This window comes from Lissotriton helveticus, chromosome 9, assembly GCF_964261635.1.
Source record: "Lissotriton helveticus chromosome 9, aLisHel1.1, whole genome shotgun sequence".
Classification (NCBI taxonomy): Eukaryota; Metazoa; Chordata; class Amphibia; order Caudata; family Salamandridae; genus Lissotriton; species Lissotriton helveticus.
In genome coordinates this window covers 700,954,565-701,026,653 of record NC_136070.1, presented here as the reverse complement: position 1 = coordinate 701,026,653, position 72,089 = coordinate 700,954,565, and the positions used below count along the sequence as shown (strand labels likewise).

Genomic DNA, 72,089 nt, shown 5'->3' with positions numbered 1-72,089 from the left:
GTAGGGTAGCCAGTTTAGCGATTTTAAAACCGGAGAGATGTGTGCATTTCGCTTGGTGCCATGATCAATCTGGCTGCAGCGGTCAATGAAGCCTTTAGGGGGGCCAAAGTGTATTTTGGGAGGCCACATAGTGTAGCACTGCCATAGTCAAGTCTCGGCAAAACAAGTGCTTGGACCACTAGCTTGAAATCTGCTTGAGGTAGGAAAGGTTTGAGATTCCTGAGTGTTCTTAGAAGGTGGTTACCTCCCTTGCACACGTTGCTAATGTGAGTCTTCATATTCAGATTCTTGTCCAGGGTAATTCCTAGAGACTTAGCTGAGTCAATAATACAGGGGGAGCAGTTGAAGGTGTGAGTTGGTTCATCCCAGCGTCGATTTTAGGAGTATGTTTCGGGGGAGAAATGAGGAGGAATTCTGTTTTGGAGGTGTTTAGCAGGAGGTGGTTTGCAGTTAACCAGTTTTGGGTAGTTAGTAGGGTGGAGTTGAGTGATGTGATGTCATCTGGGGAGGAGATTTTCAGATAGAGTTGGGTGTCGTCTGCATACATATGGAAGTGAATGTCCAGAACATTAGCTAATGGTTCCAGGAACAAATTGAAGAGAATGGGAGATAAAGAAGACCCCTGGGGAACCCCCATGCTGACTGGAGTTGGCTGGGAGAGTGCGTGGTTCGATTTAACTCTTTGGGTTCTGTGCTGCAGGAAGGACAAGAACCAGTGCAGTACCTGACGAGAGAGGCCCATCCTATGCTCCGGAATGAATAGGAGGTTGTCATGATTGACAGTGTCAAATGCTGAGGAAAGGTCAAGTAGGATAAGGAGGCAGGATTCATTTCGATCAAGCATTATTAGGATGTCATCCATCACGTGGGTGAGAGCCGATTCAGTGCTGTGCCCACTACGAAAGCCAGATTGATGTTGCTCCAGGAGATGGACATTTTTGATATGCGCACATAATTGTGACTGGACGCATTTTTCAAGGAATTTGGCTAGAGTGGGGATGCTGGAGATAGGTCGGAAGTTGTTAAGGTCTGTACTGTCAGCTGTGTTTTTTTAATATAGGTGTTACCTGTCGGGTGAAGCCCGGTTTTAAGCCAGATTCCACAGGAGCGAAGACAAATACCCCTAACTTCCAAAAAACAGCACCCAGAATGTAATATATAACACACTCCTAGTAGCTGTTCTCTAAAAGTATGGGGGAATAAACCAGGGAGTGTCTACCACTCTCCCCATACGTGGATGAATGCGCTGATGGGAGAGGTCTGTCAGGAGCAACATGTACTGTAAAGAAATAGTGGGTATGGTAACAATAATACACAGTATTTTTAAAACACACTATACTCTATTAAACATTGACATGTGTTCAGTTCTCATGCTCCACTTACCCCAAAGGTAGTCCTTCCAAGTCTTAATTGTCCGTAGCCCCTAAAGATATAACTCAGGCTGAAGTCTTCAGTAGTGGACTCAAAAATAGGGGACTATCGAGACAGGGTACACTCACACACCAATCACACCAGGGGAATGTAAGTGGAAGGGACAACTGGAATGAGAGTTTTTACCTAATGGAAAAAGTAGAAGTGAAACTCCCCAAAAAAGAATACCAACATTGTCTCTGAGGGCAACTGGCGAGACAAAAAGGGAAAGGGATGGGAATTGAGGTGTTCCGACCGGCTCCCAGAGGGCTATGAGAGCGGAGCAGCCACACACTCAAGAGGTGTGTCGTCTGGCTCTGGAAGGAACAGAGCGGAACAGCAGCACACTCGAAGCGGGCTACAAGGAGTTCTGACCGGCTCTGGGGAAACAAAGCGGAACAGACACAAACTCGTGGAGGGTCAGGCAGGGCAGGAGACTCTTCGGTTAATTGACAGAAATAATGCCACTAAGAAAGTTACGGAGCTCCGTCGAAAAAAAGGAAAGTAAATTGGGGGTAGAAATAAGCAACAAACAGTAAGTAATGCGGCCAAATAGCGGAGAAAAAGGCGTGGAAGCCGAAGAGCCCGGATTCCTTACAAACAGGAAAGCGTGAGGAGGCTCCGAAGAGGAAACACCACACGGGACACAACCAGGAAGCAAGAAGGGGGGCGTGGTCATGACAGGATCAGTAAGCCAAGCAACGTCTTGCGTTGAGAGGCGTCCCTTTACGTAAGTTAGGGAGCGTCTCAAAATTACATTTTACAAAGGGAAGCCCGTCTCTGAACACATGTCAATGTCGTCACTGACATTGACGATCCCTAACATTACCTGAGCCTCTTTTAGGCATTCTGGGATTGTGCCTGGTGACAGAGACGCATTGACGATATTTGTCCAGAGGGGGCAGATTTCCTCCTTAATTACTTTGAAGATGGTAGGTGGTAACGGGCACTGAAGTGATTAGATGGGTTTATACTCCGAAGGACCTTTTTGATATCAATTTCATTGACGGGGGAAAGGTGTCCCAGGAAGCGTTGTTCTTGATACCCCAGCAACATGATGCTGTCTTGTCTAGTACAGCCTGTGGAGGTGCAGGTTCATTGGGTAGCAATAGAGCCTTGCTTGCTTCCAGATCGATGTTAATAAGTTTTGTTTTCTCAGTAAAAATCTTAATCTTAATCCTCTCTCTTTACTCAACAATAATTCCCAGAATTAATAACCAATCTTTACTTGTGTTCTTTACAATAAATCGCTCCTAGACCCTAAATCCCAATTGCCTGCCTCACCATCCTCCAAATCACATGCAAATAAGCATTTGCAATGCAATAGGTCTCGCATTTGTAAATGACAATGCCTTTTATTTATCTGTTTTAAAAACAACACATAAATAAAAGACATTCTGGCAGATGCATCAACAAAAATACCTCCCGGTAAAACACCGAATCGGTAAAACAGGCCGATACCGAACGCAAAACCAGAAAATGCTATGCATCAAACAATAAATCGGAAAAAAATAAAGATTCGCTAAAACCCCACGCGGTAAATTACCGAATCACTAAACAGACTGTCGGAATTACCGAACCCCAAAGCTGACTTCGGAAATACCGAATCGCTATTAACGAACCGCAATGGTATGCATGAAAAGTCGCTAATACCGAAAATCCCTAAAATCGCTATTTAGCATGAGCAAAATAAGGGGAATCACAATCAGGAGGTAAAGTTAACTGAAGGACAGAAAAAAAAATTCCAACCCCATCAGCAGGTGCTGACAATCAGTAACCCTTCATAAATGCCCTGGGAAACCCCACATGTCAACCAAAATGGCTGCCCTCTACGTGCTTGCTAGGAGGAGGAGGATCAACGCCCAGCCCAGCGCAGGAGGATGATACAGGACAGGATCTTCAGGGTGCGCATCACTTTGCTGGGGCAGACCGAGGAACAGGTGTACGACAAGTATAGACTCAACCGTGCCATGATAATGCGCCTAATAGCAGACCTGGAACCATTACTGCAGCACGAGACCCGTAGGACCAACGCCATACCAGCCCATGTGCAGGCCCTATGCTGCCTGCACCTGCTTGCGTCTGGAAGCTTCCAGGGGGTAATAGCTGAGACTGGAGGCGTGTCGCAAAGTGCGTTATCACGATTCTTCCACCGGTTCCTAGAGGCCATGCTGACATTAATAAATCGCCACATTACCTTCCCCACAACCCCCCAGCAGCTGACCCGCACCAAACAGGAATTCTACCAGGTGGCACAATTCCCCCATGTCATCGGGTGTGTTGACTGCACGCATGTCGCCATCTGTCCTCCATCAGCCACCGAATACATATTCCGCAACCGGAAGTCATACCATTCTATCAATGTGCAGGTGGTGTGCAATGCCAAGTACATAATTACGGACCTTGTAGCCCAATTCCCCGGGAGCACACACGACGCCTGCATATTCCGTCACTGTGGCCTCCACAGGCGCCTGATCAACGGTGAATTCGGAGAGGGACACCTACTAGGTACATATAGATGCATCATCGTACTCTCCAACCACTCCATCCCCACATGTATATTTTCATTCATGCTGATTACCATTCTCTCCCCATCCTGCAGGTGACAGCGCATATGCATTGCGTGAATATCTCCTCACTCCCTATCTCAACCCAGCTACACCGCAAGAGCAGCGCTACAACAGAGCACACATCAGCACCAGGAATGTGGTTGAGCGGACATTTGGCATCCTCAAGAGCCGCTTCCAAATACTGCACAAGACTGGAGGTGCCTTGCAGTACGACCCAGTGACCTGCTGCCAGATCATTGCTGTGTGTGCCATCCTGCACAATATCGCCACACGCAGGGGGATACCCATAGAGGTGGACGGAGAGGATGAACTACGTGCACAGAAACCCCCCCCAACACTGACAGGCGCATGTGCCCAACACAGCTGAAGGGCAAAGGAGGCGGACATACATCACACGGAATCATTTCTGAGACAGGTAAGAGAGTGACTTGACAACAGGATCAGTTTTGCAAGGGTTTAATGGGCATGGACACCTGACTGGTGCAGAAATACGTAACACAAACATGCTGCTGCTGCAGTTAAAGTCAAACTAAAATTGTCCCTTCTCAGAACGGGTGATGCGTGCGGCACCTTAGTCTGGCCATGGTTACGTCACCAAGGACAGTGTGACTTTGCCACATGTTCACTTCCGTTTGCCGCGTACCCCCAGTCTCTTGTCCTGTGACTCCTCAGCTTCTACACGATGGGAGTCAGTGGCAGTTGCATTGCGGTCACTGCGCCTCCTCCCGCTGGACTCCGACAGGGAGACGCTGCTGACACTGGAGGCTGCCTCACTCCCCTCTTCCGCTCCCAGACTGCTGACACTGGCTGACCCAGGCTGCAGTTGCTCCACTGCAGTGGTCACCCTCTCAAGGGCATTTGCCACATCCCCACAATAATGACCTAGGTTCACTTGCAGGGACACGGACCTGCGGGACAGCACAGCCGTGCTGTTGCACAGCTTATTAATGGCCTTGTTAGTTGTATTCACTGCCAGCATGATCTGCCTGTGACGCAGGCGCTCACTCCGTTGGCCTGCGACCACGGCACGTGTCAGTTCTTGCAGGCACAGCTTGATTTCATTGTTGCCGGCAGCTACGGCAGTGGTGTGCTCACGCACAGCGTCTGTCATGTTGCCTAGTTTGTTGCAAAGTTTGGTCATGGAGAGTTTCATGGCACCCATGTGTCTCCCCTGCAGGCGCTGGACACGCAGCATCCGGGTCTCCACAACTCCGTACCCTTCGGACAGATCGACTGGTCTTGCAGCAGCCCGACCCGGGGGCACAGCCCTCTGCCTGATGCGCTGTCGTGCTGCAGTTTGGCTGGTTGGAGTGACGACAGCCTGGCGTGGAACATTTGGGTGTGCTGAACTGTGATCCGACTCCATCACGGGCAGGGATGGAACATCTGCTCTGCGGCTCTGCGGAGTGGCCCGCACTGGTGGTGGTGGTGGTGGTGTCTTGGACCGCGAGGATGGTGGTGGTGGTGGTGGTGGTGTCTTGGACCGCGAGGATGGTGGTGGTGGTGGTGGTGGTGTCTTGGACCGCGAGGATGGTGGTGGTGGTGGTGGTGGTGTCTTGGACCGCAGGGATGGTGGAGGTGTTGTCCGCCGTGGTGGTGAAGGGGAGGACATAGCTTCAGCTCCCTGTGAGCACTCCGCATCTGCCAACACTGGCGTCTCTGAGATGACGAGGCGGGCACTGTCGTCAGAATCGATGGGGGATGCATCTGTGTGTGAAACAGTGCATAGTTATTATCATGGTATAGTATGTGACAATAGCTGTGGCATCTCACAATAAATTACTTTTTCTGACTGACATTTGGCCCTTTGCTGCTGTATTCATCTCTGGGCTCTGGCATGCACCCATTCATGTATTGACTACAACTCCCATGGTGCAACACAGTGATGAGGGTATGTGTTTAGGGCAACGCTACATGTGCACTGGGTCTGGCATGGGGGATTGGGCAGGGACTTAGTACGCGCTGCATTGTTACGCTGCCATGCTTCTTACCTTGTCCTCCTTCCGCAGCACCAGAGGTGTCCAGACGTGTGACCCCCACAACAGCTTCCGGTTCTATGGTGGACTCCACTAGATCCTCCAGGGCTGTGTTAGGCATCACATTGGATGTGCCCCCTCCTGTGCCAGCAGCATCCCTGACCCTCTGCGCTATCTTCTCCTTGGCCCTCTTACGCAGGTCGTACCAGCGTTTTTTTAGGTCGTCGATGCTGCGGTGGGTGACTCCGCAGGCATTTACCTTGTCCTTGATGCGCAGCCACATCTTTCGTTTTTCTGCCTCTGGCACCTTCAGCGACCACTTCCCAAACAGTCGGTCATTGTTGCTGGTCACACACTCTATTAGGATTTCCAGCTCCTTATCAGAAAACTTGCGTTTTCGCTTTCGGGGTGTGTCCTTTCCCTGCTGGGGGGCCTCCTTCTCCATCTTGTCCTGCTTGCCTTGTCCTGGTTGCTACTGGTTCTGTCAGGGTCCTCAACTCCTGTGCTCTGCCTCCTCCTCTGTGCTACTCCGAACACTGAATGCAGCGTGGCTGTCCTACTTCCTGGTTGTGATGTCATCGGCCTGCTTCCGAGGCGTTGCGTAAATTTACCGTTTTCGGTATTACCGAATTCGCTAATACCGGATTCAGTGATACCGATTCGGTATTAGCTAACTCAGTATTTGCTACTCTCGCTGTCGTACTTTCGGTATTTAATAGCGATTTTTACCGAATCGGTAATTTTTAGCGATTATTTTGATGCATCGCGGTTTGCATGTCCTTAATAGCGATTCGTTATTTTTCGCTATTACCGACATGTATTACCGATTGTTGATGCATATGCCTGATTGTCATTTACAATGTTATTAGCTCAAACTCTCATAAATACGAGACCTATTGCATTGCAAACTCTTGTTCTCCATATCCTTAGTGTTTCTATCTTCCTTTATTTACCAGCACATCCACACAACTTTAGCTTTTCCTTTTTTTCTCCCTCCATGCGCCAGCAACACGTCACTCTTGGATAATGCAACTACGCCCAAAAAAGTGGCTTTTGTCTTTTTACGTTGCCCTGCTCCTTCCAATCCTCCACTCCCGTCACTTGCATTATTGGATTTGCAAAAAGTATGCACTGTAATTGAAGTTTTTTTTTTTTTTGCATTGTTACATAGCACAAACTGAGGTTCTGAAAATCTGGATTCGTATAATTATACTGAACTCGAGATTTAAAACTTCGTCGAAAGATGACGAATTTGGTATCAAAAGACCGAGAATGACGAGTACATCATGTACATGTATTTTCAGCATACTCGAGTGACGATTTCACATCGAAATCGTCATTTACATTCTGAACCCTTGGCTCCCATTTATATGTTGCCCTTTACATAGGCCTTAATCCAGTTGAATTTGATTCACAAGGACACATACTCCTTAATCGACTTTTCCCTGACCTCAGTACAAGTTGGGACCATTGCCCCAGGACGAACTCGTTAGGTCAGTTCCCTCCCAGTGGCCGAGCAAGATAGCATCTAGGCTCAACAAACCATAAAACCATTTCAGCGCGCACACCTGCCATATCTCGCTCACATCTATCTCCACTCTTTTGCTTCACTTACTTTATGGTGGGGAGGTGCCCGTTTTTATTAGGGGTCCAGTGTTATCTGATGAAATGTTGGGCCTTGCCGAATGATTTGTTGTAGGCAGCACGAAGTGAAATATGGACATGTCATCATGACTCTGCTTTCTCTTTGTACTGAAAGCATGTTAACGATTTACTTTACAACCAGGAATGTTTTGCCTAGGGCCCAAAACTGTGTATAAGAAGAGAAGCCTGACTTTATGAAAGTGTGCAGTCTCCTGAGAACATACCCGTATTGTACTTCTAGGACACCTGTTACCTTGGTTGCAGCCAATAAACTAATCTTTGACTTCACCTAGAAGACTCTGAAGTTTCTGTAGGTCTGGATCAGGAAGAACCCGAGGTCTCTGGGTGTTGATTCCCTGGCACCGCTGGGTTACCGGTTCTGTGCCGGTTCTTAAAAACCCAGTACCTCAGTTGGCGCCCAGCGTGGGGCGATTCCAGTGGTACCAGTCAGCCAGAAGATCGTGAGGAGCTTCGTGTGGAAATTCCGGAGGACGGCCAACCACCTCATCGACCCCTGCATGTCGACGTGGTCCGAAGGTCTTTGCTGCGAGGTTCCCCGCTTCCCGACGGCTACAAGGACTGCTGCCCTGGCTATCGCCCTGATTTGGACCCTTGAAGTTTTTGGTAGAGCGAAACACTGAGACGAGTCTTCTGGTGACGTCATCGATATTTCAGTTAAGTATAAGTGGAGCGTCTCCCAGTCCTTAGTTGGACTTACTTTGTGGTATCTTTGGGATACAAAAGGTTTTGTATTGGTACTTGCAAGCACCATAACCGAAGGACTCGTGTATTCACGAGAAATATCGTAATCGATAATCCTTTGAAGTTTGGAACTAGACTAGAGAGCGAAGATGCCTAGTCTTAGACTTGGGAATTTGTTTTGTCTTGGTAATAATAGGGACTCCCGACTGGAGGACTCATGTCCGGTTCCTCCAGTTGGAACTCCAACTTACGAACTGTATGTAAAACATGGGGTAGGCCCCATCACCTACAACGAAGTATGGATTAAATACACCAGGAAAGATGGTGTTTTAAAATGGCCCCAATATGGTAGCTTTGATTCTGAAATCTTAGACAACCTTGAAGTTAAACTCTTCAAAAAGAAAGCCCGGCCGGCGATGTTTGACTCTTTCCGCTTATGGCGTAAAGAAGCCAAACAAAAAGAAATTAAATTAGCTAAGAAAAATAAGAGAGAAGGGGGACTTTCAGTAATGCAAGCTGCTGTGCAGTTTAAAGATAATGAGGAAGAGCAGATGAATGAGCAGTTGCACAGGCAACGTAAACTGGCAATAGATAAGTGTTATCCAGTTTTGCCGTCTCTTCAGCAAGAGGCAGCAAAAGAGCGTGAAAAAGACCCATTAATGTCACATTTGCTAAATTCACCACCCCCCTATGCGCAGAATGCCACAGCACCCCCGCAACCTTTAGTTGCGCAAACTACGCCTCCTGCTCCTCAACAGCACCCACCAGCTGTTCTTCAGCTGGCTCCTACTTCTTCGGTGCAGCCTCCTCCAGGCCCACCGACCACTTCTGTTTCACCTGCGTTTTCTACAATTTTGCCTACTGTACTTTTTACGTCTCCTAATGCTCCCTCTACGATTTTGCCTAGTGCCCCCTCTATTCCCTCTGATACCTCTTCTGCTATCTCTACCCCCGCCTTATCTCACCCCGTTTTTCCATCTGTTTGTCCTTCAGTTTCACCTTCCATTCGGCAGAAAATGGCCAGCACTGTTACTAATCTTCTTTTACCTCTTTTCGGGTCGCCTGCTACGACCCCTAACATAGGAAAAAGACAGTTGCGAAGTCAACTGCCTGATTATCAAGAGAGAGATTCCCTGAATAGTTTAGCTCGGAAATGGGTCATGGACACTGCAAAATATGATGTACAGTCAGTCATGGAAGTCTTCCATCAATGGGAAGCAGCGACACAGAGATATGTTTTCGAACAGATGTGTGTTTTTCTTGGTGAGGATTTAGAAGACAATGATCAAGACTGCATCCCACAAGAGATGTGTCGTGTACGGTTTAAGTTTGGAGAGGGTATGATTGTAGGTCCAGATGTGGAGAAAGCAGTTGAAATGTTGTTATCATATCGGAGTAAGGGAAACAGTTCTGGGTCACCATCTGAATTTAATACATCCAGTAGGAAAAAGGAGCGACAATACCCTATGAGAGAAGTTCCCCCACAATGGAGGGAGGGTGACACGACTGCTGTCCCACCTATTCTGCCACACTTCCAGCGTGTATGGGTACATGTCCCATGGAAGCGAGCTGAAGTTTTAGCACTCAAACAAACATTACCAGATCCGCGTAAAAATCCTGCAGGGTACTATAAGGAATTGTGACAAACTACTGGGTCATGTATAATGAATTTAGCCGATATCGACATGTTATTTGGGAATGTTGTTCCACAGCCTTTATGGGGTAAAATTCGTCATGTAGATCATGACCAGGAATTAGGTGATACATGGGCTAATATTACTGCTGCAGATGCCCGACAAGTTGGTGGTGCCAAGCCTGAACCTTTGATAGCAGAACTCCCTGGTAGAATAGTAGATTACATGAAAACGATAATGCCTGCAATACGCGTAAATTGGGATAAGTTGTCTGCATGCAAGCAAAAGAAAGAAGAAACTGTTTCAGATTTCTTCACCAGATTTGAAGAAACATTCGTTGACCACAGCGGTCAAGATATGACCACAGAAGGTGGTCAGAGATTGTTTGTCGATAAATTCGTGCACAATCTGCTTCCAGAATTGTGTAAAAAATTAAAAGATTCAGAAAGTTCTTGGGCAGTCTCATCTTCAGCCCAGATATTGGCTACTGCACAATATTACGAAAATAGAGACAAAGATGAGAAAGATAAAGTAGAAAAGAAAACTAGAGAACTAAAAACGAAGGTTTTGCTACAGCAAGCCTATCCGCCACGTGGTGGCGGTAATCAAAATAATAATGGTCAGAATCACTACCAAAATACTTTTCAGCAGCCTCAACAGTATCAGAGAAACTCGCAAAGATTGGATTACACTCAACCCCGTGTAGGTCCCAACCAGTGTTTATATTGCAAACAAGAGGGTCATTACAAGTATAATTGTCCTGCCCTATCACAACGTGCAAATGGAGTTTCTGGTGTTAGAGGTCGTGGCAGTCAGCAAGTGCCTAGAGGTAGAGGGCGTGGAAACGCCACTCAGGACACACGTCCCCTTCCACCACAAAACTCTATCAACAGGTTTGATCAGCAAAATAACGTATCTGACAGGACCGCTCAATACTATGTTGAAGATTATTACACAGAAAATGAGCAGTGGGAATATGATGATTGCTAGGACAGCCATAGACAAAGAGAGGGAGTTGTTTCAGTTCCAGTAGATCAGAGTGGACCTTACGTTGAGGTGATTACATCAGGTGTGTCAGAACCTTTTCTGTTGGATACTGGTGCTACAAAGAGTTCTATTATGCACTCCAAACTCCCTGGCGCACCTTTGTCTGGCGAAATGAACGTTTCTGTAGGTTTTTCTGGTGCCCCAGTTAGAAATCCGATTTCTGACCCTTTATCTCTTTCTGTTGGTCCTTGTGAATTCGAAGCACCCCTTATTCTGACAACAGGTTGTGGTGAAAATTTGCTAGGATTAGATTTGCTAAAAAGATTGTATGCGACTTTGTACTGTTCTCCTCCAGGAGTACAACTTACTTTAGGCAAGAAAGTGGTTTCTCCCATGTATTTGTCGAGAGATGCACTTCCAGAGGAATTGTCACTTCTCCCAGATATTCTTTGGGCTACTGGTCCTAATGATGTAGGTCTTTTAGAAATTCCACCATATGTTGTAACATTGAAGTCGAATGTCAAAATGCCACGAATTCCCCAATACAGAATATCTAATGAGGGTGAAAAAGCTTTGCTAGCGATTGTTTACGAATTGATTGAAAAGGATGTGATTGAGGAAACACGAGGCAATGTTTGCAATAGTCCAGTTCTGCCTGTTTTAAAACGAACCGACCCTTCTCAGCCACCTGTGTACAGATTTGTGATTGATCTTCGAGAGGTAAATAAGATAGTTGTGCCACAATTTCCAGTTGTCCCCGACATTACCACATTATTGACTATGATTCCAGCTTCTGCTTCGTGGTTTTCAGTGATTGACCTAAAGAATGCTTTCTTCAGCATCCCAATTGATGAGGAGAGCAGGGATATCTTTTCCTTCAGTTTAGGAGGTCGAAGCTTCCGCTTTAAACGCGCTCCTCAAGGCTACTGCGAAAGCCCCTCAATATACAGTCAAGCTCTGAAAACACAGCTTGACACGATTGTCTTGCCTAAAGGTGCCACTCTTGTACAGTATGTGGACGATTTGCTCATTGCTGCGGATACTGAGAAAATTTGTAAAATGGCCACGTTGACATTATTGCGTCATCTGTGTGATCTGCATCACAAAGTGTCACTTTCCAAGCTTCAATATTGCCGACAAGAAGTGACCTACTCAGGTCACCTCTTATCGAAGGAGGGAAGGAAGCTGACCCCAGAAAGAAGTCAGGCAATAGCGAAATTGAACGTGCCAAGAACACAGAGAGAAGTGCGTGCTTTCTTGGGCATTACATCGTACTGTAGACAGTGGATTCCAAATTTTTCGTTATTGGCCAAACCCTTGGTGGCATTAACGTGTAAAAATACACCCAATCCCATTCCCTGGTCTGAAGAGTGTCAGAAAAGTTTTCTCGAATTACACACAGCATTATGTTCGGCTCCTGTGTTAGGTACCCCCAACTACAGTAAGCCTTTCACATTGTATGTCCACGAGAAGGAAGGTTGTGCATTGTCTGTGCTGACTCAGTTATTCGGAGATAGACAGCGGCCATGCGCCTATTTTTCGTCAACTTTGGATCCGGTAGCACGAGCATTGCCAAGTTGCTTAAGGGCCACAGCAGCAGCAGCTGTTTCTATTCGACAGTCTGCAAGTCTAGTAATGAATAATACACTAATCGTGATGGTCCCGCATGCAGTAGACACATTGTTAAATAGGACCAAGACACAGCACTTAACTAGTGCTCGACTGTCCAGTTATGAATTGACGCTGCTAGCGAGCCATGGGCATATAAAAAGGTGCAGTACCTTGAATCTAGCCACGTTGTTACCAATTGCAGAGGAATCAGATGCTTTAGAACAGCACGATTGTTTCCTCACAACAGAGGAAGAGACAAAAGGGAGAGTGGATTTATTTGACACTCCTCTTGCTGAATGTGATGGTACATTATGGGTAGATGGTTCATGCTTTAAGCTCCCAAATGGGAATGTGACTGCAGCATATGCTGTCACAACTTTGCACACAGTCGTTGAAACTGCGCGAATACCACATGGTTCAGCTCAAGCCGCAGAACTAGTCGCACTTACGAGAGCATGTGTATTGTCTAGAGGAATGAGAGTGACTGTCTACACTGATAGTCAGTATGCGTTTGGAGTGGCTCACAGTTTTGGACGATTGTGGAGAGAACGTGGATTCCTGACTTCGCATGGAGCTAAGATTCAGCATGGTCAGTTGGTGAATGAGCTTCTTGAATCACTGACCTTGCCCCTGCAAATGGCGATTGTGAAATGTAGTGCTCACAAGAAGGTGACTGATGATGTTGGTCGTTGAAATGCATTTGCTGATGAGACCGCTAAGGAAACTGCAAAGAATGTGATAAGCCGAATGTATGTTGCAGGCCCTGAAAGATGGACTGGTAAGGTTGGAATATGTGAGGACACGATAGAGAGTGTGAAGTCCATCCAAGCTGAGGCCACAGAGAAAGAGTTGAGCACGTGGAGAGAAAGTACAGGGAGAATGGATGCAAATGGTTGTTGGATTGAATTGACAGAGCATCAGAGATGGTTGTTACCCAATGCATATGTGCTTGCAGTGGTTACAATGGCTCATGGAATGGCTCATATCAGCGTGAAAGGGATTTGCGAGTTGTTGGCCCCAGTGTGGAAGAATTCAGGGATTCCCAAGTGTGCAGAGAATGTTGTCAAGAATTGCATGGTATGTCTGAAGCACAATCCTGGTAGGGGAACCCCAACTCCAGCTGGTCATTTTGCACCTCCTACGTATCCGTTCGAGGTTTTGCAGCTAGATTTCATACATATGGAGAGGTGCAACAATTTAAACTACGTGCTCGTTGTTGTTTGTGCCTTCTCAAGATGGGTAGAAGCCTATCCCCTAAAAGACAATACTGCCTTGTCCACAGCGAAAGCCCTTGTAAAAGAGTACTTCCCCAGGTTTGGAATGCCTAGAATGGTCTGGTCTGACAACGGAAGTGAATTTGTGGGTCGTGTGATGAAAAGAGTGTGTGAAGGGCTAGGCATTAGGCAGAAGTTCCACGCTGCAAATCACCCCCAATCAGCTGGATTAGTGGAATGTTACAATGGCACGCTAAAACTTAAATTGGCCAAAATCCAAGCAAGCACAGGTCTTAAATGGCCTGACGCTCTACCCTTAGCACTCCTATCCACCAGAATGACTGTGCATTCGCGAGTGAAACTCAGCCCGTACGAAATTGTCTTTGGCCGGCCAGCCAACATATGGGGAGTGCCTAGGCCCACGAAGTTCAGCGAGCTACAACACCCTATTTTGCTTGATTACTTGTATGAATTGACGGCTAAATTGCGTGTTTTACATCAACAGGTCCACAACACCCTGCCTCCGGTCTCTGAGACTCCAGGTCACTCCATTGTCCCTGGATCCTGGATTCTCATAAAGAACTTTCAAAGGACAAAGAACGACCAGCCCAGGTGGACCGGGCCGCACCTCGTCCTTCTTTCCACGAGGTCAGCAGTTCGAGTGGAGGGGAAGGCCAACTGGATCCACGGGGTCCATTGCAAGAGAATCCCTTCACCTCCGCCACATGACCAATGGGTCCAGAAAGGTGGCACTGACTCAGAGCTTACAACTGATGACCGTGTAAAAGAAACTAACCCTGATTGTGAAAGCGAGAACATTTTTCAAGAAACTGTGCCACCACCAGAACAATTGAACTCTTTGGAACCTGAACTCCTGTTTCAGGATCAGACAGTACCAGGGAAAGGACGTTACAATCTGAGACCAAGAAAAACGAACTGATAAGAGTGATTCCTTTTTATGATTTTGAGACCAAGACCTATGGACTAATAAATTCTTTTTTTCTCCCAAATACCTTTTTGTGTAGCTCTCCCATTTAGGAAACTTGCTTATTTTTGTTTTTTGAACCGCCATCCGGGTTCCGCTGCTAGGGCCGCGATTGGTTAAAGTCTTCGGAAGTGCAGCCAACGACGTTAGGTCGGTGGTTCTGGTCGGTCCAAGGGAGTTGCCCTAGACTGACAGAAGCACTCCTTAGCAGAATCAACCTCCTCGTCGCGGGCAGCACCTTAGAGAGGATGGAGTTTCCTGATGTGGAGAGACCTGCCAAACAAATGAACTTTAAGCAGAGCCTATGTAACACAATGACAAAGAAAAGTTTTATAATATTGTGTTTTTTTATGCTATCCAGCGTAATGATCTTTTTGATAAGTTATGTTTTATTCTCTTTCCATGTAACATTTGCGCCCACTGCATCACCCATACCTCCTCCTACTGTTTCCTCTCATTCTTTCCACCCTCTGCCTGACCACGAATCCAATAGAAGGTTAGAATTCATTAATAACTCCTTCGTTCAGTTATTACACCAACACCAACTTGTAATGAACACAACTAACTGTTGGGTGTGTGGTCTCATGCCTCACACAACGGATAAAGGTATCCCCTATTTGGTCCTGCCATTTAGTCACAATGGTTCAGTATGGGCATACAGGACAATGTTCATATATGCACGAGAAGTCCAACCCCTACGTTCTGTAAAAGACAACCTCAAGACTAGCGCCCTAGTCAAAGGTATAGTTGACATGATCAAGGAAGTAACTTCTTATGAAGATACTCCGGATGATGAGATACTTGCATATGTAGGTTGGAACGTGACCGGATATGGCACTACATTAAGTGAGAAACAGCAAGCCAAAAGATCGTCCCCTATCTAGATCGTACCCCATCAAGGTCACCTGTGTCTGCAAGGTATTGGCAAGAATCCCAGAGCTCAGCTAGGGAAGAGTATCTGTACAGAAACGTATGTTTTTGGATCTCAGACTTCCCCTGCGTTTTTAGCCGCTAAGGGTACTTATTTCATCTGCCATGATAGAGCCTATACATGGTAGCCCCCTGACTTCTCGGGCTCATGTTTTGCTTCATTCCTGTTACCTCCCACCTACACAGCAGCGGCGGATTACCATTGGACAAGGGTAGTTAGAGGTGTTTTGAGTAAAGAAGACACTGCAGGTTAAGAATTTGGGGACTTTGCAAAGGGTTTTCTGCCGTTCTGGGGATCCATGGCTAACAGTAGAAACATAAGGCAATTAACAAGGGTAGTTGAATCCACCGTGATTGAAACTGCTGGTGCCCTTAGTAACCTGACTGCTGAGCTCCAGTCGGATCGACTTATGACCCTTCAGAACCGGGTCGCTTTGGATGTAATACTTGCGGACCGAGGTGGAGTATGCAAATTGATCCAATCTAGTTGTTGCATTTTCATCCCAGATAATGCTCCAACCGTGTACAGGGCCATCTCCAAACTACATAAGATTTCTGAATCCATTCATGTGGATAAAGGAGATTGGTCGCTAATGGGATGGTTCTGGGAACTGATATCTGCCTGGGGATGGAAAATTCTGATGGTCATTGGGATGGTCTTAGCCATTCTTTTCCTGTTCTGCCTATGCATACAGTGTGCTCCTGCAATATGTGGCCTCTGTGTTACATCATGTGTAAGGAAGCCTGTGTCAAGAGATGAACTAAGCACTAGAATGATGTTACAGCAACATCTCAATGACTTTACAAATATCGATCTGGACTCAGACTAACATGAGGATAGATTAATTGCCTATGTAAGGGCAAAAGGAGGGATTGAGGTTCTGAAAATCTGGATTCGTATAATTATACTGAACTCGAGATTTAAAACTTCGTCGAAAGATGACGAATTTGGTATCAAAAGACCGAGAATGACGAGTACATCATGTACATGTATTTTCAGCATACTCGAGTGACGATTTCACATCGAAATCGTCATTTACATTCTGAACCCTTGGCTCCCATTTATATGTTGCCCTTTACATAGGCCTTAATCCAGTTGAATTTGATTCACAAGGACACATACTCCTTAATCGACTTTTTCCTGACCTCAGTACAAGTTGGAACCATTGCCCCAGGACGAACTCGTTAGGTCAGTTCCCTCCCAGTGGCCGAGCAAGATAGCATCTAGGCTCAACAAACCATAAAACCATTTCAGCGCGCACACCTGCCATATCTCGCTCACATCTATCTCCACTCTTTTGCTTCACTTACTTTATGGTGGGGAGGTGCCCGTTTTTATTAGGGGTCCAGTGTTATCTGATGAAATGTTGGGCCTTGCCGAATGATTTGTTGTAGGCAGCACGAAGTGAAATATGGACATGTCATCATGACTCTGCTTTCTCTTTGTACTGAAAGCATGTTAACGATTTACTTTACAACCAGGAATGTTTTGCCTAGGGCCCAAAACTGTGTATAAGAAGAGAAGCCTGACTTTATGAAAGTGTGCAGTCTCCTGAGAACATACCCGTATTGTACTTCTAGGACACCTGTTACCTTGGTTGCTGCCAATAAACTAATCTTTGACTTCACCTAGAAGACTCTGAAGTTTCTGTAGGTCTGGATCAGGAAGAACCCGAGGTCTCTGGGTGTTGATTCCCTGGCACCGCTGGGTTACCGGTTCTGTGCCGGTTCTTAAAAACCCAGTACCTCAAAACTACACCCACACTTGGTATCAGAGTCCTTTACAAGAGCACCAGTTGTATTACAGATTGGACACATTCATTCTTAGTCACAGAGAGATTAAGTGATTTGCCCAGAATCATAAGATGTTGGAGCTTCCTGCCAACTCGAACCTAGCTACACAGCTTCAAAGTCTGCCTCGCAGAGCAGCGCATGCACTGCTAAGGCTCGACCTAAAAACGTTAGCCCAGCTCTAAGCCAATCACATCATTGATCCATGAAAATCACCTCATGTCGGAAACACATCCAAACCCATCCACATCACTTTTTTGGGACAGCATCCTGGGGCCCGCCATTAACACTCAAAATGCTAGTTCTGCTTTATTTGTTGCTAGCATTGCATACAATCATCTCCATTTATCTGCTGAATAGACTGAAAGCTGCTACTGTAGTCCACAGACCCTCTGGACTCTCACTTGTTCAATGGTGGAAAACAACTTTAATTTATTTTAATTATAGATCAGCTGCTTGATGTTGACTCAATTTAATTGTATGATTTTCCTGTCTTCTTTTAATTTGATTGTACTTTTAGTAGACTTGGCCGTAGAGGTGTCCAAGATTGAAAAGGGGCTCTACAGAGTGTCATTTCTTTTTATGTTAGTGCACAGTCTCTTCTTTATTGCTATACGTGCAGGTTGGGAATCACCCTACCCCCTCTTGCCTGTTAAAAGGTACAATGGCATGGAGAAGTGCGTGTGCTTTAGGCACCCCTCTCGCCTGCCGAAGGCAACATCATCTATTCTCATTCCCACACTGCCTGAGCACAGGCTACTGGATGTTGCCTGCCACGCTCACTGTAAGACCGAGTTAATCTTAAACTCCCAAAATACTCTCCTTTTTCAAAATATTGCACATTATATGGTTCCCAACCCAAAAGTAATAACTTTCTTAGACAAATAAAAGATCCTCCAGTTTCGGACCCCTTTTACCTCAGTTAAATTGGCATCCCACTTCTCTCCATTTGACAAATGTAATACTCTAACTACTTCGCAATGCATTCTCTTAATTATTACAAGGCCACATGTTAAACATGCTACTGGGTGTATCATTATTTAGTAGACCACATGGTAGAGATTGCTCTTGTTAAGGAAACATTGTTAAAAGACAATTCTAAAGTGATTTTGGAGACAGCTGTACCTCTGTCTTATAAACTTCTACGCTGCGACCGCCAAGAGAAAAAGGGTTGGGACCTAACCATTATCTATAAAGATTTCTCTCTGTAGATTTCTCTCTTCTCATTCCTTCTAGATCCTCCCAAAGGTCAGTGGTGATCAGTGATCAGTTTGCTAGTAGACCTTAACTTAGCCGTTGACCATGTCACAAAGCTTCTCTTGTTGTAGTGAATTCCAACTCATATTCATACTTTGTTGCCAATTTTTAGACTTTCCAGCTTCTGTTTGTATCAGTTCTCTCCTCCTGTTTGCCTTTTAATTTTCATGCAGAGAACCCTGAGGATAAGAAGGTCACCCACCTGTTAAAGAGATGTACAACTCTTGATCTTACCCAGCATGTTCTGCATCCAACCCACTGTAAACAACATGTAGATATTCTATTATGCTCTGCTAATCTCATCTCTAATTGTATCTCTCAGTCAGTTGAATGTTATGTTATGTTATTTAATTTTTATATAGCACAAATTACCACTGGTCTCTAAGCGCTTCAGAGAAGGAACAGGGCACTGCATGACTGCAGGGCGGAGGATTAAACATATGTCAGTGTTTCTCTAAACAGGTGGGTTTTGGCCCAGTCATCTCTCCATTTCTTTGTCAATAAAAACCCCTGCCTCTGTTTTTAACCCGCCCCATAAAATAATGCAGTATGATAGATGGTAGCATATTCTTTCCATTGCTAAAGTAGCAGAGGTTTTAGAAATACATGTCCATTTATTTCAGACTCCTAGTCATGAAATATTAATGAATAGGTTCAGGCCTTTAACATCTGGATAACTAATACCCTTGAAATTAACATTTTAACAAACAAATCTCCTCACACCATATTTGGACAACAGTGCCTTGGTTGTCTGCTGATGTTGAGCAAACAAAAACACAAAGCAAAACACTGTAAGACTTTGGAAAGAGTTTGAAGTCTCTTTTATCTCCCCACTGACAGAGAAGTATATCTTACAGGCCTCTTGGTCTACAAAGAAGTTATTATAGCCTCTAGAATTGCAAATGTTGGTAGCTAATACTACAAGTAGATAGCACAGCTAAATAAATGTTTATTACCTTACATACTCTGAATTACCCTGTCTGCAGGCAATCCTCCTTTTCTGCTTTACAGATGTTACACGATGAGCTCTCTGTTTCACTACCAAAATGGAAAACCTTATCAGTACAGTGTCAGATACTCCAGAGATACTGGTATGGGTGCTATCCCTACTAACACAGTGTCCTTAATAGCTTTGGCACCTATTGAGTGGAACTATGTCTTTGTTAAAGTCAGTGATGTATCTCAAAGACTGGTCATCTTTTAATACTCCCCCTTAGATAACTATATTCAATCTTTCTTTAAGTACATGGCAAATAGCTGATCAATGGAAACAAGCCTTGATACGGCCCTTGCAGAAAAAGCCGGCAGCTGACTCTAACACATTAGTTAATTTCAGGTTCATCTTTCTGCTCTCTGCACCTTCTAAAATGTTGCAGTTATATGTCAGTGATCAGCTTGCCTTCTTTTTTGGAGTGAAAGCAATATTTAGACTTCATTTGTATCTTGAACACGCCCTCTCCTCCGAGGACTACATCCTACTGGGAGACCTCAATTTTCACCTGGAAAAGAGCAACGACAACAACACCACCACCCTTCTGGACAATCTCGCCAACCTCTGACTCAAACAACTTGTCAATACCCCCACACTCCACGCAGGACACACTCTCGACCCTATCTTCACCTCCAGCAAACATATTTCCCCCAGTCACACCACAGTTCTCCAATGGACGGACCACAGCTGCATTCACTTTGTTTACAATAAGACCACAACCCACAACCATCCTCAACATTCCCTGCGAAGAAACTGGAACAAAATCACCATCGACCAGATCTCCACATCGCTTCTTCAAAACCCCCCTACCCACTCATCGAACACCAACCAAGCAGCCATTAACCTCACTCAATGGCTAACCAACACCGCCGACAACCTAGCACCTTTGAAAAAACGTCAAATCAAACTAGGCAGCAAAAACGCCCCCTGGTTCAACGAGGATCTTAAGAAATCCAAGAAACTCTGTCGCTCCCTTGAGAAGGCGTGGAAAAAAGACCCTAACACCAACACCAGGGACGCCTTCAAAAACGCCACACGCATACACCACCAATTGATCCGGACTGCCAAGAAAACCGCATTCAAAGACCGACTAGACAAAAACGCCCACAACAGCAAAGAATTATTCAACATCGTCAAAGAGTTTACCAACCCCACTGCCAACTCCAACGACATCACCCCCTCTCAAACCCTTTGCGACTCCCTAGCTTCGTTCTTCCACGACAAAATCGCAGACATCCACAACAGCTTCGACAACAAACCCGAAGACCAACACACCCAACCCTCTGCCGTACCTTCACCCCCCTTGAACATCCTTAATGACTGGAACCCAATCTCCACTGAGGACACCATCCGCCTGATGAACTCCATCCACTCAGGATCCCCCACAGACCCATGCCCTCATCACATCTTCAACAAAGCAGACTCCATCATAGCACCACACCTCCGAGACGTCATCAACTGCTCCCTCAACTCCGGCACCTTCCCAGAAAGCTGGAAACACGCCGAACTCAGCGCCCTTCTGAAAAAACCCACAGCTGACCCCACCGAACTCAAAAACTACCGTCCCATCTCGCTCCTTCCATTCCCGGCCAAGGTCATCGAGAAGGCTGTCAACAACCAGCTCGCCGCCTTCCTCGAAGCCAACAAATCCCTCGACTCCTCACAGTCCGGCTTCCGAGCCAAACACAGTACTGAGACCGCACTCATCGCAGCAACAGACGACATCCGAACTCTTCTGGACAATAGAGACACAGTCGCCCTCATCCTCCTCGACCTCTCCGCAGCCTTCGACACAGTCTGTCATAACACCCTGTTACAACGACTCAGAAACATCGGAATCCAAGGAATAGCACTGGAATGGATCACCTCATTCCTTGCCGGAAGAACTCAGAGAGTACGCCTCCCACCATTCAAGTCAGAGGCCACTGAAGTCATCTGCGGCGTGCCACAAGGATCTTCACTCAGCCCCACCCTCTTCAACGTATACATGAGCCCCCTCGCGACCATCGCACGCCAACACAACCTCAACATCATCTCCTACGCTGATGACACTCAACTGATCCTCTCACTCACCAAAGACCCAAACATCGCCAAAACCAACCTACATGAAGGAATGAAAGAGGTAGCCGAATGGATGAAGCATAGCCGTCTGAAACTGAATTCTGACAAAACAGAAGTCCTTATCTTAGGTACCTCCCCCTCCGCCTGGGACGACTCTTGGTGGCCAGAAGCCCTTGGAAAAGCACCCATCCCGACGGATCACGCACGGAACCTAGGCGTCATCCTGGATTCCTCACTCTCGATGACCAGACAAGTCAACGCCGTCTCTTCATCTTGCTTCAACATTCTTCGCATGCTCAAAAAAACATTTCGCTGGATCCCCGCCGAAACTAGAAAAACGGTCACCCACGCACTGGTTACAAGCCGCCTGGACCCTTTACGCCGGTACCACCGCAAAACTTCAGAAAAAACTCCAACGCATCCAGAACGCATCAGCCAGACTCATATTAGACATCCCGCGTAAAGAACACATTTCTGATCACCTGAAAGACCTCCACTGGCTCCCCGTCAATAAGAGGATAACCTTCCGCCTCCTCACTCACGCACACAAAGCTCTTTACGAACTTGGACCCGAATGCCTCAATACACGTCTTTCCTTCTACACCCCCTCCCGCCAACTGCGTTCTTCCAACCAAGCCCTCGCTGCTGTTCCCCGCGTCAACAAAACCACCATGGGAGGAAGATCATTCTCCTTCCTAGCAGCCAAAACCTGGAACTCACTTCCCAGGCACCTTCGCCTCACTCAAAACCACCTAGTATTCAGAAAGCAACTTAAAACTTGGATATTCGAGAAGTAATTCCCCACCCCTCTTCAAGCGCCTTGAGACCCTCTGGGTATGTAGCGCGCTATATAAATTTATTGAATTGAATTGAATTATAATTTTGAATAACTTAATAATATTTTATTTAATGTAAATGAAAATTTTGATTGTACATTACATGCTATAGAATTATAGTGAAATAAAGGTTTTTTTTCCCATTTTTCCTGATTCTGACTCCATACAGTCAGGCTTTCTCACAGGTTTTAGCATTGAATTAGCATTGGTGTTGTGTAAAATGAGTTGTGACTATGCCTAGACTCAGGAAGTTCAACAACCCTAATAATACTTGATTTATCAGCCACCTTTAATACAATATCACATTCCATCTTGCTTCATTGACTTTAGCTAGAGTTGTAGGTAGAATGTGAAATGACCATCATCCATGAGGGGGCACTTTTCTTTCAAGCTTCACAAAAATTAATGTGCGGTGTCCCACAGGGCTCAGCGCCAAGGTCAACCCTCTTTAATGTATATGTCACTGCTTTTACATCTGTTATACATGGAGACGCGTATATCATATGCAGATATCGAATGCAGACAATACCCACCTTATTCTCTGGTTGGATGGTGACATTCATGACATGCAAACCAGGTTCAGACCGTGCATGTCTATAATAACTGAGTGAATGAGTCTAAATACTCTTCAGCTTGACACTTCTAAAACAGATATCACACTCTCTGGCAATCCATCCATCTGGAATGGCATATGGGCCAGATAAGCTGCCCCCCTCCCCATTCCTTTGTCCACTGCTAATAATCAAGGATTACTGCTTGAATCTAAGCTTGATTTTCAGTATAATGCAGCTAAGATAGCCTCTACTTGCTTCTTTCTTTTATGGTGTTTGAGGAAAGATCTGCCCCACTTTCCCAGAGAGTGCTGGAAAACTGTAGCCCAAGCTCCAATCCTTTCCATACTAGAATATTGCAATGCCATACTTCTGGGCCTCCGTAAAAAGGCCCTCAATACATTTCAGGTTGTTCAATACCCAGCAGCTCGTCTGCTCTTAAGTATTAGAAAACTCAACTCAATAACCTCTCCTTTTCAACACCTGTACTGTAGTCCTATTGAGAAAATAAGCATATTCACGTCTCTGCCACAAAGTGCTTCACCACCGTCATATCTGAGGGTGGTGTTGACTAAACATACCCCGTATTGTATCCTAAAATCAGCAAATGCTGATCTCCTATATGTTTCCAAGATGAAGACAATTGTATTTGATGGGTAATCTTTTTCCTTTCTTACAGCTACCTTCCTAGCTACCTACTACTTCCCTGATTCCTACCACACATGCATTTCTATCTATCCTTCCATAAGCATCTCAAAGCATATCTTTACTTTTAATTAGTTACTTGTTGCACAGCAATTTATGCTTCAGTGTTAGAGACAGAGCACTGGACTTCATAAATTCAATCAAAGACGAAAGATGGGGATTTTTATACAGCAGACTTTAGATGCCTGCTTAAGCGTTCTTATAGGGTGTGGTCTCCTCACCAATCGTATTAAACTTATACTAAAAAAAGTCTTCGATATTTATAAATATTTGAATATGTACCTATTGTGCTGGATACCCGAAATAATTTTACCACAAAAATATTTCATAGAGAAAACATCTCTAAAAAATGTAACACAACACTGTGAGTTAAATTCTAAAACTATATGCATAACAATCTCATTACAATTTCCTCCAAAAAGAAAGAACAATTCAAGAAGTAGGGCCTCGAAGCATTACAAATTACAAGAATGTTTACTCTTCTGCTGTAAGGAGTTATATAGCGCCACTGTCCCAGAATCCATGGTTGCCAGTTAAGTAATTAACTTCTCCATCTGCTGTACAGAAAAGGCCCTGAGCCTAGTGGCTCCAAATCTTCTAAGCTTATTTTTAATTAAAGATTCATTTTTCAGCATTTTTTGTCTTCTTTCAATAACGAGGGGCACCAATCAACTGATGGACTCTTTTTGTTTGTGGTACACTTTTCATTTAATTAGGTCAAAGCCTAACAGACCGTGCAACTGTCCGGTTTGCTGCAGACATGTTGGGGGCATTCAGTAAGTTTTCCTGGGTATTCATTCCACCTGTCCCTTACCATAGGCTTTGTGGTTTGTAACTCACATTTTCTGGCTTTCTATTTACTGCCTTTATTTGTTTTAGGCTGTCCCTTCCAAGGAGCAAAGACTTTTTACACTACCTCTCCTTGTATTCTTCCACAAGTGCTCCTTTCTGTAGACAGGCCTGTAAATCGTGTTCTTATCTTGTCACATTTGCTGTGCATTCAAAGGCAGAGGTCAAATGTTAGGCTCTGTTTTCCGAGGGAGCTTGGTGTTTACTTTTCTTTCTCTGACTGCCAAATTAGAAGATTTACGTGACAATCTTGCTAGATCCTGGAGTAAGAAAAAAATAATTCTAGCACACAAAAACATTTAATTGAACTGTGAAAGTATTTGTAAGTGGTATGGTTTTATTAGTAAAACTGCATATCTCTGCAAATGTAATGGCCATTTCAATTGAAAGTATGTTGTCTGTAATGGCAGTGTGCTATCATACCATGCATAATCCACTCTACGCCACTCCACTCTACTCTGCACTACTCCATTCCACTGCACACCACTTTACACCACTCCACATCACTGTTCTCTGTGCCACCTCACTCTACTCCACTCTGCAGCACTCCGCTCTACCTCACTGCACTCGACATCACTTTACTCTGTGCCACTTCACTTGGCACACCTTCACTCTATGCCTCTCTACTCTATTCTGCACCACTCTACTCTATGCCAATCTACTCTACGGCCACTCTACATCACTGCACTCTTCACCACTGCATTCTAATTCCCTCCAGTCTAGACCACTCCACTCTACTCAACTCCACTCTACACTACTCTGCAACACTGCCCTCTACGATATTTCACTCAATGCCAATACACTCTACAAAAATGCACTCTACTCTGAACCACTGACTTCTATGCCAATACACTGCATGCCTCTCTAATCTACTCCACACCACTGGACTCTGTGTCACTGCACTCTACACCACTTTACTCTGTGCATTACACTCTACACCACTGCATTCTACGCCACTCTACTCCACAATGCGCAACTCCTGTCTATGCCACTGCACTCTGAGCCACTCTACTCTAAACGACTGCACTCTATGCCAATGCAATCCATGTCACTACACTGTACGCCACTCTACTCTATGCCGCTCTACTCTATGCCACTCTACTCTATGCCACTCTACTTTATGCCACTGCACTATATGCCAATGCAGTCTATGCCACTCCACACTGCACTGCTGCATTCTATGCCAATGCACTCCGTGCCACTGCAGTCTACGCTACTCTGCATCACTCAACTCTATGCCTCTGCACTCTGCAGCACTCTACACCAATGCACTCTGCCACTGTACTCTATGCCACTCTACTCTACGCCACTCTAATCTACTCTGCATCACTGCAATCTATGCTACTGTTCTGACCCTTTTTAACCTATATGTGGTGCCTGTGGCTGCAATACCTGAGCAATAGGGGGTGGAAGTGGTGACCTACGCCGATGACACTCAGCTGGTTGTGGCCCTATCGCAACCAGCTGATAGTGCAGCCAGCAAATGTATGTCCTGTCTTCAAGATCTCGTGGCCTGGATGGCTAGTAATTGCCTCAGATTAAATGGCGATAAAACTGAGGTGCTGATTGTGGGTAAAGCACCGTCAGTCTGGACCTCAGCATGGTGGCCTCAGACGCTTGGGCCACTTCCTATACCTAATGAACAAGTCAGAAACCTGGGGATTTGGATTGACTCCAAAATCTCATTTGATTACCACACTAGACGTGTTGCTGGCACGTGTTTTGGCATTTTGCGTGTCCTCAGAAAGACTCCCTGTAACAGCTAGGAAATCCCTAGTCCATATACAAAAAGGAGAAAGGGACCCAAAATTCCCCCAGGGACAGGGTACCAAAAGACAGTTGTCTGAAACAGATTCCCCTGGGAAACCAGTCTAGGATGCCAATGTGTTGAATCACACTACCACTCACACTCAGACCCCAAAGGGGTGTCTACAAACAAACTCTCAGGTCTATTCTCACACAGAAGTGAACCAGAAAAGCAAATCACAGGCAGCTGGCTACAATATGAATTACAAAGAGCAATTTATTAAAAAACTTTTTAGACAACAATAGACATAGAGATTAACAATTCATAGTACAATATGAATAGCAAATAAAAACAGCACATAAATATACAATAATTACACAGTAACCTAATAGTGGGACAAAACTACAGAAAGACACATTATGAGTCAAATTCAGGGAGACACCACGGTACTTAAGACTGCTCAATAATTAGATGCAGAGAGACTCAAAATGAGGAATGTCTCATATTTAGAACCTAGTACTCAGGAATGCATCAGTCATATATCCGTGGGATAATCCAAGACAAACAGAGCGTCGACGCGTTTCGGCGGGTCCAAAGTAGATAACTGCCCGCCTTCTTCTAATTCTAGTTTTCCCACAGTTCAGTATATATCTTTACAGAGAGATCTCTGACATCTATAACTTGAGAGGAAGCAGATTTCAGAGTGTATGGAAACCAGTCGACAATCTCAACAAACAGGTAGAACAGTATAGTTGTTACGTTCCATCTACTTCATCCTTTTGATAATTTCCATCATAGTGTTGCACAGGATAATCTTTGTGGCACCCACTCTTTGAGTCTTGTCCTCGTTGTATATTATATATGAGTACGATGGGCCGAACAATGGAGCCCGAGATACCAGGGAGTACACGTGTCTCACTACGGAAGATAATCCAGAAGCTCCAAACGAAGGGGGTCTGACGTGGGGTAGTAAACCTCCGAAGACGTCTCATGCCTTGGTTACTTCAAGACTAGACTATGGGAATGCCCTTTATCTGGGAGTTCATGTGAGATGTCTCCAGAGACTGCAGCGTATTCAGAATGCTGCCGCCCGCCTCGTGTTGATGCTGCCTAAAAGAGCCTCTTCTAAAAAAAGCCTTGGAGACGCTACATTGGCTGCCAGTTAGGGAGCGTGTACAGTTTAAAGCCCTCTGTGTAAGTCATTGGATTACACAGGGGAAAGGACCCCACTTTCTTCTCAACCTCCTAACACCATATACCCCGACCCGTCAATTGAGATCTCATGGGGCGGGTCTAGTGCAGGTTCCCAAAATTAGCAGAGCAAGAATGGGAGGGCGGTCCTTTCGGTTCTTGGCAGCCCGACTGTGGAATAACCTACCCCTCAGGCTCCGGGTGGAAACCTCTAAGGTGGTTTTCCGCAAAGAGTTGAAAACATACTTATTTCCCAGGGGATAGGTCTAGTGAGGTTACCAGGGTAGGAGGTCAAGATGGCTTAGGAAGCTATGCGGCCATTACTTTTGAGCGGGGACACACTGGTTAGTGTAACCAGGCACTGTATAAGCTCAGTTTATTATTATTATTATTATTATTATTATTATTATTATTATTATTATTATTATTATTATTATTATTATCATTATTATTATTATTATGTACTCTATGCCACTGCACTCTCCACCACTCCAATCTGCACTACTGCACTCTATGCCATCACACTTTACTATGCACTACTGTAATCTATGCCACTGCATCTACAATGCTGCATTTTACACTGTTGAGTTCTATGCAGCTGCACATTATGCTCCTGCACTCTACACCACTATACTCTGCAATACTCAATGCCACTGCACTCTACTCTGCACCACTCTATGCCACTGCATTCTTCACCACCGTGTTCTACTCTGCACCACTGCACTCTATGCCATTGCATTCTACTGTATTCTTCTGCACTCTGCATCAATGCCCTCTAAGCTACTCTACATCACTGCACCGATGACGCTCTACTCTGCAACACGGTACTCTGCGCCACTGACCTCTACGCCACTCTACCCAGCACTACTGCATTTTATACCAATGCACTGTACACCACTCTGCATCACTCCACTCTATGCCACTGAACTCTGCACCACTCCACTCTATACCACTGCACTCTAGGGCACTACACTTTACACTTCACCAATCTACACCAGTGCACTCTATGACACTGCATTTTGTACCACTGCACTCTACTATGCAACATTCAAATCTATGTCACTGCATTCTACAATGCCGCATTGTACATTGCTGAATTCCATGCTGCTGTACTCTGTGCCACTGCACTCTGTACCACTGAACTTTGCTACACTAGTCAATGCACTCTACATCAATCCACTCTACTCTTTGCAACTCCACTCTATGTGACTCCACTCTATCCCACTACAAAAACACACTCTATACCAATCCACTCTACAACACCCTACTCCACTTTTCACCATTCTGCTTTACCACACTCCACATCGCTCTCCTCTATACCTTTAACTTTTAACCATGCTGAACAGCAGCCACACTGATGTACAACATGGCTATGACACATTGGCAAAGTCAATCGCTCTTGCATAGGCGAGACCGATTGGCTTTGCCAATGCTTGTATTTATCAGTAACCACACCCAATACCTGTGGTGGCATACACTGAAAGGATGAGGAAAACTCAATGTGATTTTAATTCTATGTTCTCGTAACATATTGTGACAATTCAACATGGTATAAGTTGAGCTTTGGAGGAAAAGGAAAGGATCCTGTTGAATTTTATGATGCATGCCAAAATCTGAAAAGATTTCTCTGCAAGCTTTACTTCAGCTGTATAAGATTCAGAAACAGATGTATGTTACATTTGGGTGCCGCACTAGGACCCTGGATACCTGGTCCGCCCAGAGGTCAACACAAGCTCCTTTCATGACACCATAACCTAATAACTCCAGTCATTCCACAGCCAATCACAAAGGGAACAGACCATACAGGATACTCCACAGCCCTCTACTGCTCCAGCAGATGTACCCGTTCAGGACTTTGGTCCTCGCAGGAGGATAACACTGTCTATTTCAGAATTGCACCAACAGCTTCCGCTTCCTCCTGCTATGTGGCAGGTTTGGTGTTACCTTACGCTAAAGGTAGGCCAGAATGGAAAAATCCTCAACCTCAAGAGTTTAGGGTGGCCTCTCTCCCCCTCGTACCCTGCACTCTGAATGCCCATTTCACACCAGCCAATCAACTTTGTCTGTCTCCTAAGATCTGATGTACGAAGCATGTTAGTGCTCGCAAACGTCCCCAGCAGTCCACCATCCCTGTGATTGTAGCCATTCACAGTGGGTCGTAAATTGCACCTGCCTCAGGAATATTGATGTGGCAGGTCCATTTGCAACCCATTGCGAATCGCTAACAGTGTCAAACACAATGTTGTACATGACAGTTTGCGATTTCCTAGTAGTTAAACTTCGCTATTAGGAAATCGCAAACACGCAATTTCGTATATCTGGCTCCTAGACTCAAACAGCTACTCTGGCCGTGCGAGTAGCCACTGCCCCCATCCACTAAGCAGATGAGCTGCTTTCTGGGCTGTGAAATCACTTCTTGTCCCTTGGTGCCGGTGCTAAATTGTGTTCTTTTCAAAGTGCATCATTTTTTGTTGGGATGTACATTTTAAATGCACCTAACTGTGGGAATGCAAAGTGCCTAGAAGCCGTTTTGCAATTGTTTGCTATGTTGCACTGTTTTTCTTTACACCCTGCTTTTGAGGCATGTTTTGCCTACTGTCGTTGCTTTTGTGGTTCCAATCCCTCCCACAACACTCCATACTAGTCAGGTGGGGGGTCAATATTTGGGCATGCTAGGGTGGCAATGAATATCGTCTGCACTACCCTGGCAGAGAATCATCCACCTCATTGAGAGATGCCTGCCTGCCGGGCAGGATCTCTGCTGTGCTGGCTCCCTTCACAGCCCTGAAAGCATGCTGAGTCAGCACCATATTTAAAAGGTCCGCTCAGCACACTTTTTGTATTGAGAAAATAAACTTCTAAAATTAGGGATTTGTTTTCTTATTACAAAATTAAATTGCCCTCATGTGCAGACAGTTATCTCCCTATGCGGAGGCCCACTCTGCATTTCCCGTACGTGGGATCATGTTAGAAACAGGATGGGAAAATGAATGCCTACACGGGCAGGCCGCCTGCTCTGGCATCTGGCGGCCCTTTGGCAAATGGGCCCAGGTCAGAGGTTGACACTGGTAGAGTCTGTGTGGGGTCTGTTGGTGTAAACTTTGTCTTTTCTCAACATAAGCACCTGAAGTTTTACGGAACAGTGGATCGCCGATGTAGGACGATAACATCAACCACTAAACTAGGGCTGAGTCGTTTCTCCACTGTAATCTGGTCTCCCACTGCCTCGATCCCTCTTCAGCCTAGACAAGCTATTCTCGTGACAACAGCCAACACCAGATCCATGTCATCAAATGGTACTGCAGGCGTATCTAATGAATCCTGCCAGGCTGAAGATCATATATAAAACCACGGTCAGAGTCTTTACTTCTGAAGTGCAAGCAAAGGCATACATAGACACACTAAAAACAAGCGGTCCAGCCAGCAATACCTCATGAAGGGGTCGTTAGACTGGAAACATCATGACCATGAAGCCAATATTGACGTATACAGATAGGGCCATGCACATGGTTATTTGTGATGGGGGGAGACGGGGTGGCAGCATTGAGGACCCAAAGAGATTGCACGAACAGAAAAATATGCAGCAGGGCTGACTAAAAAAAAAAAACAAGCATTTACAATGCAATGGTCTCAGCATTATTAAAGGTAGAGCTATTGGCATTGCTCATGACTTTTTTTTAATCATAAATAAATGGCATTGTCATTTACATTGCCAATAGCTTAATCGTTAAATAAATGGCATTGTCATTTACAATGCCAATAGCTTAATCGCTCGCAAATGCATGACCTATTGCATTTACGCCCACACAGAGCCACACACACAAAGCCACCCACACACACACACAGAGCCACCCACACAGTCATTCATATAGAGCCACCTACACAGAGCCACTCTCACACAGACAGAGCCACCCACACATAGAGCCACCGACAAAAAAAGCTATCCACACAGAGCTACACACACACAGAGCACTACACACAGAGCGCTATGCGCTACACACACACAGAGCGCTACACACACACACACACACACAGAGCGCCACACACACACACACACAGAGCGCCACACACACACAGACAGAGCGCCACACACACACAGACAGAGCGCCACACACACACACAGACAGAGCGCCACACACACACATACAGAGCGCCACACACACACAGACAGAGCGCCACACACACACACAGGCAGAGCACCACACACACACACAGGCAGAGCGCCACACACACACACAGGCGGAGCGCCACACACACACAGGCAGAGCGCCACACACACACACAGACAGACAGAGCACCACACACCCACACAGACAGACAGAGCGCCAAACGCACACACAGACAGACAGAGCGCCACACACACACACACAGACAGAGCACCACACACACACACAGACAGAGCGCCACACACACACACAGACAGAGCGCCACACACACACAGACAGAGTGCCACACACACACAGACAGAGCCACACACAGACAGAGCCACACACAGACAGAGCCACACACATACACACATCTTCTCACCTGCACAAAGGAAAGGACAAAAATGCACACAGGCTTCGATCAAACACCTTCCAGATTAACTGCCCAGACTGCAGCAGCACGCACAGCTTCAGACCCAGCACTTACCCACCAAATACACTTCCGCCACAGAAACAGCACTGGCTGGTGAGACTAGCCAGCCACCAGGGTAAAACCAGACAGAGCAGATGTTCTGAAGTGGCCGCTACCCACAAGACAAGGAAGCCACCAATTTCCAGGACATGGGTCACCAAGACTAACTATTAGTCAGTCAAAGCTCTAGCCTGTAGAAGGGGCAATCCAAAAACCACTTGCAACCCAACCGTGTCCCCGTCCTCCCTCGCCCCAAAAGAATGTACAGTTAAATGAGATTAATAGGACACTTTGTAAGGCTTAAACAGGGCACATTAACTGTAATATCTAGACGTGGGTAGAAACCTAAGCTCGGAATCAGAAAGGGGGGCCCTGAACACTGCAGGGGGGCTGGGGAGTTAAGCAGTCAATTATACTCTGCCTTGAAAATAGTACTGTGCCAAAATGGCCCCTACCCAGAGTGACTAGTACATGTTGCAGCTCTTCGCCCATCACAGGGCTATTGGCTTCTTTGTCGAAGACCCTCAGCCCCTCCACAAAGTCATCGTAGGTACCCTGGTCCTTGTTCTTCGTAATTGTCAGCAGCATGGGCAAGAACTCGTCAAAGCCAAGCATCTTGGTGTTAAGCTCTGGGGAGGAGAGAAGAGTTCAGAGGAGCAGTCACCGACTGCAGCAGCGTGCCAGGCTGGCGAGTACACATTAACAGTGACAAACTTTAAACAACGTGATCGTCCAAGTTCCCCAAAACGCCCCCACCACCTCCAGTCAGGTTTTTGTCCCATCCCAGACTGCCAATGAATATTACTGATATGGTCCATCTAGCAACTGTGAACGAGGCAGAGATCTCCAATTCAATGTGTGAAAAGCCACCTAACAGATCAGATTACATAGAAACCCAGGACACTGCAAATTCCTCCCTGACTAAAGTGGGTCAGAGCCATCACAAACATACCCACACAAGTAAAATCTGAACTCAAAGGCATTACAACCTAAAAAACAGTGACTGTGTTCTGCAAACACTCACCCTGTGATTTGGGGTTTCCCAGCACCTTAAGGACCTCTGCATTTGTGGGATTCTGGCCCAAGGCCCGCATGACGGCACCACACTGGCTGTACTGGATCCGGCCATCGCCGCTGCGGTCAAAGAGGAGGAAAGCGTCCTTGTACTCTGCAGAGGAAAGCAAGCAGAAAGTCAACACGCCTCATGGGACCGCAGTTACAATGCGAGAACGAAAGGAGTATAGGGAGTGGATCGTTAGGCGCAGAAAAAAACTAGGCAGCAAATCGCTGAAAGAAAATATGGAAAGCATTAGGAGAAATGTTGTATCAAGTGTCATCTCACTAAGATATTTAAGTGATTGTCCATCATGATGAGTCCCTCACCAAATCCAGTCTCCTGCGGCAAACAGACAGCCCAAGACTGTGAATCAAATAGGTTGCTGTGAAGGACTCGTATGCAGCCAACATTTAGGAACCTTACCTGAACATGTGTTTTCCAAACCTCAATCTGGCCCACCCAGTATTCTCTGTCCTAGAGTTAAATCACTTAAATCAAAGGCAAGTGTCTATCCTAAATAGTTAAGTGGTGGGGGTGGAGGCATGCATGCCAGTTTCCCTCTTCCGAGTCGTGAGTAGTTAAGAGGAAGTGTCCCCAAATATTACAGAATTTGCACACAGCTCTCACAGCCCACACAGCTCTCACAGCCCACACAGCTCTCACAGCCCTCACAGCTCTCACAGCCCACACAGCTCTCACAGCCCACACAGCTCTCACAGTTCTCACAGCCCGCACAGCTCTCACAGCCTGCACAGCTCTCACAGCCCGCACAGCTCTCACAGCTCTCACAGCCCACACAGCTCTCACAGCCCACACAGCTCTCACAGCCCACCCAGCTCTCACAGCCCACACAGCCCACACAGCTTTCACAGCTTTCACAGTCCACATAGCTCGCACAGCCCACACAGCTCTCACAGCCCACACAGCTCTCACAGCCCACGCAGCTCTCACAGCCCACGCAGCTCTCACAGCCCACACAGCTCTCACAGCCCACACAGCTCTCACAGCCCACACAACAGGGGGCAGGAATGCAAGCACACTGGAACAGGGGGCAGCAAGCACAACGAGGGAACAGGGGGCAGGAAATCAAGCACATCAAGGGAACAGGCACAAACAGGGGGCAGAGGCACAGGGGGCATGAATGCAAGCACACCGGAACAGGGGGCATGAATGCAAGCACACCGGACCAGGGGGTATGAATGCAAGCACACCGGAAAAAGGGGGCAGGAATGCAAGCACTACGGAACAGGGGGCAGGAATGCAAGCACACCGGAACAGGGGGCAGCAAGCACAACGAGGGAACAGGGGGCAGGAAAGCAAGCACATCAAGGGAACAGGCACAAACAGGGGGCAGAGGCACAGGGGGCAGGAATGCAAGCACACCGGAACAGGGGGCATGAATGCAAGCACACCGGAACAGGGGGCAGGAATGCAAGCACAACGGAACAGAGGGCAGGAATGCAAGCACACCGGAACGAGGGGCAGGAATGCAAGCACACCGGAACAGGGGGCAGCAAGCACAACGAGGGAACAGGGGGCAGGAAAGCAAGCACATCGAGGGAACAGGCACAAACAGGGGGCAGAGGCAAGAAAAAGCGAGCACAAACAGGGGGACGGAATGCAAGCACACTGAAACAGGGGGCAGGAATGCAAGCACACCGGAACAGTAACTAGCACGCTGAGCTGTCATACTAGGATATAAACAAGTGGCATGCAACGAGCAGATGTGGTCTGTAACAAGCCAATCAACTCCACTCTTCGACCAATGAGAGCTGCTTTGAGAAAGGTCGAGGGTGTAAAGGGAGAGAGCTTCTTGAAAACACACCCTAAGGGGGCTAAGCTGGAACTCTGGATAATGCCCCACCCTGGACAAATAACTTCTAGTAACAACCACTCCACACCCACTTCCACCCACAGCTCTCCACCCCCTCACCGACCTGCCTTCTCCACAGGTAGCAGTGCCTCTTCCGTTCTGCCCTCCATGCCTGGACTTGGTTCAGCCTCCTCCGCTTCCTGCTGCAGCCTCTTCACCCATCCCCGAGGGAACCAGAGCGATTTGTCTGGGCGCCTGCTGCACTACCGACGGGTGTCAAGCCTGGGGGACCAGTATATCTATCTTTTTTCTCGCTGTGGCCTGCGCGTGAACAGCAGCATAACTCGATACTGCTGCACACGCTTTATTCTTGCATTATCAGGGTCTGCCCCCGGAGCTGCCGGCCACTTATCACTTGTTGTCGCGGGAGCAGAGAGCCTCCTCTGCTGTTTGCCTGGAGCTGGGGGCCGTGTCTCGCGCCTCTGATCCCCCTCAGCCTTGGCATTCCAGGCGGAGATCGTGGTAGCTGGATGGGTGCCTGCATGGCAACTTGCTTCCTGCGACTTACCTCTGTGCGGACCTGGTGCAAAGGGGATGGGGCTAGTTTATCTGGGACCCGCGGGGAAAGGGAACCCCTAACATCATCCTAAACTGCTCTGCTGTGAGAGTGCGAGCACAAAGCCACACTGGGGGCGAGGCACCCTCCTCCACCCTCCCGCCCGGTTCCACCCGCCAGAGTCAGGACCACAGGGGAATGAGGGAAAGAACATGCCCCCGCTTGAAACCGACCCCACAGAATTGCAAGACCAGGGGGCACAGCGGCGTGCTGGATGGAGTAACTGGCCGCAGTGGGCACCGGAGTCTCTGAAGGGAAGGAGCCAAGCTCAAGCGCCTCCTGGCAACATGCCTGCACGGGCTGAGGCACTGGCGCTGGCCCCGCCACAGTAATAGTGCTACAGAGGGGCACTCGGACAGAATCAAGAGGGAGCCCCTATCGCTTGCTGCTCCCCCACCCCCAACAACATGCCCGTGCGGGCCTTTGGCCTGGTATCAGCGCAGCTGGCATGGTGGTGCAACGGAGGTGGGAGCCACGCGGCTCTCTGCCCCCTCCCCCTCTAGGTCCACTGGTGGGCTGAGGCCCCGTGGTGGCCTCCATTAGCACTGCAGACGCCACCCCCATGCCTGCAGACTCGCTCCCCTCCGCGCAACACGCCTCCCAGGGGCTGATTACTTACCCTGGACGAACCTCACCATGTCTGAACACTTCTTCCTAAACTCCGCAATAGATTCCGCGATTATCCGACGAGAACTGATTAAATGCTAAAATGGTAATTTGTCCCTCTGCTTTTCTCCGGCTACGACATTGGGTGAGCATATTCGTTATACTCTTACTTCCTTGCACCCACCTCCACGTGGCTCCGCTCGGGACCTTCAAAAACAAGACGATCCTCACCGGCAGACGAGAAAAAAAAATGGCGGCCGCAAAGCTCCACAAATTTCGGATTCGGGGGCGTGTTTGGCTGTCCCCAAAAGGGGCGGGGCTTAAAAGTGGAAAGAACAGCACCAATACGCCCCCGAATCCGAAAGAGACGGAGCTTCTTTCGAGGGACGCCTCTCTCCTCCAATGGCTGGCCTCCGTTTAGGAAGCCAGCCAATGGAGGAGAGACGAGGAGAGAGGCGGGTTTAAAGTACCCACTGAAAGACATTATTTCTCCGACTTCCAGCTGGCAAGCCAGCCATCGGTCCGAGACCTAAAAAAAGGGGGGGGGGGAGAAGATGAATAATTGATAACACTGTGGTATAATGCACCAGAAATATAAGCTAAAGGATGTAAGGCAGAGGGAACCTGACGGTCAGACTCCATCACAGAGACCTTAGGTCTGCCTGCTTCAGTCGGTGGGGGGGAAGGGAGGGGCGCACGCAGGGGGGGGGCTCATGTAGAAGGGGTGGGAAAGGGGGGGCAAAAAAAAAAGAAAGAAAAAAAAAAGAATCTGCACTAACCGCGGATAATGCCGAAAGCTTACGTCTGCTAAAAAGCAGACTTAGCTATGCATATGATGGGAGGTGGATTCTATGGCTGAATCCACATCTCCCTACTAGCAAGGAGTACCTGATCGCTTCCGTTGTAGCGCTGGATTTCCAGCGATGTGCGTGGATTTCGCCGCTTTCGCCGGAATTAATATCGCCGTGGAGATATGCGTTGTTATTAACGCGATATCTCGGTAATTAAATTTGTTGATAGCTGGTATTAAACTCATCCGCGCTAAACCCGCTCAGCGATGTTTATCGCTATTCTTTGTTGGTATGCCCCGAAGTTCTTAATGTCACCTACATTGCTACCACTGCTAATGGGTGGTCCCAACTAAGGGTGGGCAGCGAACTCCGCTCCTCTGACGAAGTTTGCAGAGTTTGGACAGCTTGGCTACTCTAGACTCGGGAATCCCTGGGGCTGGTGGTATCTCTATTCCCTGGGATTCAGGAGGCACCTCTGGAGATCACTAGAGTACCCTTTACCTGGCCAGCAGCACCCACCTCCACCAGTCCAACTATGCCCCAGTTCTACCCTTAAAGCGCTGGCGCGAGGGGCGGACCCGGAGCACACTCTTCTCCCGTGAGTGGGTGCTACCCATGCCTTGTCTAGTTGCCTGACTCCCGCCCTGGGAAGTGGGGAATTGGAATCCCAGCCTTGAGGCTCTGCAAATCCAAACTCCCCCGAACTGGCAGCAGCAAACCGAGCCGAGCAGAGAAAGATGTCCAGGAGGAAGCAGAACAACCCCCGGCATATCAAGCATGAGTACCTGCCCCTGACGGGGTGCCTGGTGTGGGTGAAGGAGTATGTCAGTGCACCCTATACACAGAATGGTGGCGCGGAACTCTGTGGAATTCCACTTTGTTTTTATGCAACTCCGTGGAATTCCGTATAGTGCAACTCCACAAACTCCGCCCACCCCCATGCTTCTCCAGCGAGTGGCTCATGAGCTACTCACTGGTAGCTCTCCCGTTGCCCGTAAGTAGCTCTCCTGTGTACAGCCCAGCCTACTAAATTAAAAGCTTTTGCTATTCTAAACAAATGTATGTAGAACAAAATTTAAAAGTGCGTATTTGAAATTGAAATGTCTGTATGTTTAGAACTCCTAAGCTGCTGATTGGAGAACAAAATGGTTGAATTTCAGAAATATATTAAAAGCTGATATTTGAGTGTTAAATAATTGGGTGTTGGGGAAATGTATTACTAATATATACTACCTTGGTGCCAGGGGCGTTGCAGCTACCACTTATGCACCACCCTTGTAAAGGCATTCAAGACTGACAAATACTTTTTACATTACTGCTGACAACCCTGCCTGATGCACTGAAATGATCATTGATGCTAATGTTGAATAGTAGGGTGGCAACCAATGTACTCCTGCCTGATGTTGTGACTATTACAACCTTACAATACTAATAATAATAGTAGCTTGAGATGATTTTCATTCAACATAAGTAGCTCTTTAGAAAGAAAAGGTTGGAGATCTCTTAGTCCCATACACATCTTAAGCCTGTTGATCGGCACCCCACAGAGCAAATAATATGGCTAGCTGTAAAAGCCATTTCCATAGGTTGCTTCCTGTCACAACTATGCAGACCAGTCAGCTACCCTGAATGGCTGATAGCATAATGGTAGCACCTTTGTTGCCACCGGGTGGCACCACGATGGCAAATACTGTGGATAGTTCCATATGGTCCAACTTTATGGGCTGCTCCCTGCCACATCCAAAAGAACTCCTCAGTAGGCCTGGGCGGGGTTTGCAAAGTTCTGAAACATTCCGCCACGCACCGTGGAGTTCCGCAAGCAGTAAAGTGCAGTAAGTCACACTGCTTGCACTTGTCTTTAGCGCTGGGAGTTTGTCCTGTGCTGTAAAATCAGTGTGACTGGAAAAACTTAGCTCCACGCCGCTTCCCAGAGTTTTTCGGAACTCCATGCTCGACGCGCAATGTGCAAAATTCCGCAAATTCCACCAGCGGAGTGGAGTTTGTCGCCCACCCCATCTCCTTAGATGATATATCATGACTGGTTACATAATGTAAATTTCTATGGGTTGCTACTCTGTCACTCCACTGTAGGTTCTAGATCAAATACTGCAGATGATGTAAGACTCCACCACCAAGGGTGCACCCGTTCCCCTTTGGGCACTTCTAGTGTAAATGTAAACTGTGTGACACCGATCAGTTCAAACCAGGTCCGAATGCATTTCCAGAAGGTGCCCCTTCACACACATTTTTTCTACACACATGCGTAGTTGCATCTATGCACTTACTGCAACAAGGCTGGATCAGTCTTTGTCAAACATGTACAACACAAACACATTCCATATAGGCCACACTGCACTCACACACTTTATATGCATCCATAGATCAGCATGCTAATGCTTAACCCTGCTATCTCTTACTCCTTGTTTTAAATTCATGCTTAGTGACAAAATACGCTAAAATCTCAACTCTTGTACTCATACAGGGACACCAAAACACTACTCTCACAGGCCCAGATGTAGACCCACATTCTTCCCCTATAGCACTCCCACGAAGTAGGATGGTAGCCATACAAAAATGTGCTTTGAGGCCTCGTCAGGGGTATAAAGCACTATATAACTGAAAACTACAATGAAATACAACACTTCAAGCGGTATCAAAATGTCCTTCTTACATCAAAACACAGGAATTTTTCTACAGACCTGTTGAAGCCTAAGACTAACCCAAATAAATGTTAAGAATGGTTCAACATCCATTTCCTGCTTGAAAGCCTCAGACCACATGCAATAACATATAGGATTTCTTTAAAAAAAACAAATCAGCACAATGAGGGAAAGTCGAACGGCGACTGCTAAGCAAGAGGCAGACCCGATAATTGCTCTCCTTGGCTCACTGACAATCATTCTACGAGACCACTCTGGGAAAACGCAAAGAGCCCATCAGACAAAACCACGTCCCCACGTCTGGCTGGGCCATCAAACCGCTATTGAAAAGCAAGTATCTCAGGAAGCAGACATGGCTTAAAGCTTTGTCTTACCCAACTGTAACTAAAGGTAAGTTATTGTGAGTACAAATCACATTTCCGTGGCAGGGCCCACCCATCAAGATGAACACAACCGAGCAAAGAAAAATCGCACATCTTCAACTAACACATTTAATTGTGTTCCAACACATAGACCGCATGAACAATAGAACCAAAGCAGATTTACTAAACCAAACCACTCAGAAAAAGAAAAGAAAAAAATTACAAGGAAAAAGTACATCTGGGAACTAAACCATGTGCTGTGTTTATTCTTTGAAAACAAAAAAAACACAAAAAAAAAGGAGGGAAGAAGCACATTTATAAATTATTAAATACAGTAAACAGATACCCATCATCACAGTGAAGACCACCGCGACATTATGGTCACAGCGCAGTATTGCACAGAACTGTGCACCCATAATCATCTCATCCATGCGACAGACCTAACTACCTGCGAGAAGAACCGCATCTCATGAACAAGCAACACTGTCTTGCATTCATGCATGCCTGTCAAGTTTACTAGGTCCATGCGTGACTGATTCACTGCAGGCATATTCTTTGCATTCTGGGCCTTGTAGCCTTGTTTATCCCATTATAAAACCAGGGCTTTATGTCCCTGAATGCAGAAAGAACATAGGCTATTTTACATTAATTGTATTTATTTATACTTAATTCTAAATAAAAAATCAAATTATTTTGAATATAATAAAAGAAGATTATTTCTCTGATGTTTAATTTCAAACAAAACTTCGAACCTAAAGTAAAAAAATTACATATTTTTATTATGTATTAAAATTATTAAAAGTGATGTACAGAATTACTTAAAAAAATTTATTATTTTGTTATTAAACATTAATGTAACATTAATTTAAAAAGGTTATTGAAATATTTAAAAAGAAAATAATAAATGTGCTTAGTTTATAGATATTTTTTAACATTAAATACAATTAATTCATATTTTAAATAGATTAAATAATTTAATTAATTCTAACTTTAGATCCTTTGGTGTTTTATTTTATGTCCCTTTTACATGAGAGGTGTTGCAGTACCAGTAGTTGGTCCTGTGTGGTGCTAGACTTACTCCAGCAGTGAGTTGAAGTACATTTACAAATATTTTGGGTCCTTTTTAGGTCTCGCCTAAGCAGTGCTTGCTCTGTCTCTTCGAGACATGATGTAGTCAGGTATTGACTTGAAGCTCTGCCCATTTCCGCCCATCTTTTCAATTTGTCCTTTCTAAAGGGGTGCTTTCGGTTGGGAAATAGGCTTAGTCGTCCCCCCTTAGTACCACCTTTTCAACTTTTGTAACCTCCCATGGGCACTGAGCTCTATGCCACTGCACTCTACACTGTGCCACTCTTTGCCACTCTACTCTGCACCTCTCTACTCTATGCCACTGCCCTCTACGCCACTCTACTCTTACCCACTGCACTCCATGCTATTGCACTGAACATCACTTTACTCAAAACCAATGCACTCTACACCACTGCACTCCATGCCACCTACTCTGCACCACTGCACTATACTTTTCTCTGCAACACTCTATGCCACTGCACTCTGCACAACTGCATGCTGTGCCACTGCACACTAAGCCTCTTTATTCTAGACGAAGTCACTGTACTCTAAGCCACAGCTCTCTGCACCACTCTCCTCTGCGCTACTCTACTCAGCAAGACTGCATTCTCCTCCACTGAACTCAACGCCACTCTCCTCTGCACCCTTCACTGTAAGCAACTGCACTCCATGCAATTCTATACCAGTGCAATTTGTCACTGCACTCTATTCCACTTTGCACCACTGTACTCTATGCCACTGCTCTCTGTACCAGTCTACTCTGTGCCACTCTAGTCCATTTCACTGCCCGCTTCGTCACTCTACTCTGTAAGACTACACTCTCTGCCACTTAATTCAACACCACTCTACTCTGCACCACAGCACTCGACACCACTCCCTGTTACGCCACTCTACACCATTGCGCTCTACGTCACTTCACTCTATGCCACTCTATTCAACTCAGCTCCACTGTATTCTATGCCACTGCTCTCTGTACCACTCTACTCTGCACCACTCTACTGTTCACCACTCTAATCTGCATCACTCTATTCTATGCCACTGCATGCTATGCCACTGCACCACTCAACTCTACGCCACTCTACTGCACTCTATGCCTATGTACTCTTTGCCGCTACATTCTGCATAACGCCACGCCACTCAAATCTGTTCTGCACCACTTCCCTCTACTCTGAACCACTACACTCTACGCGACTCTACTCTACAGCTTTGCATTCTACCCTGCACCACTCCACTCTACCCTGAACCACACCACTCTACGCCACTACACTCTACTCTAAGTCACTCTACTGTAAGCCACTCTATTCTAAATCACTGCTCTCTATGCCAATGCACTCTAAACCACTTTAATAAAAACTAATGCATTCTACACCAATCTACTCTGCACCATTGTACTTTATGCCACTTCACTCTAGGACATTTTACTCCACTCTACGCCACTACTTTCTATGACACTCCACTCTATGATGCTCTGCTCCAATAAACTGTACTCCATTCTACTCCACTCTATGCCACTCCACTCTATAACACTCTACTCCACTCTATGTCACTCTGCAACACTGCTCCACTCTACAACACCTTATGCAACTCCCATTATGCCACTCCATGCCACTTCACTCTATTCTACAACACACTACTCCACTCTACTCCACTTCACTCCACTCCAATCTAGGCCACTTCTCTCTGATATTCTGTGCCACTCCACTCTACGCCACTCCATTCTATAACACTCAACTCCTCTCTATGCCATTCAACTCTCCTACATTACTCCATTCTATGCCACTCCACTCTACCTCAATCTGCTATGCTCTATGCCAATCTACTCTACAGCACTCTACACTACTCCACTTTGATCTACACCACTCCACGGCACTCTATGGCACTCCACGACACTCTACGCCACTCCAGGACTCTCATCTCTATTCCACTCTCCACCCTTTCACTCTACGACACTCTACTCCCTCCAAGACACTCCATGCCACTCCACATCACTCAACTCTGCTCTACAGCATTCCATACCACTCCACTTATTCCATTTGATGACACTCCACTCCATGTCACTCCCCTTTACCCAACTAACGTTTAGCCATGCTAGACAGCAGCCACATTGGTGTACAACATGGCTAGGCTAAACATATTGGCAAAGCCAATAGCTTTTACATTTGCGAGACCTATTGGCTTTGCCAATGCTTGCTGGCTGCAGTAATTATAGATGATCTGTCTTTTGTGGGCCAGTGCTTGTCCCTCCCTAAACCCCTGCCCAGCCCTCCGTAAGCCCCTCTATACCCCATTAACCCCTTTTCTTTAGCCATATGTGTTCCCCATTTTCCCGCCACTCCCCTGATTCCCTCCAACATGTACTTACAGAACATACACTTAACATGTGCAGAGCTCTTCGCAGTCTGGGGGTAATTTTTCACAGAGAAAAGACAGAAGATGCGGTGGCACCTTCACATATAGACATGTGAAAAGTATTTTTTAGTAAGTTAGCAGTACGAATGTAGTTCTACTAAAAGTACTAAGAAGTGCAGTCATGCAGTTTGTAAATAGGCCCCTAAATGTTTTGTAAAGTGATTTTGATCTCACCTCCCCCAATATTAACGTAGCTCCATGTATAACCCATTGCATTTATTGTTTGTATCCAAGAACGTGCAAATCCATGATCAGCATTGAAAGGAGCCTGCGGTGAGGCTGACCCAGGGCTGCAGCCTACCTCCTGAAACCATCAGCATCCTGCTCCTGGGTGGAAGCCACAAAGCTGAGGTGTGGGATGTTGGGCCTCCCTGCTCAGCAATGAGACTCCTCTAACTATAGGGCACTGTCCTGTCGTGCCTGAGTAGCAGGAGGTCCCAAGAGGAGCTTTAATGGGGATATAGGATATCCCGACCCGTGAGCTCCATCGCTCCTAAAGCTAGAGTCAACAGCTCTCACCCTTTCTTTCAGGGTGGCTGGGCTTCCTCCACCCCTTGAATCCCTTCCTGGTTATCCGGTTGTTTCAACACTTCATTATGTCATCCTTGGTCAATAGGATTGGTGGTCTCTCTGGGAATGACAGAGTAATGGTTGCTCCCTTTTGGGTACCAAAAAAGGAGAATTTACCATTTAATACTGTTGTATACCAACAGCTAGTTAGTAACAGTGTATGTAGGGCTCATTATAGTTTTCTCTCAGATGTGTTGCAGTTATTAGACTTCCTCAAGTCTCACTAGACTCTGTTGCAATTTATAAAGTCTTAGGGATAAAACTAGGCACGTTTGTCTTTGTTAAGTCTAAAAAGGTAAATATTCCAGGCCTTTTTTTTTAACATTACTAAGTAAACTATCTGCCGAAGGGCAGGGTGAGATTTTGTACATAAAACACCAGGACTTGTTTTTTAAGTCCGGTGTTAGCCAAGACCTTTTGATGTTAATTGTTTCTTCTCCTCCAGCATACAGCAAGGCCCAACATACCTTCCACTTCAGCTATTGGCTAACATCACTGTGAGGGGGAACAGCGTTTACAATGCAACTTTTACAACGAGGTACCTTTACGACGCAACTATTACAACGCAACTTTTACAACAAATTGAGCTGGGGGGCGCTCTAGGATAGGGAATAGTTTTAATTTACTATCCAACACCTTCCCTACTATCCACGGGGACTGGAGTTGGAATAGTAAATTAAACTATTCACTATCCAGCGCCCCCCAACGCAAGTCGTTGTAACGACTTGCGTTGTAAAACTTGCGTCGTAAAGGCATGCGTTGCAACGACGTACATCCCACTGTGAGTGACGGCCTTAAAAAGACAGCAGTATTGCCTTTACAGGAGCAGATTGCTTTCTCTTTTTCTCTTTTTAATGGAAGACAGAAAAGATGGGAGCAACAATGAAGCTCCATGTACTTTAAAATCAATTTGAACTGTTTAGTCTTTTTTTAAATAATATGATGATTTCTATAAAAGATGAACATTAAAAAGAATGTATTACCTTTACATAGGCTTTTTTATGTTTATGGTTGGAGAGAATTATTTGTTTCTGTTCTCAGGTCTAGCGCTTGAGTGGAGATAATTTAATGTTTATAAATATTAATAAATATAGGGTGATGAAGAACTATAGATAGTATGTAGGAAAACTAAACTATACGAAGTATCCTCCTGAAGTTATAGGGCCTGATTCACAGAAGTAAAATGAGCAGAAAGTCTAACTTTACGACTTTCGGTATTCACAAAGGGCATTTACGAGTAGTAAAGTAAGACTTTTGTCTCAGTTAAAATTAAGTTTTGTCTTAAGTTTAAGTTTTTGGTCTCAGTCAAACTTAAGACCAAAACTTAAGTGGCACCAGTTGCACCGCCCTAGAGACGGCCGGGGCACATATCAGGTGAAGGTTAAGTGCTGAACAGCCAAAGAAGCAGTTTCTGCTTCTGCCATTGTGCAGCAGGGATACCTACAAGTTGAGAGTGGAAAAGAGAATGGAGTTAAGTGTGCGAGAAATATGAGCCATTTTTAATGTACGAAACACAGAGTTTATAACGTGTCATTCTCAGATACAGAAAAATTCCCAAGCAGTTGCAGAAGTAATCACAACTCTCCCATTCATCAAAACAATCCCAATAACCTCAGATTAGGACTATGTTTTAGCCTCAGTTATTAGTGAATCATTAACATATTCACTGCTCCTCAAGCTGAGGTGAACATTTATATGTCCCAATGCTAATAAGGGCCTCATTATGAGTCTGGCGGCGGGGGCGAGGCGGTTGCGGTCCTCCGGCAGCCCTATAAGGACCAGGACGGTCAGGCCGCCCTGGGACCACTTCTACCGCCAGGGATCAGAGATCCCTAGTGGTGGCGCGGCTATCTTGAGGCCGCAATGGAAGTCCCGCCAAGCATATTACAAGTTTTCTTTCCACCACGGTTTTCTTGGCGGTGAGCCCGCCATGAAAACTGTGGCAGGAGGAAACAAAGGTGGCCCTACAGGGCTCTGTTGCCTCAGGGCCATGGGGTGCATGCAGGGAGGCACATGTTGTTTCCCCCTGTTTGCATGCACCCCAGTACCTACACTGCATGGACTGCAGCAGTCCACGCTGTGCAGGTGCTGATTGTGACGTCCCTATTGGAGTGCATATTTCATAGGCACCACCCTGGGAACGCCAAAGTACCGCCTGCCTGATAGGAGGCCCCTTCAACACCTTGAGACCCTCACGGGTGAGTACTGCAGTATACAAATGGATGATTGACTGATTGATTGAGAAAACTCCTAATCTGGCAAGCGGTTTAACCACGGGTTTGTCGGTGTGGGGAGCGAGTGGTCCCGCACCGTCAAACTGGTAAGGAGGCCCTGAGTGTTTGCTGAAAACGGATCTCCAACACAAACCCAATGTCAGTCACTGCTGCACAAGGAGACCATGTTTCATCTCCATTGCTTAATGAGCATCAGCCTTCTGGGTCCTGAATGCAGAGCTGGTCTCAGTGGCACCAACTGGTTAAAGTAAGATGCCTGATGTTGTGTGTTGCTCCACCTTTCCAGTTTGCACCTTTGACCTCTTCTGAGATACCAGGCCCAGTTCAATGTTGGATCAATACTGGAACAAAACGTCACATAAACGTTTTCATAGTAGGTCAATAAAGAAAAATATTGCAGGCCAACCGACACGTCCCCGCAGGGGACACTAGTAAGAGGGCGGCCCCCATGGTGCTACAAGATGGCACACGGGGCAGCCCAGTGCTCTGAGATCCCTGTAAGGGTCCCGCTCGTCACTTCCGGCCTGGTGTGGGCGGGGAAGAGTATATATTCCTCCCCCGCCCACCTAGCGGCCTCTTTGTCACCTGTCCCCTCACCCTGACGCCGTTTGGCTCGTCTTGGTCTCGCGTCGGGTTTTGTGGCCCCGGGTTTTCCGGTGAGTGTTTTGTTGTCCACTGTTCCTGAGCCTGCATGCATGTGGGTTTGAGGGCAGCCTTGAGGGGTACGGTCTCCTGGTTGGGCTCGGGAATTAGACAGATGGGAAATATGCACATGGGCGCTGCGTGCGGGTGTAAGGCCAGGAGGGCCTGGTTGTGACGCGGGCAATGCCGGGGGGCGGTGAGGGTGCATGGTGGCGTGCATTGGGTACGGTGGTCGAAGCAGGGGGTCCATTTTCCGCCGTGCCAGTTTAGAATTGAGGCATCTTCCCAGCTGCCAGCACGCCCCCCCTCCCTTTTCTCACATCTGCGCCTGGTGCAGCTCGGCCCTCTACTTTCTTTCATCAGTTTGCGGGGGTGGGGACAGTAAGAGCAGGCGACGGACGGAGGCATCTCTATGTGCATTGGGTCAGAGTACAATATCTCCGTCTCTGTCGCTCCTACGTTCACTGGCAGAACTTCCCCGCCTCGGGCGGATTGATTTAATTGGCGAGTGCTGACGGGATTTATCATCTTGATGGTACCTTTACACTTTTCATCAGACCGCCACGGGCTCAATTGCATCAGGCTGCATTGCACAGAGGGGAGGGGGAGCTCCCCCGGTCGCATCCGCACCCGAACTGCACAGGAACTCAAGCAAGTTAAGGTTAATCCCAGTGCGCTACCAGAACAACCTTTTCGGTGCTTCCTGTCACTCTTGTCTCTTCCCTCTCCATGCGATGTGTACGGTGCCATGGTTTGGCCTCGCACAGCTGATTTATCATATACACTGGCTGGGAAGTCTGCGGCTTTGTTTCCGGTGCAGTGGTTTTACACGGGCTTCTGAGCTGGTTTTGTGCATACCCTGCATCCCGATCTCGGAGGTGTTGTGTTTGATCACGAGGAGGAGGTCATCTTGTGGGCGTTTATTGAAAGTGTTTGCTTAGGCTATCACTGCTTCGGTTAAAAGGAGGTCATAAAACATTGGGCGATCGGATGCCCATGTGCTGTCTGCTCCTGGCGGGGACAGGATTGGTGGTGACCACGCACAACGCTGAGGGGCCGGGTTTGGGCTTCGGCATGACCCTTCAGCGTTTGGGTTATGCGTTTAGTTGTAAGGATTCGATGGTTCCTGGTTTTACTGCCGCAATGTCCAATCAACTTCACAGTAAACAGGTGTGTTCAGTCTAGCCCTGTGTTTTCCGGGCGTTACGGCATGCAATGAAAGGGCTGAAGTTTTATTTACGTTTTAGTGGTTTTCTTTTACCTGCGTGAGCTGTATGCGCTTACCGCCGATTCTCTCATCCAGCTTTCCGGGTAGCTTAGCGTTTATTCTGTACTGAGGAGGAGCTGGTTTCCTTATTACTGAGCAGTTTGGGGGAAAAAAAACCTGCGTAACGCCTTGTAGCATTTAGTTCATCGGGCATGCTCCTACTTTCGATTGTTATGTTATGTTCTTTGGCTAACTGCAGGACCTGCTGTCTGCCAACACAGGCTAGAGGCGTTCCTGATACGGTGTTTAGTATCGAGCAGGCCCAGTCTTGGGGGAGGCTGTTCATGGTGCCACTTACTAATTTGGGAGAGCGTAAGCAGCAGAGCTATCTCCCTGGTTCAGGAACGGGTATAGTGTAAATGGCGCCACAAGTTCTGGGCCCCCACCTCTCTCATGGGGCCACCTGATTTTAAAATGGCGCCCACTTGTGTGAGGGCCTCGCCTCCTCTCCGGAACTAAGAAAATTTGTAAAAATGGCACCCAATTAATAGATCGCCCGCTTGTGACCCGGGCGTGCTACAGGCACCGGATTGCACTACTTGGCCTGGTGGCCCGTATAGCGTTTTTATCATTTTTTCCTTCTTGTAACTTTTCAGCTTTTGCCGGCTGGTGGCACTACCTGTAGCGAGCTCGACAAGGTGCTCAGTAGAACTAGGTTCCCAGGGTTGCGGCTGCGGGACTCCGCTGTCGGTCTTTTGGTGTCCCTAATTTTAATAGGATGCCCCCCCCCCCGTTGCACTGGCGCGTCCTAGCGACTTACTAGTCAGGGAGGTGCCGGGACTCAAGGACGTTTAGTCACTCTGGCGCCAGGGGGGGAGCGGAGGGCACGTGCACGCCCCCGTTTGTTCAGCGGGGACTAGGCCAGGCTCAGCTGGGTTCCCAGTCGGGCTTTTCTTTCGTTTGTGATTTACGCAACTATGTTGATTTCTAGGATTTTACGCCGTCACTGCTGCTCTCCATTTGGGGGTCAACTTTTTTGTTGAACGTGGCAGAGCATATTTGGGAAATGATGGTGAAAGTTGAGTCGGAAGAGCTAACTCTGGGTAAATGCTTAGATCTCATAGCGGAGTGCAGCAGCATTCATGAAATAGGTCCGTTTCACTCACCAACCCTTGCATCGGTGGGGCATCGTCTGATGGCTACACAAGTTTTTACCGCCTTCCCTCAGGCTTGCTACAAGAAGGAGTCTCCACTCTGAATTCATGGAAAGGTCAATTTTGTCATCACACCTTATTGGCAGCTATCTCCTTGGTGGCGTTCCCACGCTAGATTTTCCCTTTCCATAGCGCGGACTTCACCCAAGGTGTCAGGCGCTTCACATTTTGGAGCAGAACTGTTACATGGGAGCTCCATAAGTGAACTCTTCCAAAACGAAAACGCTAAGTCCCATGTATCATAGTGACAGACACGGGCATATAATCAAGTATGAGGTAACAGTGTTTGCCAGGAGAAGAAAGTGACACAAGTGCAAGTTACAAAGCATACTAATTACAAGGAGAGGTTATGACTACAGTACATGGCAGGAAGTCACACACGAACAAACGTTACGTAAGCATTGCTGGCACTTGGCAAGTACTGGAAGCAAACACGTTGTAAGAGGTAGAACACGGTGTGTTGCAAGACTTAAGTGACGTATGCAATTTTTCAAATGAGTACCTATAAGATGTAGAAGGAGAATACTGCAATAATTGGCACTCGCTAACCTCAAGGACACGGAGGGAAGACACGTACATTGTTAAGGAGTATTTAACTTGATAAATTAGCAAATATTCCTTTAGATATTAGTGAGGGATATATGGCAATTGTAAGGTATTCATAGGAGAAGAACGTTGAGGTCAGCTTGTAGGCCTGGGATGAGGAGGTGTTCCTAGGTAGAAAGGTAAGGGAACGTCTTAGATGTGATCCTAATCACACACACCTAAGTGCATTGGTCATTATCCGACTATAAAAAATTGGAATAATGGACTTATTTTCAAGACACAACACTACACTCCTGCCTCCGGCGCGACAAGTATTTGCCCCACCCAACCCATTCTGAGAATGTAATAGGGTCAAACTAGTTCTCGTAGCTGGCAAACAGGCGTGGCCTTGGGAGTGTAGTGTGGGAGGCACTGGTAGCCCCGGCTTCATTGCAGAGAATATATGTGGTATTTGAGGGGGGGCAGGGCTTCTAATGGATGTTGTATGTCTCGCATGCAGGAAACACGCTGGAGAACTGCCCGACCCGCGTGGGGGGCCACCTGTACCTTCAACAGGATAAGGATATTGCACACTGGGGGGGGGCTGTGAGCTAGGGTCCGGGACCCTATTTCTCCCCTGGAGTCATTACTGTCCCTGTTGTGGGGCGCGCAAGTTACACCCCATGGTAGTAATCATGGTTAGTCGACTGGTGAATCTGTGCAGAGCAAGTGGTCCCGGGGCTATAACAGGATGTTTTCTCTTTCAAAGCAACTGTTGAGTCTGGGCAATTTTTAGTTACTAGGAAATTATTTGGGGTGTACGCTCGGTAAGCTATGGCAGAGGGTGGACAGTTCTTGCATCCCCTGTGACAAAATCGAAATGCGTTGTCTTTAATCAAATTGTGTGTCTGGCCATCCATGCATCCCATGGGTAATAATGTAATGTGTTCTTTTGTAGAGCAACTGGGGTGCAAGTAAGAGGCTCTGATCCTGGTGATCGAGTTAGCAATAGGCTCAACGGTCAGTGCTGGTGGGGCTGTTGTCATGGATTAGTTCTTTATCCCTGTAACACACGGGTTTCATTCTTAAAATGATAAACCACGCCTAGCAGACCGGCCTGCCAGGGCTTGGATCAATTACAGGAGAAGAACGCACTGGGGCCAGGGTGTGGGTTTCTGGGTCGACAAGTCCAAGATTTGAGTGTAACCTTTTTCTAATGTCAGGACTATGGGATCAGGTACACAGGCACCACTCTGAGTAGGTGGCAAGGGAGAGACCCTATCTTACTTTACCCCTGCCTTAATAAGACCCAGCAATACACAATTTGGTGCAATTTTGTTCCAGCCTCCTGGATAGCAAAATATCTTATTGCTTTCGACCGGATGCACCAGGGAGCCTCACAACGATGGCGGGGTAAAAGCTTTCACACGTTAGTGTTATGGGGCATGCTCTTTTTGACATGTAGTAAGGGTAGTTACATGCATTATTGTGACAAATTGTCTCATGCACATGTTTCTAGCAGGCGACGCTCATGCCTCCTCTTGATAGGGATCGTAGGAGTGCTTACGTTACTAAGTGCAGCTAGTAGTATTTTGTTAATAGTTTTGGAATTGTTCAAATCAGCTATTGTTGAACTCCTTTAACTAGCTGGGCAAAAATATACCTGGACACACTAATTAATTATATTTTTATGTCATGACATCCACCTGGGTCGCACAAGGGGGGAGTGGCCCTCTCGATTTTCCCCGCCTATTTAGCGGCAGGGTACACACTTGTCATACTGGTAACTTTTAACCCTGTAAGGTGAGAGTCAAGCCTGGACTCCCAGAGGTGCGGCTATGGCCCGCCACTGCTTTTGCAGAAGCAAGTTCATCGGTGCTCGATTTTACAGGGTGGTTGTTTCTGGTGTGCGGCACCGTCCCTCAATTGTCATCTTCAGCACCTTCAGCACTGTCTGGCTTTCAGAGAGGACCGCTTGACGCCACGGAGATCATTGGTGACTTTGCCTGTGGATTTATCGGTTTGTTTAATTTCTGGTGCGCAGATTAACTTGGACACTTATTGGCACGTTACACCCAGTTTGGGTTGTGTCTTAGCAGGTGGGCCTGCAATTGTTTTGGCTGGGTTTTACTTGTAGGGCCCAGAGGGGGCAGGTAATAACGGTCTTTATACAAACTGCAGGGGAAAAACCAATGTCACTCTTTGTGCACTGAACTAATGGAAATGTCACACATAGCAGTTGAACCCGTGTAGCTCTGAAAAAGGGTGGCTAGTTCATGGTTGACTATGCAAGAAAGCTTTATTATGGCCTCTTTAGCTTGTGCAACTAAGCGGCATTGACTATGTCAACAGATGGGCTGTTGGAAGTGTACTGCTCCTTTTGTAAGAAATATAGGGAGGCTATGCCATAGCAGCTATATACCAGGCAATATTCAGCACATCACCTGACTAGATGGGTAGCCCTGCAGATTAGATGGGCCTGCATGAGCCACACATATAACTCATACATTCTGGCCTACGCCGAGACACTCACATAGTTGTACCACAGCATTGCCAGTTTTCTATACTCTGGCAAATTGGCACCATGGTGATGCATTGTCAATTTGCACAGAATTTTGGGCCTGCATTAGCCACATATACCTCCTCCATTCTGATCCCACTAAGACCTCTCAGCTCTGGCTCCACTGTGGTTCAGGCTGATACATTATAACCTCTACTTGTTTAATATTGTGGGACACATGTTGGCACATATGCGGCCATGTAGGCGATTGCTTTAGCTGTTTTTTACGTGAAGGGTCCGCAAGGGGCAGGCAATTTTTACAGTCTACAGTTCTACAACAGGGGTTGACTCGCAGTGGAGGACCCTTGGCTAGGTGCTTGGGTAAGGTTTTCTCCCAGACAGTATCTATTTAGTTGTTTTCAGGTACGAAAGTCAGGATTCCTTTTGCAGTGTTCACATACCAGGAAGTAAGAGGAGGAAGTATTAGTTCCCCTAGTTGCACAGCATGTATATACAATTGTATAGGCTGCTTGTTAAAAGCTTCATAGGGTCCAACGAAGGCCAGGCACAGGGGGATGACTTGTACAAGTGTCAAACCTTGCCAGGTCATCGGTAGCCAATCTTTAGCTAGAGCCTGTGGTGGTGATAGTGTTCGAATCTCAGTCTGGGGGTTCTGGGCCAGTTTTCCCTCGCCATGCGCTGCGGGGGGCAGCGGGCTCTAGGTGCCTCTGAGGATCAGGCAAGGGTATTCTGGACTGAGGTGCGTGTCACTGTATTTACACTTTCACAGACTGGTTCCAGTGGATACTCCTTATCCACCAATTAGGGAACCTTGTGACACACTATCTTTAGTCGACACCACCCTGGTGTATATATAAGGGTCTCAAGCGGTTAGCAGGGTCCAGGCATCTGTGACCAGTCCCTGGTTCAGCAAGCAGTGTAGGTTGACACTTTGCAAAATTTTGCAGTGTTTCATGATCGGACCCAATACTCTTATTTCCCCAATCCTGAATGTGACACCTGGTGTGTGTACCAAGGATCTTTTTACGAATTTTGCGCTGGCCATCACGGCATGCTATGGCACCTGATAGAACGACCACATTGAACTTACGGTGTGTTTTGCCACCAGTGGGGGACAGGTAAATTTCAGTGGTCAAGACATGTCTCTATCTCTGTAGGCAAGGCGCTCGTCAAGGGAGGCGCTGGAGCCAATGCGCAGGAAGTCCTGCGCTGTGTGTAATTCAAGGGGCAGAGGAGACAGGACGTCATTAGACATGGGAGACCTTACGCCAAGCGCAAGGGGCTTTGGGAGGACATTTTGGCACTCCTGCCCGATTTAAACTTGGATCTGTTCAGGCTGATTAGGGGAGAGGCCCTAGAAATACCGCGCTAGAAATAGTAGGAGGAATGCCGGCCTTGGTGGGGGGCCCCTGGCTGCGACGGTCGCCACACCCAGGGCTGTGTTGGAGTTACAGGGTGATCCAGAGGCGGAAAGGTACCCGGGAGTACCGTCTTCAGGAGCACAAAGGATGCTGAGGCCTAATATCCCCAGGAAGTCTGTGCGGTGGACCCTGGGGTGCGACGGCGCCCCGCTATCCTACGAGCAGTTGGAAACCTGTACAACCGGGGGTTGCTTGAATGCTCCGCCCCTCGTAGGGGGGGGCGTGAGCAAGAGGGTGGACCAATGGTTCACCGGAAGTGGGAGGAGCTATCTCCTCACCACAAACCGCTAAGCACCGATTGGCTAAGGCCACGATGCAAATTGGCCCATCAGGTGGTAGGCCGCGAGGGGCGGCTTGCCTTTGGATTGCCTGTAAGATAACCCACCTTGTTGGCATTTGTGTATGCTAATAAACCTGCAGCAATTTTTCTCCAACAAAAAAGTTGTCTGGTCTGCTTATTTATGCGACATGCATGTTGCTGCGAGAGGGCTGGTGAGTGGGCCGATATTGGCACTATGCAGGCCGACCGACACGTCCTCGCAGGGGACACTAGTAAGAGGGCGGCCCCCATAGTGCCACAAGATGGCACACGGGGCAGCCCAGTGCTCTGAGATCCCTGTAAGGGTCCCGCTCGTCAATTCCGGCCTGGTGTGGGCGGAGGAGAGTATATATTCCTCCCCCGCCCACCTAGCGGCCTCTTTGTCCGCTGTCCCCTCACCCTGACGCCGTTTCCCTCCCTACCGCATACCCGGCGCTTTCAGGGTGGGGGGAAATGTCCTCTAATCTTTTCTCATTTGTGTTGCAGGTGGAGTTACAGGGCGATGCAGAGGCGGAAAGGTACCCGGGAGTACCCTCTTCAGGAGAACAAAGGATGCTGAGGCCTAATATCCCCAGGAAGTCTGTGCGATGGACCCTGGGGTGCGACGGCGCCCCGCTATCCTACGGGCGGTTGGAAACCTGTACAACCGGGGGTCGCATGAACGCTCCGCCCCTCGTAGGGGGGGCGTGAGCAAGAGGGTGGACCAATGGTTCACCGGAAGTGGGAGGGGCTATCTCCTCACCACAAACAGCTAAGCACCGATTGGCCAAGGCCACGATGCAAATTGGCCCATCAGGTGGTAGGCCGCGAGGGGCGGCTTGCCTTTGGATCGCCTGTAAGATAACCCACCTTGTTGGCATTTGTGTATGCTAATAAACCTGCAGCAATTTTTCTCCAACAAAAAAGTTGTCTGGTCTGCTTATTTATGCGACATGCATGTTGCTGCAAGAGGGCTGGTGAGTGGGCCGATATTGGCACTATGGCCTTTCTCAAACATTTGTCGCATGTCCAAAGCCACTGGCAACTACACAGCAGCAGGTCAAGAGGAACACGTAATAAAAACAGCAATTATTTCAATCCTCCTTGTAGCTTCACTGTTTCTATGAAGACACGGTCTCGAGGCAGCAATATTATGCACGTTGGTTGCTTAGAAACCTAACTCCCCTTGACGGAATTGAGGAAAAAGGTTTCTCTAGAACAGACTGCGGTTAATCTTCTGTAGCAGCAAGAAGAAAAGAAGCAGCTATTATTCTCAGAAGCAAGGGTTTGCCAGTGCTTAATTTATAGAAGGACAAGAGCTCGGGCCAGTTGTGCTCAGAAGCCAGTGGTCGGCGCTATCGAATGGCGGGTGCCGAATACCAAGTAGGCCTATGCTTCATTCCACCTTATGCCTCTTCCCTCCACTGCCAGGCCCTTTCTGCCACGCCGCCTCGCTGTTTGAGGTTTTCATCCCTGCTTTCTTTTTTGCTACTGTTTTTCAGTCTTTCATCTTTCCCCCTTTTGAATTGTTTTCTCTCGCTCTGGGTCAAAGTTTGAAAGGGGTAAAATAAGTGTCGGTCCCCCAAAAATGTGTGTCGGTGGGCCCAACCTGCAATCACCGGCTCAAATTAAGCAAGGAGGTTTGCTGAAAATATTTTCAACAAGGATTTGCTGTTTGCATATTTAAACGGGACTCTAGATATGCCTCTTCATAAAAGAACTGATGACATGCAGAGAAATTGTCAGTGTCTCATGAAGAAATAACTCAGGGGCATATTATCAAGGGGGTTTATCTCCGCTTTTTTGGCTTTAAAAGCCAAGAAAGCGGAGATAAAATTATCTCACTATTACCTAGCTGTTGCTAACACCAGTTAGCGACAGCTAGTAGGAGATAGCGACCATCTTGGGCCCCACTTTGCATGTCAGTGATATTTATCACTAATGACATGCAAAGTGGGCGTGCCAAGATGTTAGCGACTGGAAACAGTCGCTAACATCGCTATCTCCTATTACCAACTTTTGGAGATATTCGCGCTAAGAGCGAATATCTCCAAAAACTAACACCTGCCCTGAGCAGTTCTTAGCCATGTTATCCAATGGGAGGTGGATAACATGGCTAAGAGCATTAGCTCGGTAATGCATGAATATCGCTGACTTTTCAGCGATATTCATGCATTGCGGCCGTTTTTTATCGCATTTGCGATAAACCTTGATAATAGCAAGGTTTATCTGCGATAATTTCTGACGATGCTTAGCGTTAAAAAATTCGTTGCTAAGCATCGTTAGCGATAAATATCGCTTAACGTTGGTAATATGCCCCTCAGTTCTTTCATTAGTTATTTGAATATGTTCATGTTGTGCCTCTTTTCTAATGCTCTTGGGCGTGTTTTTCCTATTTGATTGAATGGACAGGCCCGTGTGTCTGCTACATTGTTTGTTTTGGTTGCTAAACAACTTCACTCCCAGCAAGGGACTGGGTGTATATGGACTGCGTACTTGAGGAATGAGTGGGCTCAGTCTCTTCTGTAATCTTACAGCGTTGCATTAGCAAAGTCTCAGGAATATGACAGGACTGGCAGAAGCTTTTGTGGGGCCCAGGGCAAACCCTTAATGTGGATTCCTAAACGCATACAAACAGCAGCAACCCCGTACATTTTGGGCAAATGCCCAACCTTCTCATAGGCATGAAAAACCTTCCAGAAAAATTGGTTAAAAGCTTTATGGACATCTAACAAGGTTTTTACCATGACTTGCCACTCTGTGCAAACGGTCCTAGTATGAAGTGACATCTACACGCGTGCTCTTCGGCACACACAACAGAATCACTAACAAATACGTTTTTTCTGAGAAAATCATGAAAATCACATATAAGTGTAAGTGCCTCAGTGTATGGATGGTCTAATTGTGTGTTTAAAACACTGGAATGTTGAGCACTCCGTTGAAGACAATAGAGTAGTTCAGGGCCAATAATGGGCAGTATAGGCCTTCTGCTCCAACACCCTAGTGTTTGTTGTTTTTTTTCTCCATGTTTAATTTAGATCATTCTACCCTCAATGCGTGGAATGTTCTAACAGCCTCATAACTCTTCTTCTTCGGCCTATACCATTTGTTAAAGGCTCTCTCCTACATTATAGGCCCTCATCTGCCCCTCAGGCCTATAACTCTAGTTCAGGGCCCTTACAACCGGTACAGCCTTTGGCAGTCTTCGGAGCAGAGGGCTCAGATAAGAGACAATCCTTGGCTCCTGGGTGCTTTATGCCTATACACTGGACCAAGTCAACAACAAGCCTATATTATTGCACATATGCACAAGCAGCAGCAGTGCAGCCTCTGTCACAGGCATAGCAGGTACCGCATTAGCAGCAGCTACACGCATCATTCACATAGATAACTAGTACCACACATGCAATGGAAACACATGCCACAAAGATTAGGTATAGCCCTAGCAATTGCACTTTAAACTTACCTCTTTCACACAAAATCGGTACAGCACTGGCACCTGTAGTACAAGCTGCCCTATCACACAGGGAACAGGCACAGCATGAGCAGCATCACCACAAGCTTCCTTCACAGGGAGAACTGGCATTACACCTCCAACAGCAGTGGAAGTTTTCACACAGAATATAATAGCAATAGTAGTGTAAGCTTCCCTTTCTCCGTTTGAGTGTGGGTAGCAGCAGTGCAAGCTTTGCCCACCCTTAGACTAAGTACCACAGACACAACAACATCACTGGAACCCCAGCGCCTCTCCCACCCGTGCCACCATGGCGATTGCAGCTGGTGATGTTCACAGACCAAGCACTCTGAGTCAACAGAGGATGCCCTCATGAGTTTTTATAGCAGCCAACTGGGGGACCACCTACACCCACCTGATATTACGAAAGGACCTAAAAACAGTAATACAAGGCCATTGGCCCATGCCGTAGTGGGCGCGAGGGGTGCTCTCCACTGTGAATTGACACAAGCAGAAACCACAATGAGAGCCCTGGAGAATGCCACACGAGAAGATGCTTCAGCACAGGATAACTTGGCCAAGCAGAAAGATTGCCATGCCCAACTGGTGGAATCAGTGCGATATATAGATTCTGAGGCATACCAAGCCAAGAAACACGCAGAAGGTGATAAGCCTGGCCACCTCTTGGTGTGGTTGCTGAGAAGCGTAACAGATATTGCCCGAGTGACTCCTATCCAAGTCTCGCTGACAAAAGTGGCCAATGCCCAGGATGAAATTCACGCAGCCTTCAGCTCGTATTACCGCACAATTGACTACCCGTCTTCAGACCCAGATCCACAAGTTCTTGGTGGCGGTCTCATCGCCCACGGTTATGCCAGAGCAAAGTGAAGAACAGAACGGCCACTTAACTGAGCAGGAGATTAGAGAAGTCACCCTGACTCCCCTGTGTGTAAAAAACTCCGGGATTAGATGGGTTGCCCATTGAGTTTTACAAAGCCTATGAGACAGCGCTGGTTCCCAATTACAAGACCTTTACATGGCTGCCCTGGCTGAGGGACGGCTACCCCAATCCTTCGAGAGGCGTTACTGGTTTCCCTTCTGAAATCAGGACGAGATCCCCTGAAGATCGCCTCCTACAGGGCACTTTTAATGCCAGAGAGGGAATATAAGATTCTCAGCAAGGCCATAGAGGCTCCTAGCACACATTCCAGTACAGGTTCATTCGAACCAAAGTGGGTTCATACAAAATAGATCCACAACTCTCAACATCTGCAGAGTGTACAGAATACTTAAGGAAGCCTCAAAGCACTGGCCCTTTGTGGCGTGTGTGGTCTTAGACCTCAAAAAAGCATTTGATACTCTGGAATGGGAGTACATGTTTGCAACATTAGATGCAGGCTGCAAAATCTAATAAGACTCCTCTACAAGGAACCCATGGCGAGAGTGAAAATGGGATGCAGATTTCAGCTTCCATCCGAGTAGGAAGGGGCACATGGCAGGGATGCCCACTCTCTCCTGTGCTCTTCGCCCTGGCAATGGAGTGGAGTGGAGTGGTGTGGCTCACAGGTTAGAGGCGGCAGACCCGGAAGCAGAGAACGGCCCGGGACCAGGGTTCTATCCCCGACGCGGCAGGGTCGTGGACCAGGGTCAGCGGACTCGATAATTCTCGCCTCGGTGCCTACTCTAACCAGGGATCACACTCGGCAACTCTGGGCATTAGCTTGCCTCATCTCCACAACGGCCCCCCACATACGCCTGGTTTCACCTTGGAAATACCCAGTAGGGACCATCTCACAGGGAAAGCCAGGACAGGTTCCCCAGCGGTCTACAGCGCAGAGATACTCCTTCGGGAGTCGATTCTAGCGCTTTAGAAACCCACAATTAAATTAAATTAAATTAAATTAAATGGAGCTGCTAGTGCAGAGGCTCTAACATAAAGGCCAAGAGTGGGACATATCTATCGGAGACACAGTCCATGTGGTATCCTTATATGCCGGTGGCATACTTATCTATGTCAGAATCATCTGACCGCATATTGTGGAGATAGCATACATTGTAGAAGATTTTAGATCCACCTCAGGCCTGGGGATTAACTGAACTAAAGACCTGCTAGTTCCGAGTACACCCGAAAAGAGCACCACAGTGCGTTAACGTGGTCCCACATGTTGTGAGATGGTACCGTCAGCCCCTTACAATATTTGGGCATCAACATTTACCACTTCACCCAGAGCCTCATAGATGGCAACCTCACAAATCCAATTGCCTTCATCTGTCCCCAAATACATTTTTGGTGTTCCCGTCCACTCGCTGTGCTGGACCAGGTGTATCTCTCCAAAATGTTGATGTCCCCGTGCCCATTGTATTACTTTACCAACTTACCAGTGAGTATTCCTTGTAGCACGTTCTGATCATCGCACACAATGCTTGGAGGCCTAATCTGGAATAAGCATAGACGCAGGGTGGATAAGACCAAATTGCAACTCCCCGTTGAGAAGGGGTGTTGTGTTCAGCATTATTACCTGGTGGCGTTGCTGCAGTGGCCCACTCGTTGGTTGACAAGATAACATATACATTACAGATAGAAGAGTTGGGACTGGCGCCTGAAGGGTGAGCGATTAAACTGATGAGAGAACTGTTCCTCTCAAAGGCACTGCTTCCTGCCACCACTAGTGACCTTCTGATGGTGGCACATTATAGTTACAAGACAGCCCTATGGATCATGCTAGCAATTCCACAGTATGCTCCAGGAATTCCACTATTTACCATCCGTGTACACCGGCAGCAGATCGGCGGAGATCGGATGCAGTTTTGGGAATCAATGGGATTGTCATACTGGGCAGTCATCCTTCTGGAAACCACAGGGCTTCTGGTGAGCAATTTTCTGGCCTAAAAATGCCTGATGGGAATACTGGAACATCTGTGGGGAATAGTAAACACAGATCCAGACCCACACCCGCTAGCACAAGTGATACACACATTGGGCAATGCTCACCGACTGATAACCTGTATAAGGATTTTGGTGTATTATATGGCAGGGCTGTAAGGCCTTACAGTCTAATACACTTACAAAAACTGTCTTGGGTCCGTTTAGGTTATTTTGCACAAATTGAACCTCAACCCTCGGTAGCTATGGCTGCGACCAGGAAGGGTTGAACAAAGGAACTAGAGGAAAACATTTAACAGTACCAAACAACAAAATAAGAACGCAACAATATGACACCAATTAAAAACATAGATTACATTTTAATGAGTTATAGAGTCCTCAATGAGCAAAGTTGCAAAAAACACAGTTGATGGACAGAATGTAGAACAATGTCATACATTCACCCCAGTACAAGGATCTGGGCCTAAATCCATAGTTTCTTTGCACTCCACACCACCCTGGGTTAGACACTGGCTATATGCAAATCAGCTCTGACCCTGTGCCTTATGGGAACAGTCCAGTCCGAACTACCAAGCCATGTCTTTCCCAGACCGGAATCAAGCATCCAAGGACCGGTTTCTGGCTATCAGCCTTCATTCAGCCTGGATAGCTTGACTCCAGTGGTGTGGAGAGCCTGGGACTCACGTCTGAGCATACCCAGCCCATTCGGGGTGAAAATTGCAAAAAACACAGTTGATGGACAGAATGTAGAACAATGTCATACATTCACCCCAGTACAAGGATCTGGGCCTAAATCCATCGTTTTTTTGCACACCACACCACCCTGGGTTAAACACTGGCTATATGCAAATCAGCTCTGACCCTGTGCCTCATGGGAACAGTCCAGTCCGAACTACCAAGCCATGTCTTTCCCAGACTGGAATCAAGCATCCAAGGACCGGTTTCTGGCTATCAGCCTTCATCAGCCTGGATAACTTGACTCCAGTGGTGTGGAGAGCCTGGGACTCACGTCTGAGCATACCCAGCCCACTCGGGGTGAAAATTGCAAAAAACACAGTTGATGGACAGAATGTAGAACAATGTCATACATTCACCCCAGTACAAGGATCTGGGCCTAAATCCATCTTTTTTTTGCACTCCACACCACCCTGGGTTAGACACTGGCTATATGCAAATCAGCTCTGATCCTGTGCCTCATGGGAACAGTCCAGTGCGAACTACCAAGCCATGTCTTTCCCAGACCGGAATCAAGCATCCAAGGACCGGTTTCTGGCTATCAGCCTTCATCAGCCTGGATAGCTTGACTCCAGTGGTGTGGAGAGCCTGGGACTCACGTCTGAGCATACCCAGCCCACTCGGGGTGAAAATTGCAAAAAACACAGTTCATGGACAGAATGTAGAACAATGTCATACATTCACCCCAGTACAAGGATCTGGGCCTAAATCCATCGTTTTTTTGCACTCCACACCACCCTGCAATTCTCAATGAGCAAAGTCCATCGGTGGGTCCCGGAGATACAGATTTTTAAAGGTTTTATCACTTTTTAACTCAACTGCGAACAAGCATTGGTTAATCTATAGTATGTAAACTTTCGGAAAAGTTTGTAAAAGTTAGTTTGGCTACTCTGGCCCAGCATGGGTGACCAAATCTGACAGGGAGAGAGTCTGGGAGGCCAATGAGGTAGATTTGGACGGTTACCTGGCCACCAGAGCATTTTCTACTCCAGTCCCTAACTTTACAACACAATCTCCATTGACTTTAATGGATTGGTCCTTATGCTGAGGATACAAGGATGAAAAGATGTACAAAGATGCTCCGGTTGCGGGTCGTGTGGGGTGATTTTGGCCACAAAGTTCAGGGTCCCTTAAAGTCCTCTTTGAGACCATAGAAGGCCAGCTATCGCTGGGCTACTGGTCTACTGGTCTACTGGTCTCCGGGATCATTGGTCATTGCGAAATCTTTTGGTGGGGGCTAGTGTCCTCTTGGGTGACCAATATGGACTCTGACAACACTCCTAGATCCAGCGGACTTAGGTGCAACTTTTTGCCATTGAGGATCTGTCTCTTGGGGCGCTCAACAGTAGTCAGCGGCGAGTCCTCTGAAGTGGCTACGGCCTTGCCAGTTTGGGTTTCATCTGCTTAATGTCCCTGGTGCTGTTTCAGGGGCCAGCCAACTGACCCTTGGAGTCACTGCTTCAGTCTGGTGTATGAATTTTCCCCAAGCCAGGAGCCTCAGGCAAAGTCCTAACTTCGCTAGCTCAAGGTGAAGCAGGTGTAGTCCAGGAGACGGTGCAGCCTCTCTCTTTGCAGTCCAGGGGGCAGCAGGGCAGTCCTTCAGTCCTTACTCCAATTCTGATGTAACCTGGGGTTCAGGGTGCCGGGGTGCCATATTTATCCCTGGAAGTGCCCTCAGGGTCAACAATGGGCTACCAGGTCCCCTCTCTCTTGGTAATGACTTCCGGCAATGTGTGGTGTGAGAAGTTGGCCTGGTATATGATGTCCACTATTCTAGGGAGACACCTTGCACCAGTCCAATCGACCCTTATTGATGGTGGTTATAAAGTCAACCTTATAGAAAGCTATCCTAGGGGTAGAAATGGCGAGCAGTCTTCAGGCTAACACTTTAGAGAGCGAATTAAGCTAGTTGTTTTACCAATTATAGTCTCTTGAGTACCAAATGAAAGCACACCACACAAGGTATATATCAAATATATATGTATTTATTCTAAACACAAACCCTCTGGACTCTTTATGAGGTCAGAGGTAAAAGTACAATGCAAGGAACTTAATTAGCATACGATAAGTTGCACAGTATACGTTTTGCCCTAGGGCCCTCAAAAACCATATACTAAAATAGTGGTATAAAAACCACGTGAGGAATAGAAAGCAGGCCTAGGGCCTAGGGAATCGCTGGGGCTTCTAGGAACAACCAAGGGTTAGGATGTAGGAGGCCCACGGGAGACGCGTGCAGTGTCTAAACACAGCAGCGAGTTCTATGAAGAACGAACAAGTTACAATTTTAAAGAAAAAGGGTACAAGGAGGTGAACTGCGATGGAACCCCTTTAGACTAGGACACTTGGAAACGCAGTACCCACGGGAGCACCAGAGTACTCGTGTTACCTCACCCAGGGAAGCCGGGTGCATAGGTGTCTTTTCGTGTCGGGTTTCGTCGCCGATTCCAATGGAGAGATGCGAAGAAGTGCTGCAGGCGACCAGAGGAAAAGTGTCCGGGTGGATCCAAGGGTGGATCAGAGATGTGAAGAACCTGAAAGCAGAGGATACAGAGTCTGGGCCACTAGCCAGTGACCAGGGCGGCGATAGGAAGATGCCACCAGATGTCGGGGGATTTCAGGTGAAAAGGTGAAGTTTGTCTCTTCAGCCACGAGGACCAGGAGGCATCGACGATGACCAGGAGCTGGATTCGAGCTGTCCCACCAAGGATCTAGTTGACTGCAGTGCCGGTATCCGGATTGGACCCAACAAGCCTTGGCAAACGCATTCCATGCAAGATGTCGAGATTGGCTTTGTTGCAGACTAGCAAGGTCTGGGGAGCTTCTCCTTTACAGGGAAGCTGGAGCAAGCTTGGAGCAACCAGGAAAGCAAAGTAGTTTCAAGAGTGGTCTTCCTGGGGGCTCACTAGCCAACGGACTAGGAACCATGAAGACGTGCCAAGCTGAAATGCACAAAGCAGGCCCACGGGACACTCGTGGAGTGTGAGCCTCTGAGCTTCGGAGCAAAAGGTGCTCGGGGCTGGGGCTTCAATCACCCCAATGCACAACTTCGGGATACCTCGGGTAGTTGATGCAGGTAGCAAAATGTAGGATGTCCCGGGGTCTCTCATGTCTGCCACTGGTCTCAGCTTTGCTGTGAGCGAAGGTTGGGGTCAGAGATGTCTGCAAGTCCATGTCCTGTGTCGTAAATTCTTCAGGGTCCGGCAGGAGCCTCTAAAATGCAGACTGGCAAAGGTGCTGTTGACGTCTGTTTGAACAGGGTGGTCACTCCTTGACCACAAGGGAGATTTATTGCATCTTCCAGTCGAAATGGAATGTCGAAGGTCCAGGATATATGTTGCAGAGTTTCGTCCAGGGTAATCTAAAGTCCTAGGGACTGGGGTTCTATACCTATAGTAAGTTTAGGGGTTGGACTAACTCTAAGGTCCCTCCTATGGGTGGACCTGGGTAGGGGGTGGTTACACCCCTTCCTCTTTGTCCAGTGTCATGCCAGAGCTGGGGCTGAGTGCCCCAGCAACCGGTTTGAACTGGGAAATGCATGGAGCACCTTGTGTGCCCCAGGCAGTGTCTGAAAAGCATTCACTGAATGCAACCCACCCTGCCCCAATACACTAAAGCCTGTCTGGGGAGGTGCCAGCACCTCCCTGGAGAGGGAACCTATTGCCCAAGCCTCCCCTGCCAGAGTTTTGTCCAGCAGCAGGAGGGCAGACTTGTGTCTGTGGCAGCAGCATCCATTTTGTGATGCTGGGACTCTGTTTAACTTTAACCGGGTAAACCAGTAACTACATAGAAGGGTGGAATGCTACCCCTGCCGCCAGAACTGGCGGGGTGGGGGTTGTATTCCAAAGAGTTTGACACCTTACACGACATGTTTTGATAAAGCCTAACCAAAGTTAGCATTGACCGCGAGGATTATAATGCACTTAAGAGTATATGATATGGCTATATTATAGAACAGCTATAAGGAGATGGTTCGGAAAGCTGCAGAGGGGGTCAGCTCATGCTAGGGCACCCTCTCACATAAAACCAAGCACTCTACCTCCAGGATTGTCGAGGTCTGCCTTAGGAGTGGCTTTATAGGTGCATATGTGTCTATATATGTATATAGATATAGGTATACTATATCTAAGTAAGGGGTGATTACACCACCTTACCCAGGCTGTAAGAACAGACCTGTGGTGTCAGTTTGGAAGGCTAACCAGGGGTGGCACAATACATGCTGCAGCCCCTGGTAGGCCTGGGGTGCACCTATGCCCTGAGTACCTATGGTACACTATACAGGGGCTCACAAGGGTGACCCACTAACCAATCAGGTATGTACCTAAAGCACATGGTATCAATTTAGAGAGAGAACAGCTGGGCTGTGGGCATGATTAGCAGGTCCACAGCCGCACTAAAGTCGAAAAATCAGAAACTCACAGCAAAAAAGTGGGGCTAACCATAGGAAGCAGACCCTACTCTCCTACATGTGGCACCTAACAATCCCAAAGTTCACTATTCTGCCCCCTCCAAAGATTTTTGCACCCTTTTTCGGCTGTTGGGAGCTTGGTAGCCACCCTTCCTAGAGATCTGGCTACCTGGGGGTGCACACCCATGGGAAAACCTGTTTGGTCACTTGTTTTCTCTCGCTGTCTCTGTCTCCAACCTGTCTACCTGAACAGGAGTGTTATAGCCATATACCCATCTAAGGTGGCTTTCCCTGTGAGGCTGGCCTTTTGGGCTAACACGCTGAGTAGCTTTCTGCAAAGGGGAAGTGGCAACTCTCCCTGCAGAGGTCTGCTATTGTTTCTAAGCCTGGTAGTCATTTACTTGACTCCCCAGGTGGGCAGAACGCTGTCTGTTGGCCAGTGCCTGTGTGAGTCTTTATTAGCAAATGGGGCTACTACCTTTTCCACAGCAAAACAACAGCCTAAGGGTTTTTCTGTTAGGACACATATATGTCCTACTAAATAATATTTAGCTATTCGGCCCCAGGTCTCTCTAGGCCTTTCTTAGGGAAGTCTTACATATATTTTTAACCGCATGCGTGCGGTAGGATTTCCGCCCGTACGCTGGGTTTTAGGGATTCGCACTTTACATGACGAGCTGGGCTCGTCATGAGCGTGCGAGGAGGCTACCTCATGACGAGCCCAGCTCGTCATCAGCGTCGAAGGGGTTAAGGGGAGTGGTGGCTTTGCCATTAGTGGTAATGGCAAAGTCGAACTGTCAGTGTGACAACTGCCCTTCCAGGCTGCAGTGGCATTCTAGGAGCCATTTTGTATATTGTCACAGACAAGGTGGCACATTCAGAGCTGCAGCTCTGTGTGAACACTATGCCTTACATTCCCTTGGTACACTAGGTACCATAAACTAGGGACTTATAATAAAGTCACTACTTGCCAATTGGGGATAGCCAATTTGACATACACGTTGTGGCTTAGAACACTTGCACTGAGTTCTGGTTAGGAGGAGAGTTGAAAAACCCGGAGCTAATAGTCCAAATGGGGCAAAACGTAGTGGTAAACCTGCAAAAACCCTGCTGCCTTGCATCCTGGCTAACTAGGGCTCTCTTTCATCCATTACTGGACTATTAGAGTCGCTCAAGTGAGAGTCGGAGGGCAACATCAGCTGTGCACTGGCACAGAAGGAGTGGGATAGAGTAGTGCTACACCTAAGGAAGGTCTAATGCAAGATCCACTTCCAGTATATACCGCACACTACCCTGCATAGGGCATACCTCACCCTGGCCAAATTTTACAGAATCTACCCGGCAGCACTGTCTGAATGCCTGCACTGTCACATGACTGGGGCAGACATGATACAGATGTTTTGGGGCTGCCTGATGACGGATACCCTTTGGTCACATGTTACAGACTCACTCGCCAGGGTCGCAGGTGGCACAAACCTAGACAGCATGACCAGCAGGATACCATGCCTTTACAAGTGCCGCCAGACAGGAGGAGCTAACTCTTGCTTCATAGATCTGGTGTTACTACTGGCACGGCGATTACTTGAAATGCACTGAAAGGCACCCCAGCAGCCCAGGCCTACTCTCCCTATCCCCTCCCCCTCCCTTTATTGGATTTTCCCTCCCATTGAACAGGCAATACCCAGTGTCAAGACAGTCTTCACCTAACCACTCATATTGAGGTAGGAATCTCGCACCACTTATGAATCAAGTGGCAGGTAGCACTTAATGATTACGTAATGGATATTTTAGAAGAACGTATGTGTTGGACTTGTAAAGTGTGAAAAGGTGCATAGTTCATGTTTATTGAATTACTGAGACAATTGCCTCATATCATCCCTAATGTATGTTATAATGAAAGTATGTTATTGCACAAAGTCTGTAATGTTGCCTTTGAAGTACAGTACAAAAAGCAATGTGGTCCGCTGGCAAATTCTCTAAACAAAGTTAGGTATAAGGTAATGAGTGACTTATTATGGTCTTGGCGTGAGAGAAAATGAAGAGATAATATGAAAAACTATTCAATTCATTTCAATTCAATTGATATTTTTCATTTTTTTACCAAAAATATATAAATATTTTCTGGAAAACGGTTGCTCCAAAAAGTGCATATTGAGTTATATTTTGCATGATCTCTAAATAAAGATGGTTAAAAAAACAGCACAGGCATCCCTCTGACACTTGCATTTGCACACAGTAAACAACAATCTAAAAATCCAAACAGTGGCACACTGAAGCCTTCCTCCATATAAACAGCAGGTTAAAGTGGCATAGCAGTGGGTGTTAAACTGTTAGTAACACAGACACAACTGGCCCAGTGCAGCACCGGTGTAGTATTCACAGATGTAACACAGCAGCTGTTTAATCATTGTCCCCCACTCACACAAAATAAATACAGCATGGGTACAGCAGAGAAGGCTTTACTGACAACATTTTACAGGGACAGCTTAGGCAGTGACATCACTAAAAACGTTCCTTACACACACATGACCAGTCTAGAATACACAGCAGCGTTGCAAGCTTCCCTCACACACATCAGGCGCATCACATGCAGAAGTACAGGACTCCTCACTCAAGAAATTGCTTTGCTGTAGCAAAAGTAAACTTCTTCAGACATGACACGCTTTTCTCGCACACATCATACACATCAAAGCCAGCAGCCTGACTATCAATCTTACCACACACAATAGGCATTGCACAGAGGGCAGCCAAGCTGCAGAGGTTTTTTTAAACATAACATTTACAGGCAGGACATCAGACATTCAAACTTCCCATTCACAAACTGCCATGCTCAAGCACATAAAGAGCAAGTTTAGACATGTTTCAGCGCAGTGCTGTTCATTACACTGTGTACAACACATCACTGTTGGTACTTACATATCACAAGGTTTGCTTGCCCGTGATGTCAGGAAAATGAATGGCTAGAAAACTATCAAGTGTTTAGCATCAAGGAGTCATGGGAACCCGAAACTATCAAAGGGATCCAGATAGACCAGCACAGGCACACCATTTATCTTGCTATAAACACTGCCAAAAGCACTTGCTACAAACACAGGCACATAATGTATCTTGCTTATTAACCCTCCCTCACCCCATACTGTTGGGACAGAAAAGTCTTCTGCATGGTAAAGAAATATACCTTTGCCCTGAGTGCCCAATTGTATTGTTGTCTGGATCCCTAATGCTGATATTTTGTCATAGGCAAACATAGATCATGTATGTGCACCATTACATAGGTCTGTCTCACAGATTGTGGTCTTGTTGTACCAGTAGTGGCGCCCAAAGCGCTACCGTCATCATGGTGGAAGGCTCCCACCTTCACTAAGAGTTAAGCAGCACAAGTGTGGTAGTAGTGGAAGCATACCGTGTGGTGATAACCAGTAGTGGATAGGATCTTTTTACCCTCTGTCACTGGTGTGAGGCCTACAGACTTACTCACCTTTTTAAAAGTTCTGCTGCTGTGTGCTTAACTCACCCGTGGCCTACTTCAGGTGGATGTGTGGTACTGCATTGCGTAGGAGTAGTGACTATGCATTGCATTTCTGTGCGCCTGGGAAGGGATCTGTACAAGGATGGAGCAGTATTGCCCAGTCCATGTGTGGTTAGTACATGTACTGGGTATATGAATGCCAAGAGAAATACATTACATGAGAGATGTATTGCTGCACATTCTGTGCACAATGAAAGCATGTGCTGCATGCACGTGTGCTTTCCTGAAGTACAATACATGAAGAGTGAAGTCTTGTGCAGTGAGTGTGTGTGCTGGCAGTGTGTTTGTTTGTAAATTATATGTCCTGGTTAAACACAGAAAAGCTTAAGTGCTGAAGAGTGCGTATAGCCTGTGGGTGCTGAGTGCATGCCTACATGTAATGTTACATGCATAGAAATAACATTGCTGGACTGAAAGTGTGCTGTGAATTTACACTGAGCGAGCGTGTCTGCAATAGTATATTACATAGATGACCCAGAAATCCATTTTGGAAAGCCCAGGCCTGCCTGATGAAAACATGAGGAGGAAAGGAATCCCCCAGACAGATTTGTGGATTGCTGCATTCCTGTGAGCTGGAAGGGAGACTCACTGGAGGAAAGGGAGAGACTTCCTTTGCACTTTAAGAGGTTGCATTTGATTCTGTGATAGATTACAAGGAAGAGGCATGGACACATCTAGGTTTTTTTTCACCTGATCCTGTCTGTAGCAAAAAGCAACAATCGATAGTGCACCGATGCTGAATCCTTCAGTGAGCACTGAGGCGTTCTAACCCTTTGTACTCATCGGCAGCCGTAGAACCCCTCCTCACAGCTATCTCTCCAAATCCAGAAAGAAGAGATCGCAGTCACTGCAGCACTCCGTCCATCATCTCCTTGTGTTCACTGCAGCACTTTCATCTGACACAGGGATCTGCTGCGCTCGTACCTGTGGAATCCAGATCGCCGCAGGGATCACCTGGGTCGCTGCGCCAGCCCGTCTCCAGCCGCCGCACTCCCTGCCACCTCGAGTGCCGCCGCAGTGTGGAGAGCGGGACTAGGGGACCAGAGGACTACATATCCCAGCACCCTCAGCGGCCGGAAGCCGCGCACCACACCATCGCGCCAGGAGGCGCATAAATATCAGCGCTACTCCCGGCAGAGCGGGGGAACTTTCATCTGACACAGGGCGCTGCTGCGCTCGTACCTGTGGAATCCAGATCGCCGCAGGGATCACCTGGGTCGCTGCGCCAGCCCGTCTCCCGCCGCCGCACTCCCTGCCACCTCGAGTGCCGCCGCAGTGTGGAGAGCGGGACTAGGGGACTACATATCCCAGCACCCTCAGCGGCCGAAAGCGGCGCACCACACCATCGCGCCAGGAGGCACATAAATATCAGCGCTACTCCCGGCAGAGCGGGGGAACTTTCATCTGACACAGGGCGCTGCTGCACTCGTACCTGTGGAATCCAGATCGCCGCAGGGATCACCTGGGTCGCTGCGCCAGCCCGTCTCCCGCCGCCGCACTCCCTGCCACCTCGAGTGCCGCCGCAGTGTGGAGAGCGGGACTAGGGGACCAGGGGACTACATATCCCAGCACCCGGAAGCCGCGCACCACACCATCGCGCCAGGAGGCGCATAAATATCAGCGCTACTCCCGGCGTCGCGGGAGCGCGCGGGCAGCGCCGGGCTAAGCCCGGGCAAAGGGCGGGCCGTCTAAGGCCGTCAGAGGGCCGGAGGAGGCTGGGCTGGGCCACATCCCTAACATCTTCTTCTACAAATGGGTAAGCGTAAGAAAGCGACGAATATGGAGGGGGTAGGAAAAATGCTAAGGTCCCAAGACACTCTAAATCCATTATGAACTATCTTTCCTCGGCAGTGGGGGCCCTGAGGAAGGAGATTGCAAATGCCGAGTACGAACTGGGCCTGTCAATCCCTCCTCCGACAGTTAGTATTCCATCTACCCCCACGGACTTGGGTGACATTGTCCCTATGGATAAGCCTCCGTTACCCCTGGACCCAGTGGTGACAATTGTTAATCCTCCTCCTCTACGCCCCACAGCCAAGGCATTTACCCCCAAATCTCCTGCTAGACACACAAAGCAGAGCCACCAGCCAACTACCCAACCAGCAAGGCGAATAATGGAGATTAACGCCAACAGGGGTTACACATCTAGCTTACCAACTGACCCCATGGGAGACAAACTGGAGGCACTCTTTGTTGCAAGGATTGAACCCTTACTTGTTGGGATTGCGAAGGACATCATGGACACATTAAATACCTGTCTAGAAGGACTTCTAAAGAAATGCGCATTAATTGACAGACTCATTAACACCCACTCCCCTTGCCTAGACACACGCGATAGAGGGTTGTGCCCCGAGGGAGAGGGGGGCATGGAGGTGTCTGGTAAGGGGGCATTGGTACAGGCACCCAGTGCGGCGTCGCAAACCGAGCACAGAGGGAATAGCGTAGGGGCTACTAAAACACCACTTCTAGTTAAGGAGGCAATTTCCTCAAACATGGAGGCTCAGCCACTCCCGCAGCACCAGGTATATACACCCGTTCTTAGGAAGGAAATCCCTAGCAAATATAAACTTAACCTACCACCTGAAGCATCCCCATTAGTTGCTGTCTTTATAGGGGTACCCCCACTCAGGGAAGGTGAGGAGGAATCTACTCCGGATCTTATGGTTAAGGCTAATAAGTGGTGTTCGGACACATGTTGCGGGGAGAACATCGCGGACACGATCATTTACTCAAGGAGGGTGGGCTGGATTGGTAAACAGCAGAAAATTACTCAAGGGGACTGTGTGGTCATTAATTTTAGCAGGGCTAA

General features: G+C 47.3%; 1 protein-coding gene across 1 annotated transcript; it reads right to left on the bottom strand.

Moving 5' to 3' along the window:
* Nucleotides 1-24,941: 24,941 nt before the first annotated feature.
* Nucleotides 24,942-40,278, bottom strand: LOC144783258 (myosin light polypeptide 6-like). Its single transcript, XM_078662329.1, has 4 exons — nucleotides 40,257-40,278; nucleotides 33,284-33,427; nucleotides 32,715-32,888; nucleotides 24,942-24,964 (listed from the first exon to the last, which is right to left on the bottom strand). The coding sequence occupies exons 1-4, from the start codon at nucleotides 40,276-40,278 to the stop codon at nucleotides 24,942-24,944; spliced, it is 363 nt and encodes a 120-aa protein (XP_078518455.1).
* Nucleotides 40,279-72,089: the final 31,811 nt, after the last annotated feature.

Coding starts and splice junctions, on each gene's coding strand:
- LOC144783258 (XM_078662329.1), bottom strand. CDS start 40,278: ATGTGCGATTTTTCTTTGCTCG. Junction 33,428..40,256: donor GTGCGATTTTTCTTTGCTCG/GTTGTGTTCATC, acceptor TTTCCTCTGCAG/AGTACAAGGACGCTTTCCTC. Junction 32,889..33,283: donor GGGAAACCCCAAATCACAGG/GTGAGTGTTTGC, acceptor TCTCCTCCCCAG/AGCTTAACACCAAGATGCTT.